The sequence below is a fragment of the Scyliorhinus canicula genome, chromosome 1 (genome assembly GCF_902713615.1).
Source record: "Scyliorhinus canicula chromosome 1, sScyCan1.1, whole genome shotgun sequence".
In the NCBI taxonomy this organism is placed as follows: domain Eukaryota; kingdom Metazoa; phylum Chordata; class Chondrichthyes; order Carcharhiniformes; family Scyliorhinidae; genus Scyliorhinus; species Scyliorhinus canicula.
In genome coordinates this window covers 135,558,744-135,630,832 of record NC_052146.1, presented here as the reverse complement: position 1 = coordinate 135,630,832, position 72,089 = coordinate 135,558,744, and the positions used below count along the sequence as shown (strand labels likewise).

The 72,089-nt window shown below is 43.6% G+C and overlaps 2 protein-coding genes across 4 annotated transcripts in view; both read right to left on the bottom strand.

Moving 5' to 3' along the window:
• Positions 1-26,905: 26,905 nt before the first annotated feature.
• LOC119967766 (tissue alpha-L-fucosidase-like) lies at positions 26,906-46,019 on the bottom strand. 2 transcript variants are annotated; one of them, XM_038800709.1, is made up of 8 exons: positions 45,514-46,019; positions 41,761-41,895; positions 40,495-40,632; positions 37,958-38,063; positions 34,491-34,691; positions 33,185-33,372; positions 30,282-30,381; positions 26,906-27,734 (listed from the first exon to the last, which is right to left on the bottom strand). In XM_038800709.1, exons 1-8 carry the CDS (start codon positions 45,867-45,869, stop codon positions 27,594-27,596), a joined length of 1,365 nt encoding a protein of 454 aa, XP_038656637.1. In that variant the 5' UTR covers positions 45,870-46,019; the 3' UTR covers positions 26,906-27,593. The 2 variants fall into 2 exon arrangements, with proteins under 2 accessions (XP_038656637.1, XP_038656648.1); XM_038800720.1 differs by lacking the exon at positions 45,514-46,019 and adding an exon at positions 42,988-43,103.
• A 22,634-nt stretch (positions 46,020-68,653) lies between these two features.
• The window catches only part of LOC119967760 (zinc finger and BTB domain-containing protein 8A-like), an 18,972-nt gene continuing 15,536 nt past the window's right edge, over positions 68,654-72,089 (bottom strand). For both annotated transcript variants that reach the window (XM_038800684.1, XM_038800694.1), the window contains exon 4: positions 68,654-70,874. In XM_038800684.1, coding sequence (XP_038656612.1) covers positions 70,512-70,874 — 363 coding nt within the window. In that variant the 3' untranslated portion in view covers positions 68,654-70,511. The remainder of the gene's footprint in view (positions 70,875-72,089) is intronic.

The window sequence follows — 72,089 nt, the reverse complement described above, 5'->3', positions numbered from 1 at the left end:
TCGGTACCGAAAGGTAGAGCCCGCCTAGAAGGGGGCAAGGACATTAGAGAGGGGTATAAAAGCAAATCCCCCACAGAGCCCGGTCTGTTAAACCCGTGCTCCGGCTCTGACTGACATCTTGCATCCTGACTCCAGCCGTTGAGCACCAGCCGCCGAAACCGTAAGTTCAACGCTCGCTACGCGATCCAAGCCCACTAGACTCCCAAGTACCAGAACGCTTGCTGAAGGCTGCAGTGCCAGACCAGGACGAAGGCCTCGTTCTCTGACCTTGCCTGTTCCTGTTAGATAAGTATTCTGTTTGCTTAAGTTTAGTTGTAGCTTAGTCTCTTAGTGTGTGCATGAGTATTTATTATAACTGTATAATAAATATTGATCGTTTGAACTTTACTAATCGGTGTATCGTCTTTATTACTTTGAACTTGACCTTGGAATACTTGTGACGTTGCCTATACGGCAACTGGCGACTCCAGAGCTAAATAATTACATAGAACAGAGCCTAGTAGTGTTAAGCACACGTCGAACTCGGAGGCGTGTTAATACACTCCAATAAACGCGTTTTACGCCCATAGTAAAACGTGCAACAATCACCTTCACACTTTATTATGCTGCTTCCTGCCTCTTCTGTACTACCACCTCTACTATCTCATTTTGAGGTTATCTCTTGTTCTTCACAACCACATCTGAATAGGATTTTTGACTCCGTTACTTTCATCCAAATCACTCCTCAACCTCCATAGCATTACGTTCGCCTATTGAAACCATATAAAATAGTCATCTATGGATAATGAGCCAGTGCTTTAAACACTCTCACAATTACATCAATGCCGATCATTAATGACAGTTGTCTTATACTCAGTGTATGTGGCCTGTTTTCCTAGGCTTAATAAATTTTGCCATCCAACTTCCCAAAACGCAAAGGCAATCATTGTTACAGTTTCTTGTTACAGTTTTGCTGATTTTTCCAGTTTTAAAAGCACAGATATTTTTTGTTCCATCTTTTGCCCCAATAAAATTTGCAGCATACATTTGATAAGATCGCAGAACTACCCATCTGTGCTGTGAACAAATTGGTAAATAAATCTCACTCGCGCAGCTTTGAAATTATTTGTGGAACACACTTGGAGCATGTAATGTGTATAATCTAAGGAGAGTAAACGGTTAACAAAAAGATGTTCATGTATATCAACACTAGATGGAATCACTGAGCAGTCTTATAAAAGGCTATGGGCGGGATTCTCTCACCCCGGGGCCGGGCTGGAGAATTGGCATGACCGGCGCGAATTGCGTCACGCCGCCCCGATGCTGGGACCTGATTCTAGAGAAGGAGAATCATCGCCATTGGCTCCGGCGCAGTCGGCACGACGCCAATAGGGGGCCTTTCTACGCCCCCCCCCCCCCCAGCATTCTCCGCCTGGGATGACCGTACAAAAAAACCCGAGTCCTGCCGGCGCCGTCCTAACCTGGTCTTATCCGGCGGGATCTCAGTGTGGAAGGATCTGGGAGCGGTCTGTGATGGGGGAGGGGGGGTCCGACCCTGGGGGGGGGGGGGCATCTGCTGTGGCCAGGCCTGCGATCGGGGCCCACCAATCGGCGGGCCGGCCTCTCGGACAGGCAGCCTCCTTTGTTCCGCGCCGGCCCCTGTAGCCCCACGCCATGTTGTGTCGGGGCCGGCATGGAGAAGGGAGACACCGCGCATGCTTGGAAATCGCGCCAGTTCCACTGCACATGCGCAGACCCACGCCACCCATCTGACGCCGGGATCAGCAGCTGGAGTGGCATGGGTCGCTCCAGTGCCGTGCTGGCCCCCTGAAGGGGGGGGAAACGCAATGGCGTTTACGACGGCATCAACACTTAGCCTTAGGATCAGAGAATCGCGCCTTATGTCTCTCGGCATTCTGGGAGAAGCTGTTGGAGAGGTTGATGCAGAAGGATAATGTGAGGTTCAGTTAGAGTGTCAGTTATATATTAGAGTGATAATTAATTACCGTATCATGAATTCAACACTATTATTTTGTTAACTGTTACTTAGTACAGTGTGCGAACCAATTTAAGTAATGTAAAATAAACTAGTTTTGATTTAAACATTATGTTCATTGTCAACACTACGACTGTGGCTATCTTGGGGAACAATACAAGGAACACAACAGAGCTTACCTGTTCTGCGCTCACTTGTGAAGGATAGAATGTCCTCCCCATGGTTCAGAAGCACAAAAATAATATAGTGAGTTATTGAACCTCTGATTTAGAATTGGTATGAACTAAGCAATATTTCATGTAAGAACTTCCTATGTATTTGATAAAAGTATTAAATTAAATAACATTTTATTTTTTGTGCATGAGATGTGGCAGGAGGGTTTTTAGATAGTTGTATAAGTTTTGTTTCATTGAAATAGGAAGTGCTATTTTTGTGCCTATTTCCTTGTTTTTGCTATTTCTATTCCTAGTTATTCCTTTGGCTATCTTGGAGAACAATACAAGGAACACAACATGCTACCAGTAGTGGACAGTCATAACATGGTACCAGGAAATTACTGAAGTAATTTAGTTAGAATATAGTTAGAATCTAAGAAGAAAGAAAACCAACATGTGCTCAGACCTCGACAGCAAGACTGCTTCCAGACTGGTTACTTCAACATACAGACAAGTCCAGACCTAATTGAGAAACTGCAAACACTGCGACAGTTCCGGACCTCTGGTAAAATTGATGTAAATTGGAAACTATTTAAGCAGCAATTTCTTTTTTTTTAATTTAGCGTACCCAATTCATTTTTTTTCCAATTGAGAGGCAATTTAGCGTGGCCAATCCACCTAACCTGCACATCTTTTGGGTTGTGGGGGCGAAACAAACGCAAACATGGGGAGAATGTGCAAACTCCACACAGACAGTAACCCAGAGCCAGGATCAAAGCTGGAACCGCGGCGCCATGAGGCCGCATTGCTAACCCACTGCACCACCGTGCTGCCCTAGCAATTTCAACTGTAAATCTGCCTCAGATTTAGATAATGTTAGTGATAACAGAAAACTTGCGTTATTTGTAACAATGGTTGGACCACAGGCTATCGAACCTTATAACTCTTTCCAATTCTCCACGGAAGATGAAAAATAGGATATCGCTATTGAAATATTTGATCTTCATTGTAAATCTCAAATTAATGAACCAAATGAACAGTTTATCTTTAAAACAGGAGTACAAAAAGATGGGGAATCCATAGATTGCTTCATTACAGATTTAAGACTAAAGTCACAAACCTGTGACTTCTCAATATTGTCAGACTCAATGATCAGAGATCAAATCGTTTTTGGCATCAAAGATGAGAAACTTAGAGATCGTTTATTCAGGCAGAAAGAATTAAAAATTAGAAGTTGCTACTGCAATGTGTCGAGCAAATGAAACATCCAAAACTCAGTATTTTGAAATACTGGTTCAGGAAAAGGTGCAAAAATGTACCTCGGAGTCAACTGCGTTGGATCTGTGGCGCATAGTCGATCTGCACATGCACGCTTCAACAAACTACGTGATTTCAATGAAACAGTTGAAAGGGAAGTCATTCATGGTGATATATATATATATATATAGAGATGTGGAGGAACAGATTGGGAAAGAGATTTTGGAAAGGTGCAGAAGTCACAGGGTAGTAGTCATGGGCGACTTCAACTTCCCAAACATTGAGTGGAAACTCTTTAGATCAAATAGTTTGGATGGGGTAGTGTTTGTGCAGTGTGTCCAGGAAGCTTTTCTAACACAGTATGTAGATTGTCCGACCAGAGGGGAGGCCATATTGGATTTAGTACTTGGTAATGAACCAGGGCAGGTGATAGATTTGTTAGTGGGGGAGCATTTTGGAGGTAGTGACTACAATTCTGTGACTTTCACTTTAGTAATGGAGAGGGATAGGTGCGAGCAACAGGGCAAGGTTTATAATTGGGGGAAGGGTAAATACAATGCTGTCAGACAAGAATTGAAGTGCAGAAGTTGGGAACATAGGCTGTCAGGGAAGGACACAAGTGAAATGTGGAACTTGTTCAAGGAACAGGTACTGCGTGTCTTTGATATGTATGTCCCTGTCAGGCAGGGAAGAGATGGTCGAGTGAGGGAACCATGGTTGACAAGAGAGGTTGAATGTCTTGTTAAGAGGAAGAAGGAGACTTATGTAAGGCTGAAGAAACAAGGTTCAGACAGGGTGCTGGAGGGATACAAGATAGCCAGGAGGGAACTGAAGAAAGGGATTAGGAGAGCTAAGAGAGGGCATGAAAAATCTTTGGCGGGTAGGATCAAGGAAAACCCCAAGGCCTTTTACACATATGTGAGAAATATGAGAATGACTAGAGCGAGGGTAGGTCCGATTAAGGACAGTAGCGGGAGATTGTGTATTGAGTCTGAAGAGATAGGAGAGGTCTTGAACAAGTACTTTTCTTCAGTATTTACAAACGAGAGGGGCCATATTGTTGGAGAGGACAGCGTGAAGCAGACTGATAAGCTTGAGGAGATACTTGTCAGGAAGGAAGATGTGTTGCGCGTTTTGAAAAACATGAGGATAGACAAGTCCCCCGGGCCTGACGGGATATATCCAAGGATTCTATGGGAAGCAAGAAATGAAATTGCAGAGCCGTTGGCAATGATCTTTTCGTCCTCGCTGTCAACAGGGGTGGTACCAGAGGATTGGAGAGTGGCGAATGTCGTGCCCCTGTTCAAAAAAGGGAATAGGGATAACCCTGGGAATTACAGGCCAGTTAGTCTTACTTCGGTGGTGGGCAAAGTAATGGAAAGGGTACTGAGGGATAGGATTTCTGAGCATCTGGAAAGGCATTGCTTGATTAGGGATAGTCAGCACGGATTTGTGAGGGGTAGGTCTTGCCTTACAAGTCTTATTGAATTCTTTGAGGAGGTGACCAAGCATGTGGATGAAGGTAAAGCAGTGGATGTAGTGTCCATGGATTTTAGTAAGGCATTTGATAAGGTTCCCCATGGTAGGCTTATGCAGAAAGTAAGGAGGCATGGGATAGTGGGAAATTTGGCCAGTTGGATAACAAACTGGCTAACCGATAGAAGACAGAGAGTTGTGGTGGATGGCAAATATTCAGCCTGGAGCCCAGTTATCAGTGGCGTACCGCAGGGATCAGTTCTGGGTCCTCTGCTGTTTGTGATTTTCATTAACGACTTGGATGAGGGAGTTGAAGGGTGGGTCAGTAAATTTGCAGATGATACGAAGATTGGTGGAGTTGTGGATAGTGAGGAGGGCTGTTGTCGGCTTCAAAGAGACATAGATAGAATGCAGAGCTGGGCTGAGAAGTGGCAGATGGAGTTTAACCCTGACAAGTGTGAGGTTGTCCATTTTGGAAGGACAAATCTGAATGCGGAATACAGGGTTAATGGTAGGGTTCTTGGCAATGTGGAGGAGCAGAGAGATCTTGGGGTCTATGTTCATAGTTCTTTGAAAGTTGCCACTCAAGTGGATAGAGCTGTGAAGAAGGCCTATGGTGTGCTAGCGTTCATTAGCAGAGGGATTGAATTTAAGAGCCATGAGGTGATGATGCAGCTGTACAAAACCTTGGTCAGGCCACATTTGGAGTACTGTGTGCAGTTCTGGTCACCTCATTTTAGGAAGGATGTGGAAGCTTTGGAAAAGGTGCAAAGGAGATTTACCAGGATGTTGCCTGGAATGGAGAGTAGGTCATACGAGGAAAGGTTGAGGGTGCTAGGCCTTTTCTCATTAGAACGGAGAAGGATGAGGGGCGACTTGATAGAGGTTTATAAGATGATCAGGGGAATAGATAGAGTAGACAGTCAGAGACTTTTTCCCCGGGTGGAACACACCATTACAAGGGGACATAAATTTAAGATAAATGGTGGAAGATATAGAGGGGATGTCAGAGGTAGGTTCTTTACCCAGAGAGTAGTGGGGGCATGGAATGCACTGCCTGTGGTAGTAGATGAGTCGGAAAATTTATGGACCTTCAAGCGGCTATTGGATAGGTACTTGGATTAGGGTAGAATAAGGGAGTGTAGGTTAACTTCTTAAGGGCAGCACGGTAGCATTGTGGATAGCACAATTGCTTCACAGCTCCAGGGTCCCAAGTTCGATTTCGACTTGGGTCACTGTCTGTGTGGAGTCTGCACATCCTCCCCGTGACTGCGTGGGTTTCCTCCGGGTACTCCGGTTTCCTCCCACAGTCCAAAGATGTGCAGGTTGGGTGGATTGGCCATGAAAAATTGTCCAAAATTCTATGATTAACCTAGGACAAAAGTTCGGCGCAACATCGTGGGCCGAAGGGCCTGTTCTGTGCTGTATTTCTCTATATATAGAACTGTAGCTGTGTGCGGGATTTATGTTTGTAGTTGATAAAAATGCTTACTGTGTGTGTTTATAAAATATTAACTGAATTTGTAGAATAAACTTTGTTTTGTTTAAAAGTGCTTAAGGCCTCTGTTGAGTAACACCTGAAAGGTAGGCCCTTGTGCTCCTCATAACCGAAATTAATAAACAGTTGTAGGTCAGGTGAACTCCATGATCTACTTTTATATACTTCTAAACCTTGGCCCATAACACTTCTTAATCACCATTTGCACCTGTAAACCAACTTTTTGCGACTCATTGACGAGCACACCCAGGTCCCTCTGCACAGCAGCATGTTTTAATATTTTATCATTTAAATAATAATCCCTTTTGCTGTTATTCCTACCAAAATGGATAACCTCACATTTGTTAACATTGTATTCCATCTGCCAGACCCTAGCCCATTCACTTAAACTATCCAAATCCCTCTGCAGACTTCCAGTATCCTCTGCACTTTTTGCTTTACCACTCATTTTAGTGTTGTCTGCAAACTTGGACACATTGCACTTGGTCCCCAACTCCAAATCATCTATGTAAATTGTGAACAATTGTGGGCCCAACACTGATCCCTGAGAGACACCACTAGCTACTGATTGCCAACCAGAGACACACCCATTAATCCCCACAATTTGCTTTCTATTAATTAACAAATCCTCTATCCATGCTACTACTTTACCCTTAATGCCATGCATCTTTATCTTATGCAGCAACCTTTTGTGTGGCACCTTGTCAAAAGCTTTCTGGAAATCCAGATATACCACATCCATTTGTTCCCGTTGTCAACCGCATTAGTAATGTCCTCAAACAATTCCACTGAATTAGTTAGACACGACCTGCCCTTTATGAACCCATGCTGCATCTGCCCAATGGGACAATTTCCATCCAGATGCCTCAGTATTTCTTCCTTGATGATAGATTCCTGCATCTTCCCTATTTCCGAAGTTAAGCTCACTGGCCTATAATTACCCGCTTTCTGCCTACTTCGCTTTTTAAAAAGTGGTGTCACGTTTGCTAATTTCCAATCCGCCGGGACCACCCCAGAGTCTAGTGAATTTTGGTAAATTATCACAAGTGCATTTGCAATTTCTCTAGCCATCTCTTTTAGTACCCTGGGATGCATTCCATCAGGGCCAGGAGACTTGTCTACCTTTAGCCCCATTAGCTACCTCCTTAATGATAACAATCATCTCAAGGTCCTCACCTGTCATAGCCTCATTTCCATCAGTCACTGGCGTGTTATTTGTGTCTTCCACTGTGATGACCGACCTCAGCCATTTCCTCATCTCCCATTATTAAATCTCCCTTCTCATCCTCTAATGGACCAATATTTACCTTAGCCACTCTTTTTTTATATATTTGTAGAAACTTTTATCATCTGCTTTTATATTCTGAGCAAGTTTACTCTCATAATCTATTTTACCCTTCTTTATAGCTTTTTAGTAGCTTTCTTTTGCCCCCTAAAGATTTCCCAATCCTCTAGTCTCCCACTCATCTTTGCCACTTTGTATGCTTTTTCCTTCAATTTGATACTATTTCCTTCGATATCCACGGTCAATTTTCTCTCTTTCTACCGTCCTTCCTCTCTGGTGGTATAAACTTTTGCTGAGCACTTCAAAAAATTGCTTGGAAGGTTCTCCACTGTTCCTCAACTGTTTCACCATAAAGTCTTTGCTCCCAGTCTACCTTAGCTAGCTCTTCTCTCATCCCATTGTAGTCTCCTTTGTTTAAGCACAAAACACTAATGTTTGATTTTACCTTCTCACCCTCCATCTCTATTTTAAATTCCACCATATTGTGATCACTCCTTCCGAGAGGATCCCGAACTATGAGATCATTAATCAATCCTATCTCATTACACAGGACCAGATCTAGGATCGCTTGTTCCCTCGTAGGTTCCATTACATACTGTTCTAGGAAACTATCACAGATACATTCTATAAACTCCTCCTCAAGGCTGCCTTTGTTTATTGCCCGGCCCACCGCAATGTTACTATTAGGGGACCTGTAGATGACTCCTATCAGTGACTTTTTCACCTTACTATTCCTGATTTCCACCCAAATGGATTCAACCTTATCCTCCCTAGCACAATGTCATCCTTCACTACTGCCCGGATGTCATCCTTAAATAACAGAGCTACACCACCTCCCTTACTATCCACACTGTCCTTCCGAATAGTTCGATTCCCTTGGATATTTAACTCCCAGTCATGACCATCCTTTAACCATGTTTCAGTAATGGCCACTAAATCATAGTCATTCATGATGATTTGCGCCATCAACTCATTTACTTTACTATAAGTACACTTATGTTGGCTTTTATATCTCTGTTTTGAATCTTGACACCTCTATCAGTAACCTCTCCTAAGTAATTTTTCCTTTTAACTTTTCTCCTCATTTTCCTTATCATTGAACCCATATCTTCATTTAATAACCAGCTGCTTCGCTTTCCATTTATGTTTTTACCTCCTGTTTTATTCATTTTAGTATTACTGGGCCTATTCACTGAGCTCTCCTCAGTAACTGTACCCTGTACGGTAGCCATTTTTGATTTTTGACTATGGCTTCTCTGCCTTACACTTTCCCCCTTACTAAAAATGAAATTAAAAGTTATTTTATCTGAATGCGTAAAACAGGTGCAATAAGATAAGTGGTCCAAACAGAGGTAACCGATTTAGATCTAATCGCCATTAACAAGACATGGTTACAAGGTTGAGAAATAAATATTCCAGGAAATATTTCAGAAAGACGGACAGAATGAGGGTAGCCCTGATTGTGAAAGATGACATAAGGACATTAATGAGAAAGGATCTGGTCTCAGGAAGATCATATCAGTATGGGTGGAAATTACAAATAATAAGCATCAGAAAACACCGGTGGGAGTAGTTTATAGGCCCCTAAATGTGTTGGGCAGAGCATTAAAGAAGAAATGATTGGAAATTGAAAGACAGGAAATGTAATAATTAATAGGCTGGGTGTTACAATGACATAAAAGGTATTTCTTTAAAGTGGTCCATCAGCTACGAATTTGCGAGTGTTTGTATGTAGCCCTCTTTTAATTTACGAATGGTTCAATTTAAATAAAACCCAGCAGACAAAATACAGGTTATTTTATTTGAAAACAACTGCTTAAAGTTACTTACGCAAGCATGATAAAGTTATTAACTAAGTGTGGCTCACTCAGGGAGTTACGGATAGTCCTAAATTGAAAGAAGAGGCTTAAAATACTGCAAAAAAAATACAGCAAGTCTGAGGGTAGGGAATGTTTTAGAAAGCAGCAAAGGACCACCGAAAGGGAAAAAATAGAATATCAGAGTAAACTAGCGAGGAATATAAAAACAGATTAAAAGGGCTTTTACAAGTATAGAAAGAAAATATCTGAATTAAACACTGGTCCATTAGAAACAGAGACTGGAAAAAGTATCACTGGGAATGAAGAAATGAAAGGGGCATTGAACAAATACTTATTTTCACAATAGAAGAGACACGCTTCATACCAGAAAGAAATGGCAATCTTGGGGCTAATAGGATGATGACATTAAGGAAATTAATATTAGTGGAGAAAATGTACTGGAGAACATTAAGGGATTAAAATCCAACAAATCCGGTGACCTGATGGCATATACTCTTGACCATCTCTAAAAGAGAAAGCTGCAGATATAATGGATGTGCTGGCTATGATTTTCCAAAATTTCTTAGATTTAGGAACAGTCCCACTGGGCGGTAAGTAGCCAAATGTTGCACCGCTTTTCAAGAAAGAAGGGAGGGAAAAAATAGTGAACTAAAGGTCAGTTAGCTTAACATTTGTTGTTGGGAAAATGCTGGAATCTATTATCAAGAAAGCCTTATGAATGCATTTCGAAAAGTAAAGTATTATTGGAACAAGTCAGTATGATTAGATCAAGTTAATATGATTTTTCTAAAGAGAAACCATGTTTAATAATGAGTTTTTTTGAGGATGTAGTTAATAGGGAAGCTAAATAAAAAAACAATATTTGTGGTATACCTGGATTTCCAAAAGGCATTTGAATAAATGGGCACAAATGGTTAAAAGGCAAGTTATGGACTCATGGAGTTTTGAGTGATTTTTTTACGTGGATAGATAATTGCTTAACAGACAGAAAGCAGAGAGTGGGTTAAATAGGGCTTTTTCAAGTTGGCAGGCAGTGAATAGTAGAATGCTGCAAGAATTAGTGCTGGGGTCTCCACTGTTTACAATCTATCTTAATGGCTTTGATGAAGAGTCAGAGAGTAATGCATTCAAGTTTGCTGATGATACCAATCTAGGTGGGAAGGAAAGTTGTGGGGAGGACACAGAGAGCCTGAAGAGATGTAGGTGTAATGATATGCTTATAGGCAAGCCAGCGAAGGGTAAATTATTGCATCTCAGTGTACTTCAAACACTAGAGGGCAGCAGCAGTTCTAAGTATATATATCAGACCTCAGGGAAAGCTGGGTAGTTAACAAAGGAGAAAGCACAAGGAGTAAATTGGATTAGAGAGAGTTAACATGAGGACATTATTAGTGACTGCTAGATTATTGATTACTGCTAGACAGATTCAATATTACTTTATTATTAACTATAGCTCTGTAGCATGGGCGAACTTCATTTAATTTATCGTTATCCAATAAATTAGGTTTGTTTCAATTTAATGATTCATGTGTTCGGCAGGTTGGTTCGATGTTGACTGCAACTGGATGCAGTGAAGCTAGAAACAGACGTCTGACACAGGAGATGATTCAACACTGTTTTATTTAACTAGTGGACTGCTGTACATGTTCAGCTGTGGGTTGACACTCTATTAATGTAACTGATGACCTCTTACTGGATTGACCAGACTTACTAGCTACTGCATGGTGATAGTGCTCACTAGCTTGTGCACTCTGACTGTCTCAGTAGCTGGGTCCTGAGAGAGGGAGAGTCTTAATGCCCTGTGGGCTTTATAGTGGTGGTGTCCTGTCTGGTGATTGGTTGTTCTGTGTTGTGTGTTCATTGGTCATCCAGTGTGTCAATCACTGCCTGTCTGCATCTCATTATGTACATGAGTGGATATTATGACAATGATTGGTGGTTTCTTTGTCATGAATTCAATGGACCATTTTGAATCGAAAGGGAAAGAACAACCAAGGGTAATGTAATATGGTACCAAAGTGTCTACTGTAGCTAGTTAGATAGTTTAGTGAGGATCTAGTAAGAAAACTAATATGCAATTCGAATTCCGATGTACTAACCTGTGACTGCGGAACATCGACGAATCCAGGACTGATGGACAAAGCTCAAGCTCCACGACAACTCCGGATCACCGGTAAACTTGATGTTAACTGACGGGTGTTCAAGCAACAGATTCAGTTGTATTTAGTTGCTTCAGATTTAAATAATGCAAGTAATGCGTGTAAAATAGCTCTGCTTCTAACAATGGCTGGCCCACTAGCCATCGAAATTATAATTCTTTTCAATTTGTGGCAGATCAAGATCAAACCAAATTTGAAATAATCATAGAAAAGTTCGCTGTTCATTGCAAAATTCAGATAAATTAAACTTTTTATGTTTTATTTTCAAAAGAAGAATGCAAAACAAAAGTGAATCAATTGATTGCTTTGTGACTGATCTCAGACTGTTAGCTCAATCTTGTAACTTCTCCGCGTTAAATGATTCAATGATCAGGGATGAAATTGTCTTCGGTACAATTGATGAAAAGCTCAGGGAATGTATGCTGATACAGAAAGATCTCACTCTTGAAAACGTGATTGAAATGTGCCGTTTACATCAATTATTCAAAAGTCAGTATAATAATTTTTTTCTCCGAGAAAAGGGTGCGAATGTGTTAAGGTAGAATGTGTCAAGGTAGAATGTGTCAAGGTAGAATGTGTTAAGGCAGTGTTGCAGATGAAGAAAATGCGTGTTTCGGATGGCAGCCACCTTGCGCGCGTGCATTCTAAACATACACATGCGCACTTTGCTAAATTATGTGAGACGGACGAAGACCGATCTGCGCATGTTTGAAGAGGTTTTATGCGTGATGACGTATACGTAATGACGTGTGGAAGCGTGGAAACACCCATCCTCAAACAAAATGTCCTGCTCGAGGAAAGAATTGGTCACAATGTGGCAAACACAACCATTCACTGCTTAGTGCAGATCCACTCACAAATTTAAATCTTCGAATTTTAATTCAAAACCGATGAATGTTCGAAGTGTGAGTCAAAGGAAGAAGGTTTTAAAGAAATTTTTTCCAATGATTTAAATGCTTATTCTTTGGAAGACTCGTTCTTCATAGGCATCATTGAGAATTATGATAGAACCACAGAAGTCTCATCACCTCTCAAGATAGTTCACTCCATCAACACTGATACAGAATGGAACACAGTACTTCAAGTTAATAATTCTCCAATCAATTTTAAACTTGATACTGGTGTTTCTGCTAATTTGCTTAATAAGCTTGACTTCTCAAAGCTGAAGCAAACTCTGAAAATCAATCAATCAACTTATCAACTGCGCGACTACAATGGCAGTGTCATCACTTCAATGCGATCTTGCTACTTGTTAGTTACCAATAATGTCATAGCGATTTCTCTAAGATTTGAGATTGTTGATTCAGACAAGTCTTCACTCTTAGGTGCACAAGCCTGCAAGGATCTACACCTAATTCAGAGGATTTATAATGCGAGTTCATCTCAACCAGTGATTCAAGATGACATTCAAGGGATTCTGGATCATTTTCCTGACGTCTTCGAAGGCATGGGTACTCTTCCCTACCGTTACAAAATTCTGTTACAACCGGATGCCAAACCTGTAGTACACCCTCCAAGCAGAGTTTCTGCTCCACTTCAAGAGAGACTGAAACTTGAACTGACAAGACTACAAAGTCAAGGTATTATATCAAGAATCATAGAACCGACTGATTGGGTCAGTTCCATGGATTGTGTGATAAAACCTTCTGGCAATCTGAGGATATGCAGAGACCACAAAGATCTTAAGAATATTAAGAGAGGGCACTATCCCATTCCCAAGAGAGAGGAAATCACTAGCAAAATGGCTAACGCTAGAATATGTTCCAAATTGGATGCCTCCAGAGGATTCTGGCAAATGCAACTTGATGAATTCATAGAAAGTTATGTACTTTCAACACGCCTTCTGGTTAGTACTGTTTTAACAGGATGCCATTTGGGATTATCTAAGCATCAGAGATTTTTCATCGTGTGATGGAACAGATGACTGACGGTATTGAAGATGTATGTGTATATGTGGATGATATAATCATTTGGTGATCTACAAGAGAAGAACACATCTCAAGGTTATTATAGGTATTTCAAAGTGTACATAAATTTGGTTTGAAACTGAATACAACCAAATGTAGTTTTGGTATTTCGACTGAAGTTCCTTGGAGACCAGATTTCAGAACATGGTGTGCGACCTGACAATAACAAGATTGCTGCCATACAATGAATGAAAGTCCTAGAGGACAAAAAGGCCATTATACGATTTTTAGGTGCTGTGAATTTTCCAGGAAAATTCATTCCCAACCTATCGTCCAGAACTACTGCTCTCGGGAATCTCATAAAGAAGTCGACCATGTTTCATTGGACCGGCATTCATCAAAAGGAATGGCTCGATTTAAAGTCTCAACTGACGACTACACCTCTTCTTTCGTTCTTTGACCCGGAGAGAGAGACAAAAATTTCTACTGATGCGAGTCAGAGCGGAATAGGAACAGTTCTGTTGCAAAAGGGCGACAACTCGTCATGGTTACCTGTGTATAAGCTTCCAGAGCAATGATGCCGGCTGAACAACAGTATGCACAAATTGAGAAAGAATGCCTTGGTTTACTTACAGGTGTTTTAAAGTTCCATGATTATGTTTATGGTCTTCCTACCTTTACTGTTGAAACTAACCACAGACCACTTGTCCATATCATACAAAAGGATCTAAATGATATGACACCAAGATTACAGAGGATCTTCATAGATACAACTTCAATCTCATCTATACTCCAGGCAAGGACTTGATAATAGCTGATGCTCTATCACGTTCAATTATTTCAGACGAACCTCATGAATTTATACAGCACCTGAAACTCTTCCTGCTTCAGATGTGAAATTGAACCTCATCCATGAAGAAACCAAGAAGGATTCAATGCTTCAAAGAGGCATAGACTATCTCAACAATGGTTGGCCAAAGGGCATTGCTCCAAGTTCAGGAATATTCAAGCAGATTTAACAGTTGTGGATGGATTGTTACTTCGACTTGATCGGACAGTAATGCCAGTGTCTCTCCGACCCATGCTTCCTAACCAGAGACATGAAGGTCACCTTAGCATTGAAAATGCAAGAGAGAAGCAAGACAAGCTGTGTATTGGCCGGCTATCAACCGAGACATCACTGATATATGGGCTGGTTTAGCACAGCGGGCTAAACAGCTGGCTTGTAATGCAGAACCAGGCCAGCAGCGCGGGTTCAATTCCCGTACCGGCCTCCCTGAACAGGCGCTGGAATGTGATGACTAGGGGCTTTTCACAGTAACTTCATTGAAGCCTACTTGTGACAATAAGCAATTATTATTATTAGCAGGAAGCTTCCCTACCAGTGTTCAGACAAGCCTCCTTTCCGATGTTCAGACAAGCCAAGCTCATGTTAACACCACAGCGTCCTCAGGTTAACACCACGGCAACCAGATGTATCTTTTAGTTAAAAGTCTGACAAGCCAAGGCCATGTTAACACCATAGCGTCCTCATGTTAACACCACAGCACACTTATGTTGACACCACGGCAGCGAAAAGGGAAATTAAAAAGTGTGAAAACCTCTAATCGGGGCAGCACGGTGGCGCAGTGGTTAGCATTGCTGCCTCATGGCCCTGAGATCCCAGGTTCGATCCCGGCTCTGGGTCACTGTCCGCGTGGTGTTTGCACAATCTCCCCGTGTCCGCGTGCGTTTCACCCCCACAACCCAAAGATATGCAGGGTAGGTGGATTGGCCATGCTAAATTGCCCCTAAATTAGGAAAAGTGAATTGGGTACTCTAAATTTATTTTAAAAACGAAAAAGAAACCCTGAACCGCTAGTTGCCAGTATGTGAGCTATGCAGCATCTTCGGCACATGGGAACAGCTGGACTCAGAAGCCAAACAGAAACAGCGACTACTGTGCACACAAAGAGGAAGAGAGATTGTCAAGAGGGCCACGAAGGTCTGATCAACTGGACGGAACTCCAGAAGCAAGATCTTTTTACTTGTTGTAAAACAGTAATTTTATCTTTTGAAACAAAGAATTAAAAATTTACCATAACCTGAAATAGTGCTTATTACAATATAGAGAGAGTCTACTATACTATTACCTCAGCAAAGCAGGACCCAGGTTCAAACTACTTAGTGGTAAGTAGATAAAATCTTCTTTGTAGATATAGGTTATACCAGGAATAACTTGAAATATTAGTTTGACCCTGAATAGAACCTAACAAAGTCTGCATAAGGAGTCGAGGAGTGAATCCTGGCACCTTTGACCCTTAAGTTTAGGAGGAGATTTCAAAAAGAAGTTGGTGATAGAAATACATCAATGTGCTTTTTATAATTACAAGTGATGTAATATGAAATAGAGTTTCAAAATTCATCGTTCAATTGTTTTGTTAACTTCAACATCTGAAGTTTCTTATTCAAAGCAGGGTTGAATGTGGTAAACCACTGTATTGTATTATACCTGCTGTATGTAACATGCCTGGGCTTGCCCGTGCTGGCTCCGCCTGTGGCTCCTCCCCTCGGGCTCGGGTATAAAGGTGGCCAACCTCCGGCCCTGCCTTCAGTCTGGGGCCGGCTGCCAGCAGGTATCTTTAAGCTAATTAAAGCCACAGTTTCACTCTCAACTCATCTTCTGTCGTTATTGATGGTACATCAGGTTGGCAGACAAATTTTCCCTCAACCTCCCCCCCCCCCCCCCCCCCCCCCCCCACCACCTTGAGCACAGGAGGGATAGCAGGTCCAACCTGTCAGCTTTACAGCCACAATTTTTATATCATGAAATTCAACATGAGGGTTCTGCGAAAGCAGTCATTTTCAAACAAAGGGTTGCGACCCGTGGGTGAGTGTTGGGAGGGTCACCGGGCCATCGGTTGTGGTGTTCCCGATCGCGGTAAGAAGTGCCCTACAGCCGCGAGCGGCTTTCAGAATGCCAGCCGCCCTGCGCATGCATGGCCCCTCAACAGTGTGTAGGCCTGGAGCCCAGCGAGGCAGACCACCTCCTCCTGATGTCAGCATGCTGACCCAGGAACAGATTCTTTTTGAACATCTATGGAGTCTTCTGTCCAGAAGCGGCAGCAGGGAGCAGGTCAATGCTGTCACTTGAGCAAAAAAGATTCCTCCGTTTTGTAGATGCCAGCAGTTCTGGTGTGAGCTCCAAGGCCTCTGGTGAACAACCCATTAAGAAACTGAAATCAGGAACAATTTAAAGAAGTTTTCTTGCGGTATGGGTTTATTAATTGTGCCACTGCAAATCAGGATGCAAAACCCATGTGTGTTATATGGAGGGAAGAACTGACAAATGAAAGATTAAATCCCTCAAAACTTAAAAAGGCATTTGAACACTAAGCAGGGTGAGTTCGAGGACAAACCTCTTGATTTTTTTCAACAGTTGGAGTGAGAACTTACATCATCAGCAAAAGTCCTTCGCAGAAATATAACATTGAATGACAAAGCAAGTGAGATCGTGATGACCAAGCAGGCCCACCTGTCACATTAAAGGTAAGTGAAAATAGTGGGTTGTGAAGTATGGGCGGTATGGGTCACAAAGTATGGCTTGTTGGTAAAAATGAGTCCCGGGCAAAATAGTTTCAAAAACAGTGGGCGGCACAGTGGCACAGCTTTTGGCACTGCTGCCTCACAGCTCCAGGCTTCAAATCCAGCCTCGGGTGACTGGGTGGAGTTTGCACTCTATCCCCGTGTCTGCGTGGGTTTTCTCCGGTGCTCTGGTTTCCTCCCACAGTCCAAAGATGCGCAGGTTAGGTGGATTGGCCGTGCTAAATTGCCCCTTAGGGTGTAAAAGGTTAGCTGGGGTTACTGGGTTACGGGGATGGAGTGGAGGCATGGGTTTAAGTAAGGTACCTTTTCAAAGGGCCAGTGCAGACTCGATGGGCCGAATAGCCTCCTTCTGCACTGTAAATTATGTGATCTATGAACACTGTGCTAAGGAAAGGCAGGGCCGACATACTATTTAATAATCACGCCCAATTACATTATTGGTCCCATGACGCAATGTTGACTTTACGTCAAAACGAGTCTCCCATTCCAGCTGCAGAGCTGCGATGAGAGGCACCAACTGGCTGGAAGAGGCCACAGTAAATTTTAACAATTTTCTGACCTTAATACCTTTTGTAGCACAGGTGGAGTAGGTGCTTCCCCCAGGCTGTCCATGGAACCTTGGGCCTCCCCAGCTCCAACCACAATCTGATCATCTTTAGAGCTGTCACCACTCACCAACCAGGCAGTAAATGAAGAGCTGCTTTTAAAATTGGTAGGGCATCAACCACCTGAACAGTGCTAATTTGTGACCCACTGTTAGGATCACACACATTGTTCGTGTCTGCCATTAAAAACTGAGAGCAGTGTCCTTGAGCTAAAAGGTCAGTCACTATCCTGTAGCCCCTGTTAAAAGGGTGTGAACGCTGGGTAAGATCAAGATGGAATTTACCAGCATTGCTGCTATCAAGAAACATTCATCTGGGTCTTACACACATAATAGCCAATTCGATGGTACACCAAAGCATGACTTAGCATCTTCAGAATAGCTGCAGAAAAGAATGCCTGAAAGATACACGTGATACAGACACTGATAGAAGGCATACTGATTTATAGCAAGAAAGGAGGTAAGAAAGACTATCAGTTATATAACGCCACCAAGAAGTTCTACGACAATTAATTATTTTTGAAGTGTAATCATTGTTGTAATGTAGAAATTGCAATCACACAGCAAGCTCCCAGAAACAACAATGAAATAATTGACCTGATACGGTGTGTGGGAGTGAAGAGGAAGGAGGGTTGGGAAATGTGGCAGTTCTTGTCCTCCCTCTATTCCAGACCTTTTACATTTTGCCTCTTTTAAAAGCTGATGTTATATTGTGTTGGCTCAGTGAACTGACACCCGCTCTTAACTTTTCAAAAGGATCCGTAACCACTATATTTATTTTAGGGTCATTGTGGAGTGTGCGGTAATTAATAGTGGATTTGGTGTTAACCTATTTTGTCATGGTGGGTTGACCAGTTCTCTCAAAACGATGAGACTCATGTCGGAGGAACCTTACTGTTCTCCTTACCTTAATGCAGTAAAAAGGGTAGCAACTACTGGCTGAAACTGGCTGAAATCTGTCTTCTTTGTGCACATGATGATAACACATTCTGTGACCTCACTGGTCAGCAGATGGCTTTGGGCCTTGGGTTTTTTGTGCCCAGAAGGGGGTGTCAGCTATTTTGAAAAAAATATCTTTTGTTGCCAGTTATGTCAGTTGTTTCTTCTGCCAATTTAAATAGTGTGGCCGTGATGCTCCATTCCAGAGTCCATGGCCGCGATTCTCCGCTGCCCACGACGGGTCGGAGAATAGAGAATAGACGGGTCCCGACAATTTTCATGGCCTCCCGCTATTCTCTCCCCCCCCCCCCTGCGGCCGCCTCCCGACACGAATCGCTGCTCGTCGTTTTTTACGGCGAACAGCGATTCTCCGCAGGCCGATGGGCCGAATACCGCGGAGTTTATGGCCGTTTTCACGGCCGCGATCACACCTGCTTTCAGCGTTCGTGAAAACGGCCGGAAAGTGCCCGTCCCGGACAACCATGGCACCAATTGGCACGGCCACACCACGGCCGTGCCAAGGGTGGCATGGGCCTGCGATCGGTGGGCACAGATCGCGGGCAGCGGGTCCGATACCCACGCACTATTTGTTCTTCCGCCGCCCCGCAGGATCAGTCCGCGGGACGGCTGAGGGGCATGACGGCCTGCACATGCGCGGGTTTGACGCGTCTGCGTGATGACGTCATCCACGCATGCGCGGGTTGGAGCTGTCCAACCCGCGCATGCGCGGTTGACGTCATCGTGCACGTCAGCCGCCGTGACACTTGGCGGGCGGAGTTAGCGACGTTCGCTAACTCCGCGTCGCCGTGATTCCCCGGGCCCCGATACTAGCCCCGCCCGGGGGGGAGAATCGGGTCCCGGGACGGAGCTCCGAGCCTGGCGTGAAACACGGCCAGTTTCACGCCAGCCTTCGCGGCACGCCGGATTTGTGGAGAATCGCGCCCCATGTGCTCCAAGCAGTGGAGAATCAGGACTGGTCCACTCTGGCGCTAGGTGCGCCCCCAATGTGCCATTCCATGGCACTTGGAAAAAAATATGTTTTGGAAATCTGCTTCTCCGTTCCATTCCAGGCTGGGATGTCGGGTGCTCCGATCTCAATTAGAAGGAAAGAACAGCTGTGGGGGCAGCCCCTTCACTTTCTATGAAGCCCTCGAGAACAAGGAGCAAGACTCATAAAATATATTGCGGTTAGAGAAATAGCTGCTACCCTGACTGAATGGATCCCTGCAGAGCTGTAAACATATTCTGATTCTACCCTAGTCAGCTATCAATCATGATGCTTTTAGCAGGCAATGGAGTGTGAAATTGAATGTAAACAATCCAGTTCAAAGCATTTAGCCTCCTAATCATGCACCTGGACTTCAATACTTCAAAAGGCAATGAAATTGACTGTGAAAACCACTTCAAAGGTTTCCACCACATTAAAGGGATTAATTTTACCTTAATCTCGCAGACCTTTAAATTTGGCGTACTGACAGACCTTCATCAGGTTTAGCGATGCAGATAAGAACACTTTCACTTTATTATTAGGGATGTGTATTTATAAGATCATGAGTAACTGTCTAAATGGTTTAAGGAGTACAGGTGAGCACATTTTCACTTTATTCTGAGAAAACTTTAACTTTTACATATTAATTGTTTAATGGATTTTGAAAATTCATTTACAGGATGCAGACAGAGAACATTCAAAGGAGCACCATCCCAAGTAAGAACCCCAACCTGAGCCCCATCGGCACAACACAAGCCCCCTGACCCCCCACCTCCCCAAGAAGGACCCCCTTGGCACCCTGCTGCCAATTTTTGGGAAAGTACTCACCACTCTCCATCCTCCAGACTGTAAGCCGCCAGGTCCACGCTCCTCAACACTTGTCCCAATTCACGCCAGCGGGTCTCGCAGCTTGAGGGTGTCACAACATCCTAGCTGGCTAGTGAATGATGCATCCCGCTTGGCAATGACATAAGAAACATGGTCCCGCCAAGTTGGGGCAGGAGCCTGGCTGGGATGTCGGAAACCTGCTATGGACGGTGGATCACAGAGCATCATGACCGGTTTGCCGCCCGGCGCTAATCCCGATTTTGGGATCCCGAGGATTCCCCCCGGAACGAGATTCCCGATTTTAGCAGCAGGGAACATATAACTCCGGCCTGTATGTCTAGGAAATGAACACTTTTCCTGTGTGCGGCTTTAAGTTTAATGGCGGATGTTGATTACTGGGGATGTAGAGTAATTGTCCTATTTGTGCTTCTGTATGAGCTCAAATTTCCCCATTCCAAATATCTATAGTAACATATAGGGAGCTGGGACAATTTTAAATACACTCCTCTCAGCTCTTCACGTAACATTTTGCACAGACTGGGGCAAATTCCTTACGCATGGCTGCCCTTTCGATTGGAGATAAAATTATTTATTGAATTCAAAGTCATTTTTTGATAAACCCAGGTGTACTAACCGGATTATAGCTTTATCTGGTCTCATCACAACTGGAGAAATGTATTGAAGATATTTCGGACAGCCAGCATTTTCTATATTTGTGTAAACGTATAAGTGTGTAAATGTTCAGTGGATGTAATGCATGACATGGGTGGGTCTAGTTAGTGAGTTAACTGCCTCTATAAAGTGGTATCTTCAATTCAACTCGGGTGCTTCAGTGCGCAGGGGTTTCAATCTTTGTCTCATCGAAGCATGATTATCATATGAGAAATGCATTAAGTCGGGAAAACAAAATCATCAAAATGAAGTTTTTGTGAATTGAACCATTTGTTAGCTGATGATGCTGCAGGATTGAATTGTGTGTATTCCCCCTGTTGCACAATTGGACATTGTGGAAGTTAGCACCCAGACATGTTCACCAGCAGTCACTTTAAACAGACATATTGAGAGGAAAGAAACTTGAAATTGACAGAACAAAAAAATGCTGGAGTGCGCTAAATGCTTACCATTATTTTCTAGAAGGAGCTGCAAATACGATATGAGACTCATTCCTAATATGTTACCTTGTACCAAATAGTTAAATGGAGTATGAGAGATTATTTATAATAAATTAACAAAAACACCTCATTTATAGATTCCAAGTTAAAACTCAACATATATTTATATACACACACATATACTGGGCGTCATCTTCTGGAAAAAGTTCCGAGTGTTGTAGCGAGCGGCAATTGCCGTGAGTTTCCTGGCGTTCGGCCCAGCGAAACTGGCAATGCAATTCAGCATTAATTAGTCCACTTAAAGAGGCCTCAGGGGCTTCTCTCCCCGAATAACGCCTCATCAGCCGATTCACCGGGAACGCGCACCAGATGCCCCACTAACAAGGTTGAGCAGCACTTAAACTGCACTTGCTCAGCCAACCCCAACCAGCTCACAAGATTCTGGGACGCTGACCTGGAGAGGCTCCTGGACGCAGTGGAGACCAGGAGGGATGTCCTGTTCCCTGGGGGTCCTGGTGGGTGAGCCACAAGGCAGCCTGTGGTGCCTGGAATGATGTGGCGGCAGCAGTCAGCTCCAACAGGATGACCAAGAGGACTGGCCTTCAGTGCAGGAAGAAGGTCAACGACCTACACAGGGCAGCACAAATGAGAAGACATCACCACCACCCCACCCCCAAGGGAGCATCCACCCCACAACTCTCCCTCCCCCTTCCCCCTCAACCCTGCCTTCACACCCCCTCTCCCATCCCAGTGAACCATGCGTGTGGCTAACAATGCTCTCTCTGTATCTCCTCAGGAAAAGCTATTGGCGGGAGAGGGCCCAGACCGGTGCCGGACTTGAGAATCCTCACCTCCTTTGAGGAGGGGGTCCTGGAGGTGACTGGGATAGCTGAGGACAGGGCGGTCACCAACGCGGAGGCTGGCGGATGCCACAGAGGTGAAGAACCATCGGGATCCACTCGGAGGACCTGTCAAACGTGAGTAGCGATTACCTTACTGGCTGACACATCCCTCCTACTGACTACATGTCCATTCTCCTGCAGGGTTTGGCACTCTCGGGAATGGGGTATTGTACAGCACATTAAAAAATGTTTTGCACAACCATTATGATGCCTCTGTCACTTTCTCCCGCAATGCTGGCTGACCCCCCGAAAACTTTGTCCATCTCTCCAGGCAACCCCCCTCCCCCCCCCGCCCCCTCCCTGTGGCACCCACTCACCTCTCCGGCCGTGGTCATGTCCCGGAGTTGTGTCCCATCTCCTGGGTGTTCTGATGTTGCCTCCCACAATGTCCAGGCATCAAGGTGCATTGGTATGCAAGGCAATAACTCCCACATGTGACATGGCCCACCTACCCATGGGAATCCACTTGGCATGTGTGCAGTGCTCACTTAATCACAATTGTGTCATGTGAGAGTACCTTTAAGAAATGGGTGCTTATAAATGGGTGTATATATAAGTATCTGTAGTGAGAGTACCTTTAACAAATGGGTGTTTATTACTGCAGTGATGTCAGAGAGTGGGGGGAGCTGGGCTGTCTGTCAGCTTTTAACTTTCATTTTAGGCGGTTTGCTGCAGGGTGTGTTTTAGTTTCGTTTTCAGAGCTGGATAGGTGCAGTCACAGCCAGAAGGTGTATTAGTGTCTCCCTCTGTAATCTAAAGACAATAAATCGATTCTGGTGATTTAAAACTAATAACAGCAGTGACTTTAACCTGATGTGCTTCCGGAAAAAGGTAGTTTAAGTCTCATGGATGTTAAAAGGAAAGGTTAAATGATTACTTAGTGTTGTATTCTTTGGGGGTTGTATTTGAATTAATGGTTGCTAAGATGTTCACTGTATGTTTTAAAAAGGTTAACTTGAGTTCACAGAATAAACATTGTTTTGCTTCAAAAAAATACTTTTCCATTTCTGCTGTACCACAGCTGTAGAGTGGGCCGTGTGTTCCCCATACCACAATCTATTAAAAGTTGTGGATCAGGTGAACTCCATGCTTCATTTTACGGTTCTCTAAACCCTGACCCGTAACAAATTGGGGGCCCGAGGGGGATAAAAGTCTATCAATTGGATTGGCTTTGTGAACTTAAAGACAGTGAGGGGTGAGCATATTGTGGTTGCATTTCAGGTGTGGTATTCTAGTTTAAGTGGGGAGTGTGTTGTGGACAATGGCTCTTTCAGAGGTTCTGAAGTTTTTGGGGGTGGAGACAGTCACACGCAGTAACTTACGGACAGAGACTAAAAGCAGACTGTTAAATTTGGCAAATACATTGCAGTTAACATTACCTGACAAAACGCGAAAAGATGAGGTAATTATGGTGGTGGCTAAGCATTTAAAATTGCCTGAGATACAGTTTGACTCATTGGAAATGACAAAAATTCAGTTACAAATTAAACAAATGGAACATGAGAAAGAATTAAAGCAGCTTGAATACGAAAGAGAGAAAGGAAAAAGAAAGAGAAAGAGAGAGAGAGAGAAGAAAAAGAGAGGGAAAAAAAGGAAAACAGAAAGATTAGCCCGAGCAGAGGTGAGGTGAATTATGTGGTAAAATCACAAGATAGAAGGAAGACTCACCGTGTGTGTCATGTGAATATGCTTTAAAGGTACTTTGAAAGGGAAGGAGAGAAAAAGGAGGTTTTAATGATTCTAACTCAAAGTGACGAACCAAATCCAGATGACTGTGAATTTGACATACCTCAAATTGGAAAACGAGAATGTTCTTAAAAATTGGGATAAATTGTTGAGTTACCTTCCAGAGGAAATACGGACTGACCTGAAAGAATTATTGATATCACGTGGGCAAGTTTGTAGAGATAAATTGGGATGTACTAAAATGGCTACACAAGATGTAGATGTGGGAAATGCTGTTCCAATCAAACAACATCTATACAGACTTAACCCTTTAAAATTGGCACAGGTTAACAAAGAGATTGAGAGTATGCTTGGAAAAGGCATAATTGAAATGGGTTGCAGCCAATGGAGCTCACCCACAGTGATGGTACCTAAACCAGACAGTACCCAACGGTTGTGTGTGGACTATAGAAAGGTTAATGCAGTTACAAGGATGGACTCTTATCCTATCCCACCTTTGGAGGAATGCATTGAGAAAGTGGGACAATCAGCTTTTATTTCCAAACTGGATTTACTTAAAGATTACTGGCAGGTATCTTTATCCGAAAGGGCGAAGGAGATTTCAGCATTTGCGACTCCCGATGGTATGTACCAATTCAAAGTTATGCCATCTAGTATGAAAAACGCTCCAGCCACATTTCAACGGTTAACTAACAAAGTCGTTTCAGGATTACTCAATTGTGCGGTGTACATCGATGATCTGGTAATTTTCAGCCAGACGTGGAAAGAACATTTAAAATATCTGATGGAGTTATTCGATCGACTTCAGGAGGCAGGTTTGGTGATAAACCTAGCCAAAAGTGAATTTGGAAAAGCCCAAGTCACTTTCCTTGGCCATACAATTGGACAGGGTCGAATGGTCACACGGGATGTGAAACCAACAGTTATTGAGGAGTTTCCGATACCCTCAAGATGAAGGGAAATAATGCGATTTCTTGGCATGGGTGGATTTGTTCGAACATTGGTGAAACATTTTTGTCGCGTGATTGCTCCACTGACGGACTCGCTCAAGAAGCGTAACAAATTCCAGCGGGAGTTTCAACAGGCATTTGATGGCCTGAAAGCTGTGATAACCAATGCTCATGTGTTGGAGTATTACAAGAGACTCTGTGATCAGATAGAACTAAAGTATCTGACTTTAAAGAGAAATGCCGAGGTGTAGAGAAATGGAAGGATCGTGCAAGGACCTTCTTGTTCAAAGAGATTGTCCATCGAGAAGGATTTCAGTTGGAGGAAGAACAAAAAAAAATGGACTCTGTTATTATACCTGTTTGCGTGTGTTGTTTTTTTAAAACGATAAAGTATATTTACTGTGTGCATTTCTTAAAGGTGAAAAGGTAAAAATGAAATCATCTTGAAGTTGATGGGGTTTTTTTTCTTGGGGGGAGGTGTCATGTGAGTGTACCTTTAAGAAATGGGTGTTCATAAATGGGTGTGTATATAAGTATCTGTAGTGAGAGTACCTTTAAGAAATGGGTGTTTGTTACTGCAGTGTTGTCAGAGAGTGGTGGTCCTGGGCTGCCTGTCAGCTTTTTACTTTCGTTTTAGGCTGTTGCTGCAGATTGTGTTTTAGTTTCGTTTTCAGAGCAGGGTAGCTGCAGTCACAGCCAGAAGGTGTATTAGCGTCTCCCTCTGTAATCTAAAGACTGTAAATCGATCCTGGTGATTTAAGACTAATAACAGTAGTGACTTTAACCTGTTGTGCTCCTGATAAAAGGTGTTTTAAATCTTATGGATGTTAAAAGGAAAGCTTAAAGGATTACTTAGGCGTTGTATTCTTTAGGGGTTGTATTTGAATTGATGGTTGCGGAGATGTTCACTGTATGTTTTGAAAAGGTTCACTTGAGTTCATAGAATAAACATTGTTTTGCCTTAAAAAAATACTTTTCCATTTCTGCTGTACCACCCTGTAAAGTAGGCCGTGTGCTCCCCATTCCACAATCTATTAGACGTTGTAGATCAGGTGAACTCCATGATACACTTTGGGGTTCTCTAAATCCTGGCCCATAACAATTGCCAATTCCCTATTAGCGATAGCCTTGGGCCGCGCAGCCAGAGTCCTCAGCAGTCAATGGGGTTTATGGGTGATCGGTGGGGCAGATATGCAGGGACAAGGGTTACCCCTGGAATGGGTTGGGATCCAGGGATTGGCATGGTGGTGCCGTGAATGATTCCCCCCCCTCCCCCGTTGCTCACCCATCCATCCATGGCGGCCCACCCCTGTGGCGGGTCCCTCACCGAGCACTGGGGTGGCAAGCCCAGAACACCCGGGCTCTTTGTCTGTGAGCAAAGATGTCTACTCACCTCCTCGGCTCCCCACGGAAGCCCTTCCGCCAGGTCCGCATTTTGAAAAAGGAGTACTAATCGGCGCCAGAGTGAGCACTTGCGGGAGGTGGCTGATGAATGACAGGAGGCCGGTGGATATGAGGTCACACTCGTTGATTGGAAATGGGGCCTAAGTGGTGATAATTGGTTTCGCGCCATGCTACGGGAGCAGGCCGGTTGCATCGCCAAACTGTTTGGCTCCCGGCGCTGATCTCGTTTCAGGCCTCCCGCTTTTCACCGGCCTCGTTACACTTGAGCACGAGTTTAACAAGGCTGGAAGATCACACCCACTGTCTTTGTGATTTGTGCTACCTTATCCTTGTAAAAGGAAAACCTTTTCTAAAAATTGACACAAATACAGTAGGTAGGTTTTCTGTGTTTCTGCATCATTTAATAAATGAGTTAGTGAGAATCAAAAAAGAGCCCCCGAACACCAAACAACTGCCCCAAAACCGAGAGTCAAATTCCGCTACCAAGCCCTGCAATGGTTAGTCAGGCAACTTAAGCTACAATCTGCACTGTAACATATCACCAGTTTTTACCCATCCTCTTGGATGGGCTTCGAGGGCCGAAGGGCCTGTTCCTGTGCTGTACTTTTCTTTGTTCTTCGCTCTTGACACTGTGAAATCCTAAGCCTGACATTTCAAAAGGGAGCACTGAAGCAAACCTATGATCAAGTTATCAAAATATGAAAAATATCACATTCATCTATAATCACAATAGAACAAATGGTTCTAGGGGCTGGTTTAGCACACTGGGCTAAATCACTGGCTTTTAAAGTAGACCAAGGCAGGCCAGCAGCAGCAGTTCAATTCCCGTACCAGCCTCCCCAAACAGACGCCGGAATGTGGCGACTAGGGGCTTTTCACAGTAACTTCATTTGAAACCTACTTGTGACAATAAGCAATTTTCATTTCATTTCATTTCATATGGAATCATACTGATTTACATCAAAACTTTTGAAGCCAATAGTTTGATCAAGCAAATGCAAAGCCCCTGAAAATCCTCTTTAAACCCTGAGAGCTGCTTCAAAAGCTCAAGCTGCTTCCCCGATTATGAAACTCTTTCGAGTTTCACTGTCCAAGCATTTTCCGGCGGGAGAGTAAACGGAGAAATAAAGGACAAGGCGATGAAGATGCCCTGTCCAGGATAATACCTCCATTTCAGAGGCTCGGGAATTCCCAGCATCGTCACCTAGAGAGGGAACACAAGAACATTCAACACATAAAGCTAATTTCTTCCCCGGACTGGACATAACCCATTTTAACACAGTCGACACAAATTATTTAATTTCCGAAGGAAAAGTTTGTCAGTCTCTCCCCTATTAGGGGATGGTTTAGCACAGGGCTAAATCGCTGGCTTTTAAAGCAGACCAAGGCAGGCCAGCAGCATGATTCATTTCCCATGCCAGCCTCCCCGAACAGGCCCCGGAATGTGGCGACTAGGGGCTTTTCACAGTAACTTCATTTGAAGCCCACTTGTGACAATAAGCGATTTTCATTTTCATTAATTTCATATTTCCCACAAGGAAATCCAGCACTTGCAATATTCCTTCGAATATTTCTCAGTGCAATATTATAGTGGTTGATGAAGGTGACTGATGAAGCCATCCAAGTTTCATTCAGCTTTTTACATCTCTTTCTGGTCTTGAGTTTTGATGAATATACAACTAGATACTGGGAGGGATTTAACCAATTGGAAACCAAGTCCCACAGCGAGCGCATTTAGCTACGTGTTTTCCGGTGCTCACAGCGCCCAGAAACACAATGCTATAAAATGACACCTGGGTTAAATCCGGGGCCTCAGTGGGCTGAGATCACACATATCCCTGTTTTGTGCACTGAGGAGCTCTGCTCACCGGAACTTCTCAGTGTAGCGAGACATCTGGAGCCCTGAAGCAATGCCTAACACCACCCCCCCACAACACCCACGCTAGACCACCGTGCAAAACAATGACATCTTGACACCCTGGCAGTTCCCCTGCCAGCTGGCAATGCCACCTGGGCACCCTGGCAGTGCCAGGCTGGCTCACATGGCACAGCCGGGGTGCCCAGGTTGCACCGCAGTGCCAGGGTACCACCCTTCCCAAAGAACATGCATCTGGGGGCCTGCAATCCCTAGGATGACATTACACGTATATCCCTCTTTACGTTACAATTCTTTCTTAAATATTTACATTGTCATGTTTCTTTTATACATTGGAGTGTTAATGACACAGACTAATGTGGAGGCAGGATTGAACAGCATTCGACCGAGGTCTCCGAATCAAGGGGATAGATCCCAACTCCTCAGGTACCTTGGGAAACTGCATATTAAAGTGAGACTAGCTGTCTTCAATATACAGAATTTCCAAAAAGCCCTCAATGGGTGGGATTTACATCGCAACGTCTCGCACGATCGCGTTAGATCAAGTGAGGCGTTGCGAGCCGGGTAGATCCTGGGAGTGGGATGTCCCAGCTTCTCGCTGAGGCAAGCTGCTTTTTGGGAGCAGCATGACCATTCAATCACTCCAATCATCTCAGAAAGAGATATTGGATCACTCATCAGCAGCAGGGAGTTGAGGGCGAGAGTGGCCAAGGACAAGGAAGTGGCAGAATGACTAAATCATTACTTTGCAATAACTGGTCCAATCCAAGGAAGGGATGTTGGGGGAAGGGGAGGGGGACAGAAGAGAAAGAGATATTGGAGTGGAAAACGAGTGTGGGGCGATTTCAGGCTGGAGCACCCTCAGTAATGCAGGCAAAGAAAACATTATTATATAAATTTCCTAAAGTAAATTAAAAATTATTATGAGCATTTATAATAAATGTGCAAATTCCAAAAGACATTAACAGAACGGTAAACAACTGGAGACAGCAGCAACTGGTATTTATACGACACATTTAATGTCATACGAAAGGTCCAAAAATGCTTCACAGGAGCATTAGAAAGCAAAATCTCATTGAGCCACATAATATTAGGGGAGATAATCAAAATCTTGATTAAAGAGATAAGTTTTTAAGGAGCATCTTAAGGAGGAAAGAGAGGAAGAGAGGTCAATTAGGGAGGGAACACCATAGTTTAGGTCCTTGCTGCTCGAGACACAGCAAGTGATGGAAGAATTAATACTGGGAATATTCCAAAAGCTAGAAGTGCCGATATCTAAAGAGGGCTGTGAAATGGGAGGAGATGGATGAATTTGAAAACAAAAGTTGCAGTGTCGCTTAATGTTCAAAGTTGTGATGTGGATCAGCGAGCAAAGTGGGAGATGCGTGAAGAGAACTTGGTGCAAACTCGGTGAGAAGAGTCTTGGATGATATCTAGTTTGTGGAAGGTAGAATTTGAGAATAAGGGATGTTTCGAATGGCAAGAGAGGAACATAGACAAAGATTAAAACGTAAAAGTGAGACATAGGATTAGACGAGGTTAAGTAGAGCATGTAAAAATCAAAAATAATGGATTAAACAAGACAAAAAGAAACAAAGAAAGATAAAATGAAGAAGGAATATAAGCTTTTTTTCTGGTCAACCATAGGACAATAATTGCAGAACCAGAGTAACATCTTTGCATAGTTAGCAACTTTCTTGATAACTACCAGAAGCAAAATCAATACTGGAGTTTCAGTCTGCATAGGATTAACAGCGATGTTGGATAAATTTAGGTATGTGCACCTCCTCCTGAGATTCCAGAGCAGACAACTGTGAACAGGTCAGATAAAGGCAAAGAAACAGCCACAGCAGGAAATAAATTCTAGGCACTTACTTTGGTGTCTGGTGAGCTCTTTGGAGATTGCAGGTTTAGGATATTATCAGTGGGCCACTTGGTGAACACTGCATAAACTGAGGATCCCTTACTAGTGTACCTGGAAGAAAAGACCCATCACACAGGTAAACACTAAATTAAAAGCAAAGGCTTGTGGGAAATGTGATTGAAAATTATTCATTGTTCAGCATAATCTCTACTGGATTTAGGATTTAGATACCCATCATACATGATCACAGAACATTTTTAATCTCAAATCTCATGAAGAACAGGAGTGTTGAAATTCTATAAACTACGTCTGCATTTGGTGCAACAGTTAGACACTTGAGTCCGAGGAAGTAACATTACCTTCACAAAATATTTATCAATTGCACGCAGCTACAGTAACTACAGAATTCAATACTGTCCTTCGGGCATTTTCAATACTCAGAAAATAAGCCACGGCTATAATTTTGTTGGCCCATGGCAGGAATGACTATTGGAAAATTCCCTTCAAAAGAACCGATAATTTGGAAACAGGTAGCATCACAGAACCTGCTGCTACTGTTATGGGCCAGGGTTTAGAGAACCCCAAAGTGTATCATGGAGTTCACCTGACCCACAACTTTTAATAGATTGTGGTTATGGGGAGCACACAGGCTTACCTTACAGGTGTAGTGAACAGAGAGTTAAAGTACTTTTAAATTACTGGAGTAGGGGGTAGTGTCAGCGGTTTACGCAGCTATTTTGGAGGCGGAGAAGGCACCACTGGAAGGGATCAAAACAAAGTGGGAGGAAGAGTTGGGAGAGAATATGGAAGGGGGGTTCTAGTTTGAGGTGCTCCAGAGAGTGAATATCTCCACCTCGTGCACGAAGTTGGGGCTGATACAGCTGAAGGTGGTATACAGAGCATACCTCACAAGTGCGAGGATGAGCCGATTCTTTGAAGGAGTAGAAGATGTGTGTGAATGTTGCTAATCACATTCATATGTTTTGGTCCTGTCCAAAGCTAGAGGATTGCTGGAAGGAGGTTTTTTGGGTCATTTCTACAGTGATGCATGTGAAACTAGACCCGAGTCCCCAGGAGGCCATTTTCAGGGTGTCGGACCAGCCAGGGCTAGAAACTGGTGCGGAGGCAGATGTTGTAGCCTTCGCCTCGTTGATCGCCTGAAGGCGAATCCTGATGCGTTGGAGGGCAGCCTCTCCACCCTGTGCCCTGGCATGGTGGGGGGGACCTGTTGAGTTCTTGACTCTTGAGAAGGTTAAGTTTGAACTGAGGGGAAGGATGGAGTGGTTCTACAATACATGGGTATTATTCATTATGCACTTTCAAGAACTGGATAACATCGAACATTAGTTGGGGGGGCGAAGTGGGAGGGTTGGAGGGGCGGGGGGGGGGGCGATGGGTGTTAATGGTGGCCATGGGTGATACCTGATTCCTTTTTGTCAGTTGTTTATGTGAACATGTGGCCGAATGTTTTGGGTTTGGTGGGAGGCTGGGATCGTTGTTATTGAAATGGTGATTGACATATTTGTTACTGATTATTGTTCATTACTGATTATTGTTTACTTTTGGTGAGTGTAAATTTGGGAGAAAATGCGAAAAAGGAGAATAAAGAAATATTGTTTTTTAAAGTACTTTTAAATTAAAACAATGTTTATTTATGAAACCAGTTAACACATTATAAACCCTCAGTAAACATCTTATCAACACCAATAAATCCCCCAGAGTACAGTACGCCATAAGTAACTCTTAATCTTTCATTACAAGATCCAGAAGACAAAAAGAACCATTTGTACAGAAAGACATCAGGTTTAACTTCACTACTGAGAATAGTTACCACGTTGAAATCACCAAGCGGACATTCATCAGCTTGCAGAGATTCATACACATCTTGCTGTGACTGCAGCGTCTCCAAAAACAAAACAAAACTAAACACACCCTGTAGCAAACAGCCGAAAGAGAAAGTAAAGCAGACAGACAGCCCAGCTCCACCCACACTCTGGCATTACTGATAAACACCCATTTCTTAAAGATACATCACTACAGATACTTTATAAACACCCATTTCTTAAACACCCATTTCTTAAAGGTACTCTTACATGACACTACACACACAGCAATTGTATGAAAAGCTGCATGCGAGCTTTCTTGCTGGCTGTTCAGTAACTACATTGCCTGATGTGAAAGACCATTAAAATCCTAATATTGATATTCAATTGCTGTACTAAGACAGAATATTAGAATTGAATTTTGAGATTGACATTGAAGAGCAAGTTTTCTTTTCCACTTACAAGGTGTGGTCATCACTGGCTCGATCAGCATTTATTGCCCATCCCTATTTGCCCTTGAGAAGATGGTGGCAAGTTGCCTTCTTGGACTGCTGCAGTTCCTGTTGTGTAGCAACACCCATGGTTCTGATGTGGGGATGGGGAGAAGGGGGGGGGGGGGGGGGGGGGAGAAGAGCTGTGAAAGTGCCTTTTTCCAATATTTATTGCTTTTATACTTTTGTTGACCATGGTTCTTGTCCTTGGTTCAAACCCCTCCATCTGAACGTACCACAATGATCAGAGGCAGCTACATCCCTCCACCACTCTGAAATCACCCCGTTTCCCCACACTCTCCACTCCATCATTGATAACTGCTCCTTCAATCACTGTGCACCTGGCCTCTAGAGCACCCATCCCTCTGACCTCTCACCTCTTTCCCTCTCACAGCCTCTCTTTTTCTCTTTCCCCTCCTTCTGCTTAGTATATCCTCTTGGTCCATCACCATCCCTGAATATCAGCAGTATCAAAGTCGTTCTATGTTTCGAGCTTTGTTTTCAAGCAGGACGTTCAACTAAACGGAACAGTGAAGAATGGGGCAATAAAGTGAAGAGAAACAGCTGTACTATATTTAACCCTGATAGACTTGACTTTACCAGATGTTCGTAGAGTTCTCCTTCTGAACTCGCCATGGTTTTGATGCGTATATTGCTTCACCATTAACATTTAACCATTGTCCCATGGCCTCCAGTCTTTCTTGGAAAATGACAGGGATTGTGCCTTCTTTGGTTGGACCAATATTAAGCAGCAAGTTGCCTCCAAAAGACACAGCATCCATCAAATTCTACCAAAGGAAGAAAAGTCAATGAGATAAACTACTGTCCATATTGTCTGTGGTCCGGTTTTAAATTTTGGCCTCATCACAGTAATTGAACATACATGTTTTTGGCAGTTTTTCAGTACCCAACACAAGAATTTACTGTGTTACCATTATCTACACCCTTTCATTTTTTACTCTATCCCTAATTTCTTACGATTAACATTGGAAAAACGTTTGCCACATTTTGTTGTCATTGACATAAATCACATCAAAACACAAGTGACCAAAATGCTCTTTCATCTCTTACAGCACTTTTCTCTCCACAAATAAAAAATAAATGGTTTGCTGACATTTATCCCAAACAAACAATCCTTATTTAAATATACAGAATTATTTTTTGAAGCCAATTATTACGGCTCATTTATTTTCTCCCCTCCAAGATGTCAGCTCCTTGCATCAGTTGGATCGATAGGAACTTTCAAAAGCCTTAACGTTATGTGCTAGTGGTGATATGGAGCATCATAGAATCATAGTATTTACAGTGCAGAAGGAGCCCAGTCTGCACCAGCCTTTGGAAAGTGCACCCTCCACAAGCCCACACCTCCACCCTATCCCTGTAACCCAGTAACCCCACCTAAACTTTTTTGGACATTAAGGGCAATTTAGCATGGCCACTCCACCTCACCTGCACAGCTTTTGGACTGGGTGGAAACAGGAGCACCCAAAGGAAACCCACGCAGACACGGGGACAACGCGCCGAGTCCGCACAGACTGTGTCCCAGGCCGGGAATGAAACCTGGGACCCTGGAGCGGTGAAGCAACTGTGCTATCATGCCATGCCAACAGGCTGTTTACCACAGAGGCACCACTGCTACACCCAACATCCATGCACTTTCAACATAGGATGCTTCCGGGCAATCAAAAGCACCATTCCCAAATTCAACGTAATTCAGGCCAATTGTAATATCTCAGCATAGACTGTGTATCAACGTTGGAACCTTCCTGCTCTGAATGGTTCAACAACCTTTAGATAAACTCTGATTCACTTGTCAGCACACAAAGCACGCACCAAGTTCCAAAGCACCTTCACTTGAATTTATCATTCTGGTGCTGTTCACTATTGATTAATTAGGAGTACGTACATGGATAATGGATTCCACATCCATCACGTCATTCAAATGCATGTTTCTGCGATATCCCCATGAGTGTGTGTCGACTGAGGTGCACTTCTCCCATTTGTGGTGTGGCATCTTGGTTGGGCTGTATTTGTCTGCACAGTTGAAGAACCCGCCATGTTTACAGCCACAACCAGCTCCCCAACGGTCATTGGTTACCACAGTATCCTAGCAATAGAGATATAAAGGAACAGACATTTATATAGTGTCTTTCACAACATTAAGACATCACCAAGCCTTTTATATGCAACACAGTGTAGTCACAGTTGAAATGTGGGAAGCATGGCAGATAATTTATGCACAGCAAGATCCCAAAACAGAAATGTGATAATAACCAGATAATCTGTGGGGTTTTTCTACTTTCGTGATGTTGGCTGCAAGATTGAGTTCAACAATTTTGATCATGATGTCTGCCCATTATTATTGGAGCACTGCAGTTAGTAATGATTCTATTATTCCCACCTACATCTCCTCCAGGCACATTTCTTTGTTTCTTTACTTCTCCCATTACCATCTCCTTCACTTTGCACCATCATCGCTTTGGCGGGGCAGGGAAAGAGAGAGGAAAGAGAGGGAGGAGAAGAGAGAGAGGGAGGAGAAGAGAGAGAGGGAGGAGAAGAGAGAGAGGGAGGAGAAGAGAGAGAGGGAGGAGAAGAGAGAGAGGGAGGAGAGGAGAGAGATTGAGAGGAGAGGAAAGAGATTGAGAGGAGAGGAAAGAGATTGAGAGGAGAAGCGAGAGAGAGAGAGAGAGAGAGAGAGAGAGGTTACACAGCACTCAAAGAACAGATGATGTGGACAAAAAGCAGACAGCTATGATCTCAATCTAAGAGGGACACCTTGGAAAGAAAAAAACAGTGGTTCCTGCTAATGGTAGCAAGCCACAAAGTGAATATTTCTAATGTGGAGAAAACCCCAAGTTAACACAAAGGGTGTTGTAATACACAACCAGGTGAGCATAATTATGGAGGCAAGCCAAGGAAATAGGAAGGGCACTGAGAACTAGACATTTCTATCATCTTGATACAAACTCTGGAAAATTCAAGCAGTTCATAACCCGGTTCACTGAGACAATCACAAGAGACAGTCACCTTATGCTGTGGGTTAAGTGAACTCTATTTGTATTGTTAGATATGAGAAATAAGGTATAGATTTAATTTTGTGTTTTTGTGTAAGTAAGGATACAACTCCAGCTAGAGTCATGTCAGACTAAAGTGTTTGCAGGGGTCTTGGTTTCAGTTCAGACTGCATTTCAATTTTGCTGAAAGAGTTTACGATGGGAAAAGTAAACAGCTCTCTGCTTTGCGAGAAACAGGACAGCCATATAATGGAGTAATGTGAACAAAAGCAATCTCCAGAGGAACTAAAGGACAGTTTGTTCTAAAACCCAGGGAATGGAAAAGAAACTCAGGAATATTTAAGTAAAAAGGAACAAAGAGCAACTGCCATTGGAACAGGGTGCTGTTCATTGAAGTTAAAGTGAGATCTGGGAAAAGAAGAACCAATGAGACTGGCTATAGAAAAGACACATATCTGAAGCAATCGCAAGTTTGTGTCCTTATTTCCAGCCTTTGAAAACAAAGTATTCTGTTGGGGACTGAGGACTTGGAGTTTTTGTGTAGAAGCTTGGATGCATGTGCAATTCAAGACAAAAAAGAATAATGAAAGGAGATTTGGAAAACCTGGAGGTGGAACCTTGCTCGAACAGATGAGAGAAAGCATTGGTGTGGAAGAAGATTTTAATGTGGGTCTTTTTGAGAATGGAATTTGGAAACACATGTCTTGGGGGGGGGGGGGGGGGGGGGGGGGAAGAGTTGAGTTTGAGGAGAAATCCATGGAAGTCATCTATCTGCCACTTGGTTTCAGAGTGCGGTGTTGTCTGATCACTTTATCCTGTTGGGTTACAGGGACTGTATGTTTACCACGAACATCATAGAAGAAGAAATATTTTGTACCCTGTGTTATCCTTAAAATCAGTGTACATTTGCAAAGATAAGTGGGAGTGAAGGAGTATTGTAGTCAAACTTTTCATGTTTAATAAATGTTTTCTTTGTTATTAGAAGCTAATTAGTAGTCTTGTGACTCTGTTCCTCCACATTTCCTTTCAAAAAGTAAATGTTACGGTCTTTTGAACCAGGTTCCATTCTGGGATCTTCCCGTCCAGTTATAACATCAACTGAGATCATAACAGCTGGTATTTGTCAATGACCCAGAATTGCAGCATCAACTCAGTAGGCAGAATGAGTTACTTGTCTGCCATAATGACTCTACAAAACGTATAGAAGAAGGTGGAGGTTATACCATCCCTGGGGGTGGGGAGGGAGACAGTGGCCGTGAGCTGCAGTCAGCGACACACAGGGCCAAAAGACAAATACGTAGGGTGTGATCGAATGCCCATGTTGCGTCCCAAAAAGCATCGCGACGCAGCGTGGCCGAAAGAAGCCTGGGGACCCTGCTCCTGGGACCTACCCGGTTCACCTCGCCTCATGAGAGCTATTGCAATCTCGAGAGATGTTGTGATGTGAATCTATCCCATTGTGGGCAGGGTCACTTTTTCGCAAATCTGCATATTACAGCGAGACAACTATTCTCACTTTAATATGCAGTTTCCCGAGGTATCCTAAGCATTGGGATCTATGCCCTTTGCGTCGGGGAACTCGGGCAAGTGCCGTTCAGTACTGGTCTCCACAAACGGGGACCAGACGGAACAGTGTGGGTCTCCCAGGGGATTGGAGGCCCTCTGGTGCATGCCCTCTGGTGCATGCCCTCTGGGCAGGGTGGCGCCACCTGGGGATCCTGGCAGTGCCAGCCTAACACCTTGGCAGTGCCACTTGGATGCCAGCCTGACATTGCCAAGGTGCCCAGATGGCATTTTTGTGCACAGTGGTGATCGAGCTGGGGTGCCCTGTGTGGGTGTTGGGGGGTCAGGAGATCCTCCCATAGTGCATTGGGGCTTGGGGTCGCTTTGGGAGCTCCAGACATCAGGACGCCATTTTGATCTCTCGCTACACTGAGGAGTTCCGGCGAGTAGAGCTCCGCAGTGCACAAAATGGGGCTATTTGCAGCCGAAGTCGCGCACTGAGGCCCCCTATCTAACCGGGTACAGATTTATAGCATTGTGTTTCTCAACGCTGCGTGCACCAGGAAACATGAGGCTAAATGTGCTCACTATAGGACTTTGTTCCCAGTTAATTAACTCCTGCCCATAATTTTAACCCAGCTAAATTCAGTGAGATCAGGGAACAAATAAAGCAAGTAGATAGTGGGAGGAAGGGCCGTTGTTCCACACGGAAAATGGAGCAACTTTTAGATATATTGCTGAATATGCAGGGTACAAAAGAACAGTTCAACAGATCTGATCCCAAATAGGTTAACAAATTAAAAGTGAGTTAATTATAATCCTCCGTAATGATCTTGTGAATAGTGTTAAGAAGAACCTTGACAGGGCTATCGTTGTAAAGCCAGGCCAAAAATCCAGTCGAATTCCAGTACGTATCTGGTGCTTCCCAGTCTCCATCTGACCAGATTATATCTGGTTTATACCTATCGGGGAACAAAAAAAAAAATCAAAATTCACATGTTAGGAAATAGAGATGATTTTAAGCAAGTTATATTGGTGTTGCGGGGTTACAAAGCTATATCTTATACCAAAGTTTAATTTTTAATTCAGCATTTGTGTAAAAAAAAGGGGAGCCTGACTTTTGGTGTCAAGTTGAAGTGCTGTCTAGAAGTCTGGGGGTTGGTTTATATGCCTGAAATTTAATGACATTTTATGGCCTTTGAAGTGACAACCTATGTTATTCACGTGCTTGGTAGTAAAGAAAAACTGTGCTGTTGCCTCGAAACAGAAGTCCCAAAGAGACAGGGAGAAATAGGAAAGTAGTTTTAGTTGAGTTAGAAGCAGGTGCCAGAAGGAGCTGACTGCAGGAAGTAGATTTCCCAAAAGAACATGAGCAAGTTCCAGAAATGGGACAAAGAGAATGGCCCAAGCTGCCATTTAAATCAAAGAACAAGAACAGGAATCTGAACAAGGTCCCTGTTCAGTGAAATTGAAGTAAGGAGCCTTGGAAAAGGCTCCAAATTAAAGAGAGAAAACTGCGGGGAGCAGAATCAAGAAAAAGTGGGCTTGCAGGATGCCAAAAATAACCTGAGGAGACAGCCAAAGGTCGGTGACACGTTACTGTGGGAGGGTGAAGCAGCAGAATTCTGTTGGCACAGCTGAGTATCTTGGAGGGTGCATGGAAGGTGAAGCTTGAATGGATGTGATGATTCAGGGGAGAGGAACATCAGAAGGAAAGGTTGAAACCGTGGAGGTTGATCCTTGAAGATGTCCAACTGAAAGCGTAGTTTGGGAGGAAATTACTAGGCGAGTTCTTAAAAAGGTGGAGATTGGAAACCCAAGACGGAGCTTCTGTGAAACCAGTTGGCAAACAGTGAGACAAGCATCTGGGGGTGTAATGAGAAAACCCAACAATTTACTTTAGGTGGCATCATTCACTTGGTTACAGAGTGTGGTGTGTCTGGTCACAGATCATCTATTGGTTTACATAAACTGTATTTCTGTGAAAATTAGAGTGTAAGTTAGACTTTGTAACTTATGTTGTCCTTATGAATCTGTAAGGGTATAGTTCAGGTGAAGGAGTAGTGTAATATAGTTGATCTTTTCTTGTTTAACAAATGTTTATTCTTTTGTTGAAAGTTTATCAGCAAACTCCTGTGGCCCTGTCCAGGATCTATCCTCAATGTTTTTAAAACAAAAAATAAAAGTTAGGATCATTCAAGTCCAGTTCCACCCTGGGATCTAACTTGTTCAGTAGTAACGTCAGCTGGGATTATAACACCCAGCTATTCAGAGCTTGACCAGGTATAAACAGAACCAATTTATCAATAACAAATGCAGTCCCCTATGATCATTCATTGTGAAGGCAGTTTAACCAACTTTAAATGCAACTTTTATATCTTTCCTCAAAGACACACACTATGTTTACTGGCTTGTAACAAAATGATTGATACTGGGAAATTAGTGCCATCTTTTAGTTTCTATCTTGGATGATGTTAAAAACTAACAAGATGGAATTATACAAAAAAACTATACTACCTTAGCTACGAGCCTGGAAATTATGTTGTGCAAAATTATTGTTCAAACACCACATTACAAGTCTGAAATGATTCTGCTGTTATCTTAGCGGCGTTCTTTAGCCATTTGGAAAAAGGGAATTTGATGCTTCCACACACTAATATCATATTGCATCATTTCCAGGCAGGTTTAATTACTTGGCGGCAACACGGTGACCTTTCAATTGAGATGGTGGAGTAGATAATTATTGTCAATTTTAGAATTAATTCTGATTGAAAATTCCTCCCATACCAGACATATCCCTGCCTTCAAAACCATTTAAACCGATATTCCCAATGAACTGTAGGGTTCGATCGGTCTAAATGGTAAAGTAAGAGATGTGAATGGAGTCTGAAGTTAATGCCATCACTCTGCGCATATATACTGGCCGGGATTTTCTCCAATATCAGCAAAGGCTGATGTTGGACAGGTAAAGTGCTGCTACACCTCCGCGGCAATGGTGGCTTTCTCCACCATTCAGCGCAGCACTTGGGAGAAAAAAAACTTAAAAGTCGCAGGAGGTTTCACAACGGATCGCTGGCAGGTGGCCCTGGATTCACCCAGCCTGCCATCAAATCAGACACTCGATGATCCAGGTGCCATTTTAAAGGTGTACAGCTGGCAAATCAGGACAAAATATTCACCTGGGTGCACCCCCTTATACCCACCAGTCATCAAGCTGACACTACCCTGGCACCCCCCCACCTCTAAACACCCCTGGGAGTACAGCTCGCCAGGTACAAGCCTTCGGAGACCTGTTGTTCTGCCATAGTGACTAGGAGTGGAAAATCGCAGCCACTGTGATTCAATAATGAGGTGAGTTCACACGCAATATTGTAGAAGTGCATATTCCATTACCTCATAACCAAATCATACAGCTCTGGTAACGCTTGCTCCACAGCAAATTTCTGAGTCTTGAAATGGTTCTTTTTGTCATACAAGTAGAGAGGATGAAACCAGTCCAAGAGGGAATGATACACTCCATAAGTTAAATTCCTGTTGCAACAGAAGAACATGTTTGATATATTAAATTTCAAAATGGACCATTCACTTTCACAACATTCAGATATTAGAAATAAAACACCAAACAGCGCAAGATCAAAGTGAAACAACTGTTGTAGGTATAAATAACCTCAGGTGCAAAATTCTTATTGTTTTACAAGATAGGTAAGGCACTTCATGAAGAAAAGCTGGAGGTCACAGAGCATTTGAGAATTCACAAGATTGTAACTAATAAAGGTGCAAAACAACAACATGAGGGAATGAATGCCTCAAATGCAGTGGCCGAGACTATTGAGGTAGGAGGTAAACGTTGAGAAGGATAGGAGAATGGGCTTTTTATGGGACTTGCCACTATTCATCTGCAGCAGTGCATTTCAATGGCTCACAAAATAATCCTCATTCGTTGAGAATAGAAACCTCAGCTAAACGTTAACAGTTTCTCTTAACACAGCCTTCTCCTTTTTCCCATAACTAAAATGATAAGCATTTATTTTAGCATACATTTGCCACCTGAAGTTTCAAAAGCTGAAAAACAGAAATGTTACAACTTTTGCCAAGCTTTATAGCACAGTGGGCTAAACAGCTGGCTTGTAATGCAGAACAATGCCAGCAGCGTGGGTTCAATTCCCGTACCCGAACAGGCGCTGTAATGTGGTGTCTTGGGGCTTTTCACAGTAACTTCATTGAAGTCTACTTGTAACAATAAGCGATTATTATTATTATTATTAATTTCCAACATCACTATGGGATATTCCTGTTGAATTTAGAAAACAAAATAATGCTTAGATACACTGCTTTAACATTATTTAACATTCTGTAAATACAACAAGATAAAAACAAAATCACACCATCACAAAACTTGCTTTAGGACAGTTGAATAGTTGGAGGGATTCCCTACACAGGAAAGTCTACGCAAATTGGGAATTATTTCCAATGCATTTCCGGTTTGGAATTAAACTGTTGTGAAGGCATTATTGAACAAATCCTGACTTGACTCAATGGTACATTTCCGTACCACTTTGCCTGTATTCTGTGGGCTTAACATGGGTCTTAGTTGTCAATATGCATCATGTGATTGTAAATACATTGCAATTTCTGCAATACATAGAATTAAATACAAACCGTTTTCGAACTGCGGTTCCCAGGTCACCCACCAAATCTCGATGAGGACCCGTGTCAATGGAGTTCCAGTTCCATGACACAGATGATCCCCAGTTTGTGAATCCTTCATGGTGTTTGGCTGTCAGAACCACATACCTGAAATCACAAACCACAAGAAAGCCGTTTGAGAATCAATACCACTGTCCCCAACACTTCTGGGTATTCTAGATCATTTCAAAGCAAGTTCATAGATCATAGAATGTTTACACTGCTGAAGGAGGCCATTCGGCCCATTGAGTCTGCACCGGCCCTTGGAAAGAGCACCCCATGCGAGCCTGCACCTCCACCCTATCCCCGTAACCCAGTAACTCCACTTAACCTTTTTAGACACGAAGGGCAATTTATCATGGCCAATCCACCTAACCTGCACATCTTTAGACTGTGGGAGGAAACCGGAGCACCTGGAAGAAACCCACGCACACACGGGGAGAACGTGCAGACTCCACACAGACAGTGACCCAAGCTGGGACCATTTGCGGTTTTGATTTCCTGCCTCTATCGTCTACCCTCAATTAATTAATTAATTCTGTCTAATTTGATGGATCCCACAAGTTACTATCCCAGTCACAAGTCCTGGAGACATTTTGCAGTCCAATTCAATATTCTCAAACAGAAATAAAACATTTCTACTTGCTTCCAGGCAGTAACATGTTTTGATTGCTTGTTCTTTATCTTAAATGACATTATGACATTATCATTTTAAAATCTAACTTGCTAAATTACTGCGCACTTTTCACATCTCAGAATTGCCCCATATTTAAACAACAGCGTTGTTGGGCAGACAGATTCCATTAATATTTATTTCATCTCTTCTTCAAAAGAAACATTAGGCAGTGACCGAAGCCGGGAATCAAACCCGGGCCCTGGCACTGTGAATTAACAGTGCTAACCAATGTGCTACCGTTTACACAAGCCTGTATTTCATTTACAGATTGGGTAACCATTTTAGCTATATATTATATCCCAGGACCCCTGACCCACTTTTGCTTGAATTATGGCATGTGCTTCTTGCAGCTCATTAATTTGCCCGGAGGAGTAATTTCCGGAGGATCAATGTAAGGTCCCTCGGATCTGAAAATATGTGAGAGAATGAAGCAAGCAACGACACATGATCAGGAAGGAAGTCAGGGACCGATAGGCAATTATGATTTGGAGCGAGATCTGTAATTTGAAAAATCAAAAAGGTACCCCAAGTCGGCGTGAGTGTAGCCGTCTCCAACCGTGGTGGCACAAGTCATACAAGGTAATTATGACAATTCGGTGCAGCTAGCCGAGTTGAATAGTTATTCCTCTTGGGTAGCCACAGAAGATGGAAACGGATACAATATGGGGCTTATGGGACAGAATATACTTTAACCACTTTAGATTTAAAAGAGGTGAGGAGCTTCTGCAGACGCTTAACCAAATTGCCAAAGGGATAATCATGTGAGCTAAATCGCAGGCAAAGTGATACTCCGCCCATTAAATCTCGGGAAAGGTTAAGTCCGACATTAAAAACCGACGGGGAGGACCAATTACTTCCCTATAAATCAAACTTCCTCAATATACATCAAGACTGACACAAGCAAGTGGTCACCCGTCACTGTGAGGTTCATGCAGACTAAGCAACTTTATAATGGCAGTCCCACAAGAAAATCACACCAATGGTATTGTTAAAGAAATGAATTACTGGGTGTAGAATTGGGAGGCTGGGTCTGCCGAACCGGGTCACGATGATACCTAACCCACCAAGGAGGCTTGACTTATGACAGTACGGGAGATTGCTGCACATCGGTAATCGGCTGACCAACTGGTTGGAGATTTTTTTTACAATAGGGATGACCATAGGCACAGGCTTAATGCTTTTATGGGTAACCGTGATGTGTTGTCACCAAATGAAAAGATGCCAAATTCACTCCCCTAATTGCGCCCCAATAAATACTGATGCTGTCTCGGAAACAGGGGGAAAAGGTGGAAGCTGATTTTTACAGCAGGATCGTTTAGGAAGACTGACTATTCTCAACACCAACTTGGCAGTTTGGGTAAAACCAAGGGCCAAAATGGGGGACTGAAGGGGTTAAAGTCATTCCAGCCAGCAGGAACACACGGAACAATGATCAAGGAGGAATGTTGATAGAACATCAAACTCCATAGTTAGCTGATAATTAGTCAGGAACTCACAGTTGTATCCTGTTACACAAGGAAAAATGGACCCCCTGTCTCCATAATTAACTGATAACAGGTCAGGGATTAACTTTGTTGTAATTAAGTATTGATTATTTCAGAATGATTTGTATATCTAAATTACCTGAAACTGATCTTAACAATATGATATCCCTTGTATTCCTTTGTTCGGGAAACTTGTGAGTCACATGATGGTGACAGGCTACAGCTTGGATAATGATCTTGAATCAGTGTGTTGTCTGGTTACTGTTGGGGCATGAAACACATGGTAGTTGGATAGGTGTGATGTTCCTTCGCAGCTATGGAGGTTCAGCGATTATCTGTGTTCAAGGGTGAGATCAATAATTGTTCAAAGGGCTGAATAGCCTACTCCTGCACCTATTTTTCATGTTGTAAAAATAATGGACGCATGCAATGGATTACAAAGAAAAATACTCTTCACTCCACAAGGCTGCATGGTGGCGCAGTGGTTAACACTGCTCCCTCATGGCACCGAGGACCCGCGTTCGATCCTGACCCGGGTCAGTGCACGTGTGGTGTTTGCACATTCTCCCCATGTCTGCGTGGGTCTCACCCCAACAACCCAAAATAATGTTTTTGGTAGGCGGATTGCCTACACTAAAATTGGAAATAAAGAATTGGGTACTCTAATTTATATTTTTGAAAACTCTGCAATAGATTCAGATGCAATAATTTTAGGTTCTATCAAAGTACTTTCCTGTACCTCACACTTCCACCATCAATAAATTATACTCTTAAATCCAATAATGATACACAAAAGATGTGGTTAGGTTGTTTGGACGTGTTAAATGATCCCCTAGTGCCCAAAGATGTGCAGGTTAGGTGGGGTTACAGGGAGAGGGCCTGGCGAGGGTGCTCTTTCAGAGGGTCAGTGCAGACTCGATTGGCCAAATAGCCTCCCAGTCCACTTTAGGAGTTCTATGTTAATAAGAACCGACCAGAGGGATTGGATGGATTTCAATTCATATTAAATTTGTTTTGGAACCAGGGATCAGAAGTGCTCACTGATTTCTGCCAGAACGGCTTTTCTGTTTTCAACATTTTCTGCTTACAATTCAAATTTCCAGTTTTCACTTCTATCACCACTGTGATCCAAATCTGAAGAAACAATTCATGGAATGTGCTTCAGTATTCACACCGAGGACTACCAGGGAGGGGAAGCTGACAGGAAAGGATCAAAGATAATCAACCGCAGGGGTAATATCTCCCGGTCTGGATAAAGTGATCATGTGGCTACAGTGTGAAGTGTCATGTGATCCGGGTGTCATGTGATCAAACCTCAAGACAACCCCACAAACGAGTTTGGCAGCCCTGTTGAAAGCGGCATTAAAATGTCACACCCAGAACAATTAAAATATTGACAGTATGTCGAGCATCACAGTCAATAAAGTAACAAACATCTTTTGATATAAATTTGTGACAAATTTGATGTCTGTCGGCTCTTTTTACAACACCGCTCAGTAAATATTAACTTTCGCCTCGACTTATTCATAACATTTCCCGGGTTTGGGGAAGTTCTGCATCTTGTACCTGGCTCCGGATCTCCGGAACACCTCTGCCCACTGGTCCGGATCGAAGAACTCTGCGGTAAATTGTGGGCCGAACTGGCTGTACGTGAACCCCGCTGGGTAGTTCTTTTTCATAAAGTCCACATATTTGAGTTGATGCGCGGCTCTCCAGTTCCACCAGAACCACTCGCTGCCGAAGCTGGGCACGGAAAAGACTCCCCAGTGAATGAAAATTCCAAATTTCGCCTCGTCGTACCAGGAGGGCAGGGGTCTGCTGTCCAGACTCTTCCAGTCCGGCTGGTAACGGCGATCCGGAGCAACCCCGGGCCATAAAATCCCAGTTACACAAATACAGCTGACAAAACTCTTCCACCCCATGATCGGCAACTTGTGTTAGTTTATGCGGAAATGTCACCCGGCTTATTTCCTTCTTAAGGCTACCCTTGTTGCAGAAAATGTTGCGGTTTTAATGAGTAGAATTTCCTTTGTTTTTTTTTGCAAATTCCTCGTGTAACAGCCATCCCCATACTCGCAAGTATTCTGACGGCGATTTTTATCGTCGTTGAATGTTTGTAACGAATTATGATCGTCCGACGTAAATTAGCCTTAAAGTGGTAATGCCATCCTCTGAAAGGGGAAATCTCACATTCTCAACATAAATGATATCACTGTTAAGTAACACGCTGCTGATTTCAGCGTGATGTAAATAATTATGTTGTGTGCTTCATAACTGATGCACGATCAATTGCACAAAGACCAGAGTTGAATACAACTGAGGCTTTTTTTTTTCAAAAAATATACTTTATTCATAAAATTTATCATAATCTTTACAGAACATTTCAAAATACCTTGACTGTACATTTCCGTCTGAGTTATATTCATTGGTCTTCAATTCCATTGGGATAACGTTGCACACGTATCCTACTATAAGCTACAGTTCTTTCTTCAATATTTACATTACTTTGTTTCTATTATACATTGTGGTAATGGAAAAAAGAACCTCGGACCGAGGGGTTTTACACTGTTACCAACCCCTCGGTGTACATTTGGTGGTAAGACCTTACACTGTGGTCTTCCCCCATTGCGCCTTGGCGGCAGCTGCCCCAAGCTTGAGTGCGTCCCTCAGCACGTAGTCCTGGACCTTGGAATGTGCCAGTCAGCAACACTCGGTCGAGGACAGTTCTTTGCACTGGAAGATCAGCAAGTTTCAGGCAGACCAAAGAGCGTCTTTGGCCTCCTGCAGCAGCTGATGAATTGGCTGCTGTACGCGGAGCACACATATTTATACTCCGCCTACTGGGTGGAGCCAGCAGGCAGGGGTTACCCCTGTACCTGTAGTACAGGGCCTTACCATGTGTAGTACTAATAATTCACCAGTGTATTAGTATCATGTTCTGCCATTGTGTTACAGCTATGTTATGTTGTTGACCTTGTGGGCTCCACCTATGGCCTATTGTGTGGCTTCACCCACAGGGGGATATGTTGGGGCATGTACGGGCTCCGCCCATGGCTCCTCCCCTTGAAAGGAAGTATAAAGAGCAGTTGACCTGTAGGCGGTCCACAGTATTGTACTAGTCGCAGGCAGGCTCTGTTCTAAGCTGATTAAAACCGCGGTTTGCTTCTACTCGTGTCTTTGAGTGAATTGATGGTCGCATCACATACCCTAATATATACAGCAGTGGTGATTATCACATTCACCCCCTGTTAAAATTGAGTCCGGCGGGGTTGGTGGAGAACTATATACAGCACAAGTTTAATATACAGAGAAAAAAAAATTGAGTCCAGAACCAATTACAGGTTTAGCCGGTCCGGAGCCTTGATCTGACATTGGGAGCGACGCTGGTCATTCTGCTGGAGGTGATACCGCTGCTGAGCAGGAACTGATGCAGCTCATCGCTCATGAATGAGGATCCCCTGTCACTGTGGATGTAGGCGGGGAAGCCGGACAGAGCGAAGATGGTGTTGAGGGTTTTGATGACGGTGGCAGACGTCATGTTGGGGCATGGGATGGCGAAGGGGAATCTGGAGTACTCATCGACCACACTGAGGAAATACGTGTTCTGGTCGGTGGAGGGGACGTGCCCTTTGAAGTCCACACTGAGGCGTTTAAAGGGGTGGGAGGCCTTCACCAGGCAAGGTGGTACAGTCGTGTGACCCCCGGGTGACAAAGGCTGTCATGAAGGGCCCGGAGTCGGTCTACTTGTGCGCTGGTAAATGTACCTCGGGAAAGGGCGTCTGGGGGCTCGTTGAGTTTGCCGGGGCGATACAAAATGTTGTAATTATAGGTGGAGAGCTCGATTCTCCACCGCAAGATTTTAGCATTTTTGATCTTGCCCCGCTGCGTGTTGTTGAACATGAAGGCTACCGACCGCTGGTCAGTGAGGAGAGTGAATCTCCTGCCGGCCAGGTAATGCCTCCAATGCCGCACAGCTTCAACAATAGCTTGGGCCTCTTTTTCGACGGATGAGTGCCGAATTTCAGAGGCATGAAGGGTGCAGAAAAAGAATGTCACGGGTCTGTCTGCCTGGTTTAGAGTGGCGGCGAGGGCGACATCTGAAGCGTCGCTTTCTACTTGAAAGGGGAGTGTCTCGTCTACTGCGTGCATCCTGGCCTTGGCTATGTCTGCTCTGATCTGGGCGAAGGCGTGTTGTGCCTCGGCCGCGAGCGGGAATTGAGTGGACTGTATCAGTGGGCGGGCCTTGTCCGCATAGTTTGGGACCCACTGGCGTAGTTGGAGAAGAACCCCAGGCAGCGTTTGAGGGCCTTGGGGCAGTGGGGGAGGGGAAGCTCCATGAGGGGGGGCATGCGGTCGGGATTGGGCCCCAGAAGTCCGTTTTGGACTACATAGCCGAGGATGGCTAGGCGGGTCGTGCGGAACACACACTTCTCCTTGTTGTACGTAAGGTTGAGGAGAGTGGCCGTGCGGAGGAATTTAGCGTGATATCGTGGTCCTGCTGGTCATGGCCGCAGATGGTGACATTATCTAAGTACGGAAACGTGGCCCGCAAACCGTACCAGTTGACCATTCGGTCCATTTCCCTTTGGAAGACCGAGACCCCGTTAGTGACACCGAAGGGAACCCTAAGGAAGTGATAGAGCCGACCGTCTGCCTCGAAGGCAGTGTAGGGACAGTCTGATTTATGAATGGGGAGCTGGTGGTCGGCGGATTTCAGGTCAATCGTCGAGAAGACCCGATACTGCGCAATCTGGTTGGCCATCTCAGATATGCGTGGGAGGGGGTACGCGTCGATCTGCGTGTACCGATTGATGGTCTGGCCGTAGTCCACGACCATTCTGTGTTTCTCCCCCATTTTTACTACTACCAATTGGGCTCTCCAGGGGCTGTTGCTGGCCTCGATGATACCCTCCCGAAACAGCCGCTGGACTTCGGACCTGATGAAGGTCTTGTCCTGGATGCTGTACCGTCTGCTCCTGGTGATGACGGGCTTGCAATCCGCAGTTAGATTGGCAAAGAGGGAGGGGGGGGTCAAGCTTGAGGGTCACAAGGTCGCAAACGGTGAGTGGAGGTAGGGGCCCGCCGAATTTGAGGGTGAGGCTCTGGAGATTGCACTGGAAATCCAGGCCCAGCAATAGTGCAGCGCAGAGGTGGAAACCACTGAATTCTACGCCCTGGACAGTGAGAGTGACCATGCAGAACCCTCGGATCGGGACAGAGTGGGATCCGGAGGCCAGGGAGATCCGTTGATTGGCGGGGTGGACCGCGAGGGAACAGCGTCTTACCGTATCTGGGTGTATGAAGCTTTCGGTGCTCCCGGAGTCCAGCAGACAAGAGGTCATGTGGCCGTTGATTTTCACCGTTGTCGAAGCGGTGGCCAGGTTGTGTGGACACGACTGGTCCAGCGTCATCGAGGCGAACTGCGGGTGGTCGTCCGAGATTTCAGATGGAGTGCGTCGGCGACCCAAATCTGGTGTTCCAGCCCCGTGGGGGAGACAAGATGGCGGTGACCGGAGGTCCTGTTGGGAACAAAATGGCGGCGCCCATGGAGTGCACTTTGCGGGGGCGGGGCAAGATGGCGGCGCCCATGGGCCGCACGTGGGCTGAGGGGGGGGGAAGATGGCGGCGCCCACTGGCCGCACATGGCCCTGGGGGGAGAAGATGGCGGCGCCCACTGGCCGCACGTGGCCCCGGGAGGGGAGGGTAACGGAGCCCTAATGCGATCGGCCGTAGGAAGGGGGCGATTATGGGCGCGGTAGCGGCAACGACGACTGCGCGGGCCTGGCACACAGCTGCAAAGTGGCCCTTTTTACCGCCGGCCAACGTTGGCGGGGGTGCTTCTGCTGACCACAGAAGTAGCAGCGTATTGATTAGGCAGGGCCCCAGCCGGGGGGGGTCGTTTGCGGTGTCCAGGAGGGGTAGGACGGGTGGGCCTTGCGGCGAGCGGGGTAGGCCTGGACATTGCGAGATGCAACCGTCATGGAAAGCGTTAAAGTTTTTGTCTCCGTTAGGTCGAGTGTGGCCCCTTCCAGCAGTCGTTGTCGGATGGGGTCTGATGTAGTCCCCGTTACGAACGCATCGCGCATGAGGAGATTGGAATGTTCGCTGGCATTAACGGCCTGACAGTCACAGTCCCGTACGAGTGGGATTAGAGCCCGCCAGAAGTCTTCGATAGACTCACCAGGGAGTTGAGAACAAGTGGCGAGTACATGCCTGGCGAAGAGCGTGTTTGCTTTTTGTGCGTAGTTCTCTTTTAGGAGTGCCATCGCTTCCGCGTAACCCGGGGCATCTTGGATCAATGGGAACACGCTGGAGCTCAACCTGGAATATAAAACCTGAATCTTCTGAGCTTCCGTCAGCGTGGGTGTCCGCAGCATTGATGTAGGCCTCAAAACAAGCCAGCCAGTGATTAAAGTCCTTTCTGGCGTCAGGCGAGTGCGGATCCAGCTGCAGGCGATCTGGTTTGATTCTGATATCCATTTCTTAGAAAATCTGACTATAAAAATTGATGCACGATCAACTGCACAAAAGACTCAGATTGGTACAACTGTGGCTTTATTACAGTCAGATGCGTGGCCTCCTACTGCAGCTGGCGAAATGGCAGAGCAGAGGAGGACACACATATTTATACGGCTCCTACTGGGCGGAGCCAGCCGGCAGGGGCTACCGGCGAACCTGTAGTGCAGGTCCTACCTTACATCCCCTAATACAGTGGTTCACCACACTGTGCATACAAGTGTCAGTGAGGGCCTTGAAGAAAAGGATATTAGTCTGTCATTCTGGATGCAGACTGCGCCAAGACCGTGCTGGGAGGCTTCTGCTGTGCATCATATTCTTGCATAGTACAACCCAAAATCAGGATGTCATCAACAATGATTTTGCGATCACTTACGGTGGTGGCCATGGAGGAGTAGGTCGCACATTTGATAGCTCCCGCCTGTGACGGACTTTTGGACCTTTTTTTCCCTGTTTTTTTCCAGATTTTATGGGATAAATCGGCGAAGAGTGAGACAGTGAGGAGAAATCCCCTCACTGGGGGGTTGGAGTGTATGGAGAATTGGACCAGAAGTGGCCGTGTGAGAAGACAAAGTCTGATAAGGAAGACGAGAGCAGAGCTGGCAACGCGGGAAAGCATGGCGAAGAGCAAGGGCCGCGGGGTGACGGCACAGTGGTCGACGGAGCAGCTGGTGAAGTTTTTCGAAGATTGCTTCACCAAGCTGAAGACGGACTCGCTGGACCCGATTAAGGCTTCGATTGATCAAGTTGTGCAGAATCAAGAGACCCACGGAAGCGTGATCGAGGAGGCGGAGAAAAAGGTGTCCGAGCACGAGGAGTACATAACCATGCTGGAGACCAAGGTGGAGAGGATGAATGACCGCCAGAAAAGAATGCAGCAGAAGCTGGAGGACCTGGAGAACAGGTCCAGGAGGCAGAATCTTAGAACTGTCAGCCTCCCTGAAGGCAGTGAGGGGACAAACAGGAGGTCGGGAACGGCGAATGCCCGAGGTGGGGCTCGAGGAGGCGGAGGGTGCGAGCTGGAGGCTGGCCTAAAAATGATGGCTAGTTGGTGGGGGGGGGGGGGGGGGGGGGGGGGTGGATTACATGGAACGCCAGAGGATTGAATAGGCCAGTCAAGAGGGCTCGTGTGTTTGCGCATCTGAGGGGGCGGAAGGGGGAGGTGGCAATGCTACAAGAGACACACATAAAGGTTACAGACCAGACAAGATTGTCTTCATAGGGTGATGGGATCTGAGCAGCACCTTGTTCAAGTGCACTGGCCAATGCACATCGTGACCGTGCCATCTTTCTTTACTGTGGCCACCAAAGCTGAAACCCATTCTGTGGCCTCATCCACAGGAATTATGACACCTATTGTTATCATCCGATGCAGCTCCTTAATGACTTTCTGTTTCATGGCTACTGATACTCTGCTTGGAGCACAAACTGTTGGTGGTACCGAATCATCATGTCTCATGTGGTATCCAACTGGTAGCTTACCAATGGTGTCACAGTTGAAGAGGTCTTCGTATGCTACCATTTCTGCGTCCTGCTGTTGTTAAGCACCAAGTAGAATGAGCCCCAATGTAATGCTGTCCCAAAGAACTTATGGTGACCTTACGTTCTGGTCAACTGTATAGAACTTTGAAGTTACCCTGTGTGCAGTGGAGACTGGCTATAACTTTGGTTGCAGATTGCTTGTCCACCATAAGCCATGAGGTCCACTTGGTTAATAGAGTCTGGTGCTGCATATTGGTCTAGTTCCTGTGGCATTTGGTTGGACAATATATTACCCTGTGCTCCAGTGTCAATCTTTACCTTCAGTCTTGAGTTTCAAGTTGAGAATGGTGAAGGTCTCACCCTTTCTGCAACAGTGTTGACAGTCTCAAGGAATAGAGTATATAAGTAAGGAAGTGTTGCCGCAACAGTAGATGACATTGGTGAGACTGCACCTGGAGTACAGTGTACAGTTATTTGAGGAATGATGTAGTGGCAATAGAGGCCATTCAGAGGTGGTTCACTAGACTGATTCCAGAGACGAAGGGTTTGTCTTTTGAAAAGGGATTCAACAGTTTAGGCCTGTACTCTCTCAAGCTTAGAAGAATAAAAGGAGATTTAATTGAGGTATGTAGACAAATTAGACCTCGAACAGATGCTTCCTCTTGTGGGGCAATCTAGAACGAGAAGTCATAGTTTTAGGATAAGGGGTAGCAGATTTAAAACAGAGAAGATAATAAATTACTTCTCTCAAAGGATCATGAATTTGTGGAATTCACTACCCCAGAGTGCAGTGGATGCTGGGACACTGAGTAAATTTAAAGAGAGATGGACAGATTTTTACTGAGTAATGGGATGAAGGATTATGGAGCACGGACAGGAAAGTGTAGTTGAGGCCGAGATGAGATCAGCTATAATCATATTGAATGGCGGAGTGGGCTCGAGGGGGTATTTCCTACTCCTGCTCCTAATTCTTATTTTATGTTCTTCCAATAGAGTGCTGTAGGAGGATTTGTGGTTTTGCTGCTTTGTCTCCAGTTTATTCACCTTGCTGACCCTCCTACCCCTGGAGGACTGACCGGCTGCCATGCCATTGATGGCAGAGGAAGGTTGTTGTGGTTTCCATCTGCAGCATTTAGCAAAATTATTCCACTTTCCACATTTAGACTATACGATAGAATCAGAATTAGGCCACTCAGCTCATCGAGTCTGCTCCGCCATTCAATCATGGCTGACATGTTTCTCATCCTTAATCTCCTGCCTTCTCCCCATAACCCCTGATCCCCTTATTAATCAAGAACCTATCTATCTCTATCTTAAAGGCACTCCGTGACTTGACCTCCACAGCCTTCTGCGGCAATGAGTTCCACAGATTCACCACCCTCTGGTTGAAACAATTCTTTCTGTTCTCTGTTTTAAAGGAACATCCCTTCAGTCTAAGGTTACTCGCGCTATGTGTAACAGGACTCCTGACTGGCTGTTGGCGTGCAGCTTTGCTAATTGACGGGTGGATCCAAACTCAGAGTAAACCAGACCAGATGAAGGGAGTGTGTGTAGAGAGAAGTGAATTATCTAGAGAGACCCCAAAGAGAGCGACACATAGTTCCTCTCTAGAGCATTGGGGGGAGTGAGACGCTCTGCCGAGAGAAACGAGATAGAGTGATGAGGTTTCCTGCGAAGGGCACACCCCAAATGCGCACAACCTTTTCTTTTCTATAAATCATTCTATCACTGTTAGATATTGCTTTGTCTCTTGACTGGGAATAGTGAAATAAAATAGACATCTCAGAGTGAGGAAAAGTTAAATCCGGAAAGGTAGAACTTATGTTGCGACTGTCCTTTTTCAGAAATCATTCTAATTGATAAAATGTAAAAACAGGGTGGATTCCAACAAACACGCTACTGTGCAGTTTTCAAAAAGGGCTAGAAAGCACAAACAAGCCCTTTCAGGAATATCTAGTGATGCAGTTCTCCTTGCTGCAGTGCAGGTCACCGCAGCTGAATGATTCCTCCCAGAAATATCAATGATTATGACTTAGAGGGAGAGGCAGCCGATCTCCACCCCTTGGTACACATAGACCCTTTTCAAATGGTGGTGAAAGCACTGTGCGAACTTACCCAGACAAGGAATGTCGAAACAGTGCCAAATGTCATAACCAAATTGATCAAGTACAGAATTAATTAAATTGTAGATGAAATCAAGCTTATGTTAAAATATTCTTTAATTCAGTTCTGAGTCAAGGCCAGATCATAAGCTTGCAATTCAGCGGCGACCCAATTTGAACATTTCAAAACAAATTAAAAGTGAACTGTTAAGATTTCTTTTAAACTCGGTTAAATAATGATATTGAAATTGGTTTGAAGGAAAATAAAAGGACATGGGGAAAGAAATTGGAGCAGAAAAGTTAAATATTTCAGCAGGCAATTGAATTATTTTTAAATTGCCCAGAAACATATGTGTCTAAATTACTCGATATAAAGTTTAATTTGGATTTATGGGCACTCAATGACACCAGGTAAAACTAGAAATTTTAAGGGCAGCACGGTGGCGCAGTGGGTTAGCCCTGCTGCCTCACGGTGCCGAGGTCCCAGATTCAATACCGGCCCTGGGTCACTGTCCATGTGGAGTTTGCACATTCTCCCCGTGTTCGCGTGGGTTTCGCCCCCACAACCCAAAGATGTGCAGGGTAGGTGGATTGGCCACGCTAAATTGCCCCTTAATTGGAAAAAATAAATTGGGTAATCTAAATTGAAAAAACAAAACAAAGAAAAAAGTAGAAAATTTAAGTATGCTCGAGAGGAATTTGGAACAAATGTGAGAATTCTATTGTGTTATCAAAATCACCCCAGTTGGAGAACAAAATTCTATCGGTAGTAATGTGTTTTCAAGAGAATATTTTTGAGATTTTCAATCAACAAAGAATAAGTGATGCTCACAAATTAGGCATTGGAATAAGTTACGTTTTATAATGAAGTAGAATGGAGGATTTTATTTTTTACTTTAGTAAAGAGATTGTGAGCTTGCAGTGCTCTGTGTCGTTGAGAGACTGTAGCTGTGAGAGAAGGCTGATGATTAATTGTTTGAAATTTGCGAGTAGTAAAAATCTGTGTGATAGGCAGCACAGTGGTTAGCACTGCTACCTCACTGCACTGAGGACACGGGTTCGAATCCCAGCCCCGGGTCACTGTCTGTGTGAAGTTTGCATATTCTCCCCATGTTTGTGTGGGTCTGACCCCCACAACCCAAAGATGTGCAGGATAGGTGAATTGGCCATGCTAAATTGCCCCTTAATTGAAAAAAAGAAATAATTGGGTACTCTGAATTTATTTTTAAGAAAGAATAGGTTGTGTTTCGTTTGTTTTATGTGGATGGTCGTATAATTGTGTTACCATTGTTTTGGGCTACGTTTGTTAAGGTTCATCTTTCTGGGGAATCAACTTTGTCTGGAGATTTTAATTACAGACTGAAATTTACAAAACCATAGGACGCTTACATAATTCAATTTTGCTGATTGTTGTTTTTAAGCACTTGATATGTTTTGCTGCTTGTGTATGAATGATAGTGTGTTTGTTTCAAGTTTTAATGTTTCTGTCTAAAATTGTGTTCTTTGAGATCATAGTTTAAGAGATTGAAATCAACCAGTTGACAAAGCTTGGAGTGTTTTTCTCTGGAAAGCCTGGAAACACAATTCCAGGATATTTTTGATAAACCTGTGGGGATTTTAATCCAGATGCAAATTCACACATGTAAGAAAGAGATATTTTTAATTCAATAGTGTTGATTGGAATTTGGGATATCTAAAATGATTGTGGCCAATCCTGTGTTGGAGTGATCTTGTGCCAAAACATCTTGTCAGGTTCAAATAAAAATTATTCCTGACAAAGCTGACTCAACAAGAAAGAAAGACAAGGGGGAAAACAATTCTGAGATCGAAAGAAAAAGTGTAACATAGAGAATATTGAATAAAGGGGTCCCCCCCGATTGAATCTCTGCTTGGGTCGAAACAGAAAGGTAGAGGATGATGTAATGACGTCCAGTTGAAACTTTTTACTCCAGTCAGTTTCAAACTAGCAGAAATTTAACCCTTGCCTGGCATCAGCTGAGGATAGATTCATATTTTTACAGGAATTGGGAATTACAAATTTTCAGTTGGAATTGTCTGATATGTTCCAATTAATTAACCCATTTTGTCCCAAGCAGAATGGATCTTTGTGTTTTGGTTTACAGGTAACTGCAAGTGGAAAAAGATTTGCAGCAGCTTCAGGAATTGGATCATTTATTTCATAGAATCATAGCATCATAGAATCGCTACAGTGTAGAAATAGGCCATTCGGTCTATCGGGTCTGCACCGACCTTCTGAAAGAGCATTCTGTGACCACCTAAAATGGCCACCCGTGGGGATCGATGGGAAATTTGGCCAAAGTCAGAGCACAGACAGGTTGCAGCCTGCAAATATACAAAAGCTGCAGCTCAAACATTTGCAGAAACTGACACAGGAAAAAGGCCATTAAAAGATAGAAACTGACAATAAGTTTCAGACTCAGTGGCGCCTGTTTTCCTTATTTGGGAAGGCCTACGTGCCTCGGACACCAACGACCATGGCCGAACAGGACCTGCCTGTTCAAGGTGTCCGCCCCCAATTGGTTGAGATTGATCATGGTGATCGAGACCGGATCGATCCACTGGACATTCACCTGGGGCCACCCTAAAGGGCGCAAAATTCCCAAGGGATAAAAGGTGCTGCGCAGCCCACCACTCACTCTCTCAACTGCAGCCTTCGACAGCCAACAACAACGGTGAACCCTTCACCAGCCAAGAGGAAGACCATCCATGCCATCCACAGAGAGACCAGAGCCGAGGACACAGACGACCAGCAACGGACATTCAGCATTACCAGACTACAGGATTCAGATAAGGCCATATCTGCCCTGTACTTGCCAGTCACCTGGAAGTTAAGTTAAGGTCTTTCTAGTGTATTAGGTTAGAGTTCAGCTTGTATGTGTGCGTGATTGACTAATATTAACTTTGTGTGTGTGTAATAAATATTATTGTATTAAGCAACTTGTGGTCATTTGTCCATTGTATACGGGTTAAATACACACTGTGGTTTAGAAGGTACAACAACCCTACCTAGGGCCACTCCCCCGTTCGATCCCCATAAACCCACCTAGCCTACACATTCTTGGACACAACGGGGCAATTGGTCATTGCCAATACACCTACCCTGCACATTTTTGGGTTGTGGGAGGAAACCCACGCAGGACGGGGTGAAAGTGGAAACTCCCGACAGACAGACACCCAAGGCTGGAGTTGAGCTGGGGTACCTGGCACTGTGAGGCAGCAGTGTTAACCACTGTGCCACAACCTTTGTAAGAGTTTAAATTTTGCAGCAATAGTCTGCCCGATTTAAAATTTAGTGAAAGGGGAGGGGTGGGTGGGCATTTAGTGAGCAGTTATTAAAGATAGAATAGATGGAGAAGTGCGAGATCACATTCACCAGTCTTAGACAAGTCCAAGCAACATCCTCAGCATTAGGGTCGCCAGATTTGACTTGCCCCCTTCCACACTTATGACCATAATAATTGCAGTACATAACATTGCAGTACTGAACCAACAATATAGAGATTATGCATGACCTGTAATCTGCTTTATTATGTTTTGTAACATCTTGTTACGCATTTGCTTTCTGCCAGAATGGTCATATGCTTGATGTTCAGTAACACTCAAAGTCTTCAAATAAAGCAAATTCTGTTTATTGAGTAACGATAATAAATTAACTATGGGTTTGTTCCCTCTTCAATAACTATAACTGTAGATGAGATTAATAAGATTAAATATATATAATGATGATTAACTACACCTGCACACTAAGCTATCTCTCTCTAACTCTGTTCACTAGTCACCCCTAACACAAAGAGGCAGGAACTCTCTCAGAGTTTACCTTTTATACCTATATCTGGTGCTGCCATCTAGTGCTTATCTAGCACTTGCTTATGGATGTTAACCCTTTACATACATTCAGATATACAGATCACTACATCCCCCCCTTTTTTCTCAACACATTTTCTATGTTGTAAAGAAAATTGTATGTATCTGTACAAACATAATGGTAATGATGACTATACACAGATAAGTTAAGTCTGTTGGGTTGTCTCCTTCTTGTTGATCTTCTCAATTGTTGAAGTGGTGAGTTTGAAATGTTGATATTTTTGTGCATGTCATTTGGTTTCTTGTTATGAAATAGATGTTGTTAAAACAGTGATTCATTGAAACTTAAGGTTGGACAAATCTGTGGTTGAAGTTTAATTTTCAGTAAATCTCGTCTCTTGTAACGAAAGATTGCTCCATCGGCAGATTTGACGATGTAGGATCCTGGTGCTGCTTACCTAATTATAGTAGCTGAAGCAGACCATCCTCCTTCGACAATGTCGTTTTATGTCAGTGGGTCTAATTTAATTTTGTGTTGGTCATAGTATAATCTTGTTTTGAACATTGTTCATTGATTTTCTTGAACTGGTAGATGATCAGGATTTTGAAATCTGATCGCTGGTAATGTAGTTCTAATATCTCTGTTAAATAATATTTGGGCTGGTGAAGGTCCTGAAACTAATGGAGTTGCTCAGTATGATAATAAAGCTAAATGTATGTCAGATTGTGAATCATTCACTTTACTGATTAGTTGTTTAATGATCTGAACACCTTTTTCTACCTTTCCATTGGATTGTGGGTGGTGTGGGCTGGATGTCTCATGACGAAAATTGTAGTTTGAAAATTCAGACCATTCCCAACTCGCAAAATATGGACTATTATTCGACATTACTGTTTCTGGAATTCCATGTCGCGAAAATGTTTCTTTACATGCCTTGATGACTGAAGATGATGTAAGATCTGGAAAATTCATAACCTCCGGGTAGTTTGAATAGTAATCCTTGATGTGAACAAAGATTTTGCAGGATAACAATTTGATCTTGTCTTAACAGACCATTAACTATTGTTAAATCTGTTTGAATATTGCAGTATTGAGGAAAATGCCCTTTCGGCCATCCATGTTGTAGATGGTGCATTACCCTCAGCAGAGGTGCGTCTTTCTTTGTTTCTTGCTGTCTTAACTTCAGTTTTTCATCAGATGCAGGAAGATTCTCCATGCATAGTTGAGCCTGAGCTTCTATGTGTCTGATGAATTCCATCGGTGTGCTCTCTGTGGCAATGGAACGTGATAGAGTGTCTGCAATGATAAGCTCTTTCCCAGATGTATATATCAAGTTGAAATCATACCTTCGGAATTTCATCATGATACGCTCGAGTCTAGGTGTCATGACGTTTAAGTTTTTCTCAATGTTGTGGACTAATGGCCTATGATCCGTCTCCACAGTGAAGGTTGGAAGTCCGTAAACATAGTCATTGGATTTAAGTATTCCCATGAGTAATCCGAGACATTCCTTTTCTATCTGTGCATATCTGCACTCTGTTGCAGTCACAGCTCTTGAAGCATATGCTACAGGAATCCAATCAGAGTGCTCATCTTGCTTTTAGAGAACTGCATCTATTCCATCCTGACTTGCATCAGTGGATATTTTAGTTGCTCTTTTTGGGTCGAAGAAAGCAAATATTGGTGCAGCCATAAGTTGTTTTAGATCTGTCCATTTGTTTTGATTACTTTGTGTCCATTTAAAAGTGGTGGATTTTCTGATCAGATTTCTGAATGCAGATGTTCTTGATGACAGGTTTGAGATCAACTTGCCTAAAAAAAGGGCAGCACCGTGGTGCAGTGTTTAGCACTGCTGCCACATGGTGCCGAGGTCTCAGGTTCGATCCCGGCTCTGGGTCACTGCCCGTGTCTAGTTGGCAAATTCTCCCCGTGTTTGCGTGGGTTTCACCCCCACAACCCAAAGATGTGCAGGGTAGGTGGATTGGTCACGCTAAATTGCCCTTTAATTGGAAAAGAAAGTATTTTTAAAAATTTGCCCAAAAATTCACCAAACCCAGAAACCTCAGAACAGCTTTCTTATCATCTGCAGCTTTCATATTTTGAACTGCTGCTATATTTGTGTCATCAGGTTTGACACCTTGAGAGAATATTGTATCTTCCAGGAATTTTAATGAGGATTGTGCAAATGTGCACTTTGCCTCAATTTTAATCCGAACTTATTGATTCTCTCAAAAACTTTTCTTAAGCGATCGATGTGTTCTTCCTTGGTCGTGGCACAAATGATGATGTCGTCAACGTACACCCTCACACCTTCAATTCCCTCTGTCATTTGTTCCATGAGCTATGGAATATTTTGGATGCTGATATTATTCCAAACGGCATACGATTGAAGCAAAAGCGTCCAAGTGGAGTGTTGAAAGTACATAATAATCTGTTCGAGTGGTCAAGTTGCATTTGCCAAAATCCCTGTGAAGATGCGAGCATTCGCCATCTCGCTTGTGATTTCTTCGCGCTTTGGGATGGGATAGTGTTCCCAACGAATATTTTTATTTAAATCTTTCGGATCTATGCAGATTCAAAGATCTCCAGATGGTTTTTTAAGGCAAACCAATGAGCTAACCCAGTCAGTTGGTTGTGTGACTCAAGATATACCTTGTGATTGAAGTTGGTCAAGTTCTATTTTTAACCTTTCTTGCAAAGGAGCAGGAATTCTCCTAAGCGGATGAATTACTAGTTTGGCATCCTCCCTGAGTAAAATTTTATACTGGAATGGTAATGTGCCCATACCTTTAAATACAGCAGGGTACCGCTATAGGATTTGCTGCATTTCTTCCTCCATATTGGATGTATTTTGAGTAGTTGTGTAAATTATTTGAACAAGCAAGTCTTTGCAAGCTTGTGAGCCTAACAATGAAGATTTTTCAATTGTAACAATTTCAAATGGTAGTGTCTTCTTAATTCTTTTGTTGGTGACTTTCAGATGGCATGATCCCATTGAAGCGATCTGATTACCATTGTAGTTCTTTAGTCTACATGCAGCTGGAAGCATCTCATGTTCTCCTGGAATCTTATTGAGATCCAGACTTGTCAGTAGATTGGCTGAAGCTCCTATGTCAAGCTTAAATATTAAGGGATAAATGTTAACTTGAACTACAGTATTGCATTCATTGCTGAAGTTTATTATGTTGACTGGTTCAGGGTTGCTTCACATCTTTCAATGATACCCACAAAAACTGTATTTTCGAGTGAGAAGTTGCCTTCGCCTGATGAATTGTTCTCTTTGGATTTCTTCTCCACTGAATCCACACTTCGAACGTTGATGTTCCTGTGTTTTTGTTTTGGAGTTTGAAATTGTACTGGAGATCTGCATTGTGATGCATAGTGATTGAGTTTCCACATTTAAAACATTGTTGGCTTAAGCTGGACATTTCCTTTTTAAGTGGGTGGTTCCACATCGGTAACACGTCATGACGCCGTCTCTCTGACGCATGTGATATGTTCGCGCATGCGCAGACCTTTTTTCTTCAGTCTCACATTTTCTGGCAAAGTGAGCATGTGCAGGGTTCGAGTGCATACGCGCAAGATGGCTACCATCCGAAACATGCTTCCTCATTGCTTGCGACACCATTTTAACACATTCAACCTCGTGGTGGATTTTCGCACCATTTTCACGGTGATAATATTCGTTGTACTGGTTTTTACCTTGTTCATGAGCTAAACATTTTTCTATAGCGATTTCTAATGTAAGATTTTGCTTTCTTAATAATTTCTCTCAAACTCTCATCACTTATGCCACACACAATTTGATCACGGATTAGTGAGTCATGCAATGCTGCATAGTTACAAGATTGTGCTAGTAATTTTAAATCAGTGACAAAGCTGGTAAATGATTCCCCATTTTTCTGCAAACGTTTGATGAATCTGAATCTTTCAAAGATTTCATTCATCTAAATTTTGCACTGGTCATCAAATTTGTTTAGTTTAACGTGCTTTTGTCCTCTCCTTCAGAGTATAGAAATTAATTATAAATTTCAATTGCATGATAAAAGCAATGCAATCTTCCAAGCATCAGTAGCGGTGGTTAAATCAGTAGTCGCAAAGTAAATTTGAAACTGTTGCTTGCACAATTTCCAATTGGAATTAAGATTACCGGTTGTCTTGAGTTGACGTGGAGCTTGTGCGTGGTCCATCGAGGTGGGTTTTACTGTGAAGAATCCAATTGCTGCGAAGCTTCCCCAGTTGAATAGTTGCAATGAATTTGTTCTTTTCTTGAATTTTCTAATCAAACTAGTTAGCTTTTCTGAAGCCAAGACCTGGTACCACTTTATACTATGTTTTTTAATATCTTGTTACTCATTTGCTTTCTGCCAGAATGGCCGTATGCTTGATGTTCAATAACAGTCAAAGTCTTCAAATAAAGCAAATGTGTAACGATAATAAATTAACTATGAGTTTGTTCGCTCTTCAATAACTATAGCTGTAGATTAGATTAATAAAATTATATATATAAAATGATGATTAACTACACCTGCACACTAAGCTATCTCTGCCTAACTCAATTCACTAGTCACTCCTAACACAAGAGGCGGGAACTCTCTCTGAGTTTACCTTTTATACCTATATCAGGTGCCGCCATTGTTATGGGAGCGGCGTTTTCAGAACCCCAAAATGTATCATGGAGTTCAACCAACCTCTCCCTTTAAGGTATTGTTGCTTTTGAAGCACACGGCGTGGTCTCCAGGTGTGGTATTACAATTATGGACACGTGGGTTTTTAAACAGAAAACAATGTTTATTCCATGAATTCAACTTAACCTTTTTAAATAAACATTGGATCACTTACCACCCCTTTCTTCAAAGATAACCCCGAAAATAATACAACACTAAATAACCCCTCAAAATGTTCCTTCAAACCTCCAAAAGTCTTAACACCTTTAAACAGAAACACATCAGGTTAAAGACATTACTATTATGAGTTTAAATCACCCAAATGATTCAGAGATCGTCTTTCATGGCAGAGATCACCACAGATCCAGCTCACTGCAAACACAGACACACTCAAGCTATTTTTCTTCATGCAGCTCTCAGCAAACCAGCCAGGCACTTTTCAGCTGCTCTCTCAAACTGAAACTAAAAGCAGAAGTGAGCTCAACTCAGCTACCCCCACCCTCTGACATCACTTCAGTAATATGAGCTGTAAAGGTACATTGCTTAAACATCCATTTCTTAAAGGTACATTGCTTAAACATCCATTTCTTAAAGTTACATTGCTTAAACATCCATTTCTTAAAGGTACATTGCTTAAACATCCATTTCTTAAAGGTACTCTCACATGACACCATCTAGTGGTTATCTAGCACTTGCTTATGGATGTTAACCCTTTACATACATTCAGATATACAGATCACTACATACTCTTACTCCAATAGGCAATCAGCAGTTTCTACTGGATATAGGAAATACAGACAGAACATTGCTTAGTGCAGATTCTAAACATGGGAAGATTGAAAAAGAAATCTCAGTTGTAGAAGGGCTCAAGGAGAGTTGAGGAATTGAAGAGAGTAGCAGAAGAGCGATTAGAGGAGACCATTGTGACACTGTTTGACAATTGGTTACGCCAGAGTGAAAGAAGAGGCAAGAATAGGACGGACGATGGTTGAATAGAGCGGAATGAAATTAAAGGTGGAATCTATTTAATGAGAACGATGATGAAAAAAATGATATTTGAAGGGATTTTAAGAAGACAATTAAAAAACACACCATGTAGGTGGCTTCCATGGACATTCTGTTATATCTGTCCAATTCAGATACTTCAACCAGCTCCTTAATCAAAGTTTACCCAGGTGTCTTTAGTTACGAGAAGAACAAAGTACGAACACAGATATAATGCAGCACACTTTATTAAATATAGTTAACCCGTAAATTACCCACCATAAACAAGAAATACCCAGGATTCGACTATACTACCCACAAAGGTGGTTTGGTAGGCTGTAGATCCGATCCCTGCGTGCCTCTGGTTCCTCTTTGCAAAGGTCATTCTCGCTGGCTGTTTATTCCTTGCTTGCTTCCTACTTTCCTTTCTGATCTGGTCTGCTCTCGGTGCCCCCCTCCCCCCCCCCCCCCTTCCCATCTCGAGCCTCCGCTTCAAATCTACGCTTCCTTGATGTCCGGAATGCCTATATTTATCCCCCCTGTCGCCACCTACCTCCTTTTCAACAGCCCTTGGCCTTCTGCCAATGGAGATTCAGGAGGTAGGGTCTTAGCGCCCAATGGTCTAGTTGATGATCTGTTGACAGGGCATCGGAACCCGCCCTAGGAGGAGCGATGATTGCTTGATGGGTTATCAGGAACTGTGGACAATAGGCAAATGCATCTTAAGTAGGAGCGAAAATCACTTGATGGGGTACCAGTGGCTGCTTCAGACATTTCCCGCAGCCCCTGAATTCTGGTATATTCGGATATTCAGATTCGAGTTGGATATTCTGCAGGATTCTCGCTGGAGCGGACTGTTGTTTTAATTTAAAGTGCCCGATTCCTTAACTTAGAATATCCAATTTAATCGGCCTTAAAACTAGGCCCTGATTATATTACCACACTTATTTTGAAGAACATAGAACATAGAACAGTACAGCACAGTACAGGCCCTTCGGCCTACGATGTTGTGCCGACCATTTATCCTAATCTATGGTCAACCTAACCTGCAACCCTTCAATTTACTGCTGTCCATCTGCTTGTCCAAGAGTCGCTTAAATGTCCCTAATGACTCAGACTCCACCACCTCTGCTGGCAGTGTATTCCACTCACCCACCACTCTCTGTGTAAAGAACCTACCCCTATACCTTCTTCCAGTCACCTTAAAACTATGTCCCCTCATGACAGCCATTTCCTCCCTCGGAAAAAAGTATCTGGCTATTCACTCTATCCATGCCTCTCATCACCTTGTACATCACTATCAAGTTACCTCTCTTCTTTCTTCGCTCCAGTGAGAAAAGCCCTAGCTCCCTCGACCTTTCTTCATAAGACATGCCCTCCAGTACAGGCAGCATCCTGGTAAATCTCCTCTGTACCCTCTCCAAAGCATCCACATCCTTCCTATAATGAGGGGACCAGAACTGGACACAATATTCCAAGTGTGGTCTAACCAGGGTTTTATAAAGCTGCAGCAAAACCTTGTGGCTCTTAAACTCAATCCCCCTGTTAATGAAAGCCGTACGCCATACGACTTCCGAACAACCCGGGTGGCAACTTTGAGGGATCTATGTACGTGGACCCCAAGATCCGTCTGTTCCCCCACACTTCCAAGAATCCTGCCTTTAATCCTGTATTCAGCATTCAAATTCAACCTTCCAAAATGAATCACTTCACATTTATCGAGGTTGAACTCCATCTGCCACTTCTCAGCCCAGCTCTGCATCCTGCAAATGTCCTGTTGTAACCTGCAACAGCCCTCAACACTATCTACAACTCCCCCAACCTTTGTGTCATCGGTAAACGTACTAACCCACCCTTCCACTTCCTCATCCAAATCATTTATAAAAACCACAAAGAGCAGAGGTCCCAGAACAGATCCCTGTGGGACACCACTGGTCACCGACCACCAAGCAAAATACTTTCCATCCACTCCCACTCACTGCCTTCTTTCGGCCAGCCAGTTCTGTATCCAGAGAGCCAAATTGCTGTCCTTGACTTCCCTTGTCAGTCATGGTTGGCTTGTTCTCCCATTAGCATGTTCCCTCCTTCTTGGGATGAATTTCTGTTGTGCCTCCCGAATAACCCACAAAATCTCCTGCCACTGCTGTTCCCCTTCTAATCAACTCTGGCCAGCTCCTGCCTCATGTCCTTGTAGTTACCTTTATTCAATTGTCAAGCCGTTACATCTGATTGCAGCTTCTCCCTCTCAAGCTGCAGGGTGAATTCAATCATATTGTGGTCACTGGCCACTAAGGGTTTCTTCACATTAAGTTCCCTAATCAGGTTTGTCTCATTACACATCACCAAATCCAGAATTGCTTGTTCTCCAGTGGGCTCTATTACAGGCTGCTCTAAAAAAACATCTGTAGACATTCCACAAATTTGTTTTCGTGATCTCTAGATCCCAGCCCTGGTCCCCTTGCAGCCACGTCTCAAGTAATGCTCACAACATCGTACCCGCCAATTTCAATGTGTGCAATCAGCTCATTTACCTTGTTTTGAACACTGCACAAATTTAGGTATAACACCCTCAGTGTTGGCGGAGAGGATAGAAGGATGTGATCCGGGTTGATTGCAGGGGACCAAATGGGGTTTGGTGAAGAGCAGGCAGTTTTCCAGCAACATTAAGCAGTTATTCAACGTGATCATGACTTTGTCGAAGGGATGGGTACCCGAGATAGTGGTCTCGATGGACGCAGAGATGGCTTTTGACTGGGTGGAGTGGCAGTACTTAGGTCTTTATCCAAATCATTAATGTATATTGTGAACAGCTCGGGTCCCTGAACCCTGCAGTACCCCACTAGTCACTGCCAGCCACTCTGAAAAAGATCCGTTTATTCCCACTCCTGTCTGCCAACCGATTCTCTATCCACATCAATACATTACCCCCAATACCATGAGCTTTAATTTTGCTCACTCATCTCTTGTGTGGGACCTTGTCAAAAGCACAACATTCTTTTGTGCAAACTCCACACAGTGACCCGGGGCCGGGATCGAACCTGGGACCTTGGTGCCATGAGGCAGTAGTGCTAACCACTGCGCCACCGTGCTGTCCATACTGCTGGATGTTGAGTTCCCGTCCTTGGTCACCCTGGAGCCAGGTCTCCAAGATCCCAATTACATCATATCCGTTAATGATTGTCAACTCAGTTAATTCATCAACCTTATTACAAATGCTCCTTGCATTGAGTAAAGAGCTTTCAGGCTTGTTATTTTGCCCTTTTAGAATTAATGATGTAATGTGGCCCTTTTTGATTTTTGTCTTTGGTTTCTCTGCCTTCCACTTTGCCATTTACTGCTTTTTGTTTATGCCCTCAGCTTGCTTCCCTCCGACTTCCTGCATCAGTTCCTATCCCCCTGCCATAGTAGTTTCCTAGGGGGAAGTTGGGGAGAAAGTCTGAGAAGAATAGAAAAGCAACATATTATTTAAATGGAGAGAGATTTTATAGAACTCTGCATGTCCTGGTACATCACATCACAAAATGTTAGTATGCAGGTACAGCAAGTGATTAGGACCTTAAGTAGAATGTTGTAATTTAACATAAGGAAAATGGGATAACGATGTAGGAATGTTTTGCTATAGTTGTACAGGGCATTGGTGAGACCACAACTAGAGTACGGTGTACTGTTTTGACTACCTTATTTAAGAAAAGACATAATTGCATGATAAGCAGTTCAGAGAAGATTAACTCCTGGGATGAGGAGGTTGTCTTATGAGGAAAGGTCAGACAGGCTGAGCCTGTGTCTATTCGAGTTTAGAAGATTGAGAGGTGATCTTAATTAAATATATAAGATCCTGAGGAAACATGAAAGAGTGGATGCTGAAAGGCCATTTCCCCTCGTGGGAACGATTGGGGTTGGATTCTGCTATTCTGGAGCAATGTCCCCAAGCCAGCGTGGAAATGCCAGGAAAACTGGCGCAAAACGGCCACCGATTCCCCGTTTTGCTGGGGGCTAGCAGGACGGCAGCGTTGAGCACCCGGCTCTAACTGCCGATTCGCCCTGGAGAATTGCTTTGTCCGTGGCTGCGCATGCGCACGGCTACGCCCTGCAGCTGACCTGTGTGCCTCCCTTCGGACGGCTCACGCGCCCCGGACCAACCACAGTGCCCTCAGACCCGAATAATGCCCCACCCTGCCCGTGTATCGGCCCTCCCCCGACTGTGGCGGCGCTGATCTGAGTCCGCATCTGCCACGCCGAGTTCCCGACGGGTGAGACCATGAGAGTCCCACAACGTTGGGAACTCGACCGGTCGGGGACGGAGCATCGGGGGGGCTGGCCTAAGGCAATGTCCTGAGGCCATCAATACGTGGCATGGCGCACTCGCAGAGTACACCGCTTTGGAGGGGGTGGAGCATCACGAAAGCGGCGCTGCCACCGATTTGGTCGAAAACGTGAATTCTGCGGCCGTTCGCCAGAAGAATGGGGCACTGTTTAAAATTTAGGGATCTCACTTTTTTAAATTAAATTTAGAGTAACCAATTAATTTTAATTTTTTCCAATTAAGGGGCAAATTAGCCAATCCACCTACCTTGCACATCTTTTGGGTTGTGGGGGCGAAATCCACGCAAACACGGGGAAAATGTGCAAACTCTACATGGACAGTGACCCAGAGCCGGGATCGAACCTGGAACCTCAGTGCCGTGAGGCAGCAGTGCTAGCCACTGCACCACTGTGCTGCCCTCAGGGATCTCACATTTAAGTTGGAGATAAGGAGAAATGCTCCTCTCTCAGAGAGTCATAAGTCTGCAGAACTCTCTTCCCAAGAGAATGGTAGAGTCATTGAATGTTTTAAAGGCAGAAATCGATTCATTCTTCACTAACAAAGGGGTCAAAGGGTATCAGGATAGGCAGGAAAGTGGCAATGAGGCCACAATCAGATCAGCCATGATTTTATTGAATGGTGGAGCTGGCTCGATGGGCCAAATTGCCTCCACCTGCTCCTAATTCATATGTTGGTATATACAGAGGATTAAGGAAAGCGGCACTAAAATAAATTTGAATGAAGCTTACTCTAAAATGTTTCCCTGTCCACTTGCTTGTTTAAAAGTGTCATCTCCAAAGTACAGAAAATTTCCAGTGACAAACAGTTTGTGAAAAGTGTTCCATTTTATTTAATTTCTGGTATTTACAGTTGTATTATTTCCTGGTCCACAAAGTACAAAGAGAATCATTCTGGACTTACAACTTGGACATGATTTGAAAACACTGTTGTTCTAAAGCTAATATAATACATTACAAGTCTCAGCTATTAAACTCGTATGTATGTAACCATTTAAAACATATCACCCACTCAATCCATACCTTAATTAAATAATCAGTCCCACAGCCGAACCTTACTTTTAATTCTGAAGATTTAAATTCAGAACAAAGTACAGTCACACAGAGTAATAAAGCATTTTGTGGTGGAGCAAGCTTATCAATGCTTTTAAAATCGAATGCACCAAACATTTATAAAATACATTTTTAAAAATTCCATTCATTTCAATAGTATATAATTATTCTGGATCGGTCTTATTTAAACATTTGGACCTTGACCTTTTAATCCATGATCATTTCAAAGCAAATCCTTTTCACACAGCTATGTGACTGGTTCCTCTTGGCACGAAAATTATTTAATAAATTACACAAAACATATAACCCACAGTGCCTACTGGTCATGGAAGGCAGCCAGTGAGTCGGTAGACACTGCACACTGGTGTTCAAAGTGTCACCTGAACATGCACCGGAATTGAAAGGTTAGGCATAAGACCACTTCTAGCAATCTTCTACATCTGGGAGGTGGCAGGATAACTGATAATACCTTGATAACCTTGGATCATGAAGAGGAATTGAGGGTAGTGGTAATAAATCAGTCAATAACGATCTTTGTAGAATGAGTTACTGATTACAAAGGCAAACCTAGTTTAACCTTGTTTAAGGTGCTGCATTGTTGTTATGTGTGTGAATACTATAATTCTGAATTCCGAGGAGTCCAAAAACCAAGGACATTTTATAAACTTCCATATATCTTAACGTGATCAATGAGCCCAGGAGATTGAAGGATCTGTACTTGCAACAAACTGAGGAGTAAAAATAGCTAATGACATGGGATGCTAATCCTCTACACTTCAAATTACCAGAAAGCAAATAATATGGTTTCAAAGTGAACCTTTGGAAGACTATGCTGACAAAGGTTGATATGGCAACAGTGAGAAGCAAATCAAAATGGGTTTTATTTTAACTCCTGTTTTTGAAATGATTGATCAGAGAGAGAGATTTTGATAGACAAACAAACAAATCGGGGCTGCCTGCAGCACCACTAAACTAGTTGGAATTAATTTGACAGTAATATGTTCCACAGATTTGTTTTCATGTCCAGAACAAGCCAAAATATGGGCTTTGTATTTGGTCATGTCAGGCTATTGACACAATTCAAGAGCAACAAATGCTGGCCTTGCCAATGGTGCTCACATTCCATTAATAAAAAAAATACAATTGCAGGACCACTTGGGAGTACAAAATGTTGATGCTGAATAACTCCAGCCTATATACAATACTATACAAGACAGTTCACCAAACAAACTGAACATCTGGTAGTGAAATATTTGTTCACTATTACAGCATGAAAGAAACCCACAGATTTATTCAGATCAAATCCTGAGGATCCATTTTCTCTTTAACAAACAAAACTTGGCCAAGAGGCTCTCCACTGTAGAACTGAGTGCCTTATAATTAAAAAATGTATGTTCATCATAAAACACTAAAATAATTCAGTTTCAAAACTGTAACTGGACATTTTATATAAGAATTAAGCCCACATTACTGGTACAGGAATGAGAAACAACAATCACAATTGTTACCTTTAAAATTTTAAGAGGCAATCAAATGTAGAGATTGCTGGAACGTGCCTCAAGATCCCCTCTTCCTTCTTTTAAAAAAAAATCTGTCTTAAGATAGATATGTTATTCAGTCACTGTTCTCAATTTTCTCATAAATTTGGGCTTTTTCATCTGCATCGTCTAGGATTTCTTGTACTGCATGAACTTCGTTGTTTTCTGGACCTTCTCCTCCTGAGCTCAAGACCTCAGTGTCCCCATCTGGTTCCGTGGATATCCATCCAGATTCTTTGTCACTTTCCTGAAATTCCAAATCCTGGTCCGGCTGCGCATCCAGATCAATGGGCTCATCATCATGACCAGAGTTCATCAGACATGCACAGTTATTGCACAGCCCGTAGCACTTGCCGTCATGTTGCACAATTTTAGCTGCAAGTCCAGTGAATGGCTTTCTGCAGACTTTGCAGATAACAAGCTTTCCAGATTTGTGGATCTGGGAAAAGTTCAAACAAAATATGAATACGAGTGATACTAAAGCTATACTTAATATCAGGGATTGGTCAAGATATCCACCTAGTAGCAGAATAGTCTGTAACTAGAGGACACTGATTTAAGGTAAGTGGCTAATGAAGCTGAGGCAGAATGAGGAAACATTTTTTTAATGCAGTGAGTTGTTGTGATCAGGATAGTGGAAGGACATTTGAAATTAATTTTCCAAAGGAAACTGAATAAATACTTGAAGGGACTAAACCGTGACCTGTGCAGAAAGAGAAAGGGAAGCAAGATGACATTGATACCTCTACCAAAGAGCCAGCACTGGCACAATGGATTGAATGGCCACTTTGGTACTGTTATCATTCTATGAGTCGCTTGTTCATAACTTCAGTTCCATTGGGATATCTTCTGGGGAAGGTAGGACCTGTACATGAAGGACGGATTGCACCTAAACTGGAGGGGCACCAATATCCTGGGTGGGAGGTTTGCTAGAGCTCTTCGAGAGGGTTTAAACAAGTTTGGCGGGGGATGTAGCTGTGGAAGAGGCAGAAATAGTATGCAGCAAATCTGTGAGGAAGGATAGACAGTTGATAGAGCAAAGTTGCACTCAGTGGAATGGGTTAGTGTGTCTGTTTCAATGCAAGAAGTGTCAGGAATAAGGGAGATGAACTTAGAGCATGGATCAGTACTTGGAACTACGATGTTGTGGCCATTACGGAGACATGGGTTTCACAGGGGCAAGAATGGTTGTTAGATGTTCCGGGGTTTAGATGTTTTCAGAAGAATAGGGAGGGAGCTAAAAGAGGAGGGGGAGTGGCACTGTTAATTAGGGAATGCAACACAGCTGCAGAAAAGGAGGTACTTGAGGAGGGTTTGTCTACTGAGTCAGTATGGGTGGAAGTCAGAAACAAGAAAGGAGCAGTCACTTTATTGGGAATTTTCTATAGACCCCCCAATAGCAGCAGAGAGATAGAGAGACAGATTGGGCGGCAGATCTTGGAAAAGTGCAGAAGTAACAGAGTTGTCATGGGTGACTTCAACTTCCCTAATATTCACTGGAACCTCCTTACTGCAAATGGTTTGGATGGAGTAGATTTTGTCAGGTGTGTACAGGAAGGATTCCTGAATCAATATGCAGTTAGGCCGACTAGGGGAGAGGCCATATTGGATTTGGTGCTCGGCAACGAACCAGGCCAGGCGTCAGATGTCGCGG

Coding starts and splice junctions, on each gene's coding strand:
- LOC119967766 (XM_038800709.1), bottom strand. CDS start 45,869: ATGGGGTGGAAGAGTTTTGTCAGCTGTATTTGTGTAACTGGGATTTTA. Junction 41,896..45,513: donor TTCCGGAGATCCGGAGCCAG/GTACAAGATGCA, acceptor TTGTGATTTCAG/GTATGTGGTTCTGACAGCCA. Junction 30,382..33,184: donor GAGAACTCTACGAACATCTG/GTAAAGTCAAGT, acceptor CTTTTCTTCCAG/GTACACTAGTAAGGGATCCT.